The sequence below is a fragment of the Hoplias malabaricus genome, chromosome Y (assembly GCF_029633855.1).
Source record: "Hoplias malabaricus isolate fHopMal1 chromosome Y, fHopMal1.hap1, whole genome shotgun sequence".
Lineage (NCBI taxonomy): Eukaryota > Metazoa > Chordata > Actinopteri > Characiformes > Erythrinidae > Hoplias > Hoplias malabaricus.
The window spans coordinates 50624337-50695341 of NC_089820.1; the positions used below are offsets into that span (position 1 = coordinate 50624337).

The following is a 71005-nucleotide window of genomic DNA, read 5'->3' on the forward strand; positions in this document are numbered from 1 at the left end:
ATTGTAACGTTTCCATTTCGGAGATATGAGCTTTTATTTCTAACACAGATATTTGTAAATTCAGAAAATAAGGACTTAAGGAAACAGGTCCCCTCAAATACTGAGCCCTTTACAGAATTCTTAATACAATCGTTTATCAGAACCTATCAGCAGAGAAAGTGACATGTATTCAGGGCTATTCTTCTCTTTTCTTCTCTTTATTAAAATCCATTGGGTCTCAGACAAACTGATAAAACTCCAGCAGGAGAGGTGCAAGCCAGAGCAAAGTGGTCCATGTGCCAGAGCAGAACAGAATGGAATTAAACCCAAAAAAGGATTTGAGAACTCAATATGAAAGGCTTAAGAAGAACTGAAGAGAATGTTGATTACTTTTGAGTTTGAGTAAAAGTAATAGCATTGGAAACAAGTTCAACAAATACAAACCTGTCAAGACTCTATTCAACTGAAACATTCACTACTAAGACCTTTATGATTGCCACTTTAACTCATTACAATCCAGAGTGGCATGTATGAGCATGTGGAATGGGGGATTACTGTGTGCTGTTATGTTTTATAGCACTGTATTAAAGATGTATTTGGCTTTCTTTATTGTTGTATGCACTGTAATTACTTTTTCTGAACATGCAAGCTCATTCAGAGTGCAATTAAAACCAGCAAACACTCACTATTAACTGGGTTTGGGAGACTAATGTATGACTTATAATGTATGTGTTTACTTGAGCAGACAATTTATAACAAAAATCTAAAATATGGACTCACTGCTTTGTTAAATAACATTCTTCTAATAATAAACAGCATCAGGAAATACAAACAAGACCAGATCAAACGACCATGTTCTGCAGTTACTCTTCAAAGATTAAGTGCATCCTACTCACTCAAAGTAATTAGTTCCTGCCCAGCTCTTGGGGGGTGTCTAGTCCAGCCTTCACATTAACTCTTGTTTGGACTCATTTTGAGTGCATATGTGGGGGCTCATGGTCTTTGTAGTCCAGTGAGCTGATGTATGAGTCATGGCCATGCACAGAGCCGAGGCAGGCTGCTCACAGATGGATGGATACACCCAAGCCCTGGAGGACTCGCCTTACTCACTGCACATTAAAGCAGCCCGAGAGAGAGAGAGAAAGAGATAGAGATAGAGAGAGAGAGAGAGAGAGAGAGAGAGAGAGAGAGAGAGAGAGAGAGAAAGAGATAGATAGAGAGAGAGAGAGAGAGAGAGAGAGAGAGAGAGAGAGAGAGAGAGAGAGAGAGAGAGAGAGAGAGAGAGAGAGAGCGCAAGAGAAAGAAAGGCAAGATAAGAAAAAGCAAGGACCATGCTATTCTCTAATTCCGGCAGCCATTTTGCCCATCTCTTTATGTAGCCCTGCTTGGTCTCTTACTCATCAGCATAGACCCACTTTTATACCGCATCTGTGATCAATACTAAAACTTGACAAACCGATGTCCACAACAGGTCACTGACTCTCAGCAGGAGTCTAGCCATCTCCCATTTTTTAGCCTAAGGAGGATTCAACCGAGTTAAAGACAAGCATCATAACCTCAGTGAGAACGATACGAACACTTAACCTGCTCTGCCATTACGCTGTCATTTCACCCCTCATAAACACAAATTGATCCAAACAACATTTGTCATTATGGCCTATGGCAGCACTAGAACAACATCTCTGGGAATAAAGAGCACTCAGGTGGAACCCCACTCGCCAGAAGGCTCCTGTCAAATAGAATTATATAAGGTGATGTTGCACGTAGTATCTATAGATCGTGATATGCTGTTTACAAATGGCTAGGAACAATATCAACACTAACACAGGGACTTAAATCCATATCTGCGATTAAGGCTGTCAATATTGATTATTTGGATTAATCTAGTAATCAGTGTGTGTTTAAGATGGAATCAGTGTCATACTGGGACCAGGCAGATGTTTAGATATTTTAAGCCGATGTTTAATTATGAAATCTAGGAATCCAGGAAGCAGAATGTTTGGAAGATACTGAATTGCTCTGCTTAAGCAGCATTGTATCTGTAAGCCAAAGAAACAATGAACCTAGCCCCAATGTTTATAGTTTATAAATATTTCTACATCTGTATTAGGTCAGTAGAGATGTACATGAAAATCAATGGGTATTAACATTGTCCTACAGTTCCCATATTGATGTATCCCTAGTAAATAAGACTGTAATAGGAACAGTGGTTTCCTTTCAGTGATGTTCCACTCTTTCTTTCACAGCTAATCAGAATTAGAACTTTATTAATTTAATAAACTAATTGAATTCATTTAAACTGAAGTCATCTGCTATAACTACTAAACTAGCTAGCTAACTATTGCTAATGAGCAAAGCTACATCAGTAGTCTTGATAAAAGGGAGCTAAGCTTTATAATAGTATTCTGGCATTGTGTTCCATTATCAAATTTCCTCACTTTTAAACAATCCTTTTCATTCTCAAACTTTACAAACTTTACTTTAGTTTGTAATATTAAAGGAAAATGAATAATATCACTGTGTCACTGACTACGTGTCCCATGAGTCTGTGTTCTGAGAATGGAAATACAGAAGTGCTAATGAGAGATTTAAGCCATAGTAATTAAACTAAATATAAATTTTCCCAAATTTACCATAAAGCAGTTTCAGCACACTTTAAAAATGAATATGAATTAGATGTTAGTTAGAAATAATAAAAACACTCTATGATGAAAAATATGAATGTTTCACAGATTTGCCATTCCATCAACTGGAGGCATTATTTCAGAGTTTTATTCAGTAATCACTAAAAGCTCACTGCTTTCGAGCAGTCTGCATTGTACAATACTCACAGAAACTCATTCAGAAGACAACAGAGACACTGTCACAAACTCATTTTGAATCTTTCTTTTTTCAGCGTTACAGACACAACAGAGTCTATGCTGTATGACTTCAGACAAACTTGAGAAGATTATAAACAGAGAGAAATATATCATGGATGACAGTGGCGTTTATTATTCAGTCATAGTGTGAGCATGTGAGCTTCCTGGTAATGGGGCACTCTTTCAAGGTATGGAGCTATTGCTGTTAAACACTGGTTGTAAAGGAAACAAGATCTTCTTTCAAGTAAAGCCTCTGGATTAACAAGAGGAGGACATTACCTCTGTGATCTGATTACATTATATAATTCCTATCACCAGTGGATCAACCAAATGCGTAAGTGGATAGTGGCTGTAACCTGAGCTTGTACTTCTGCCGTGTAAAAGCATCTGCCCTTGTAACTATAGGCCCCTGTGGTTTTTGCTCCAGGTTCAGGGTTAAACATTGAAGCATGTTGGGAAATGCCTGTTAATTATCATGTCCATGAATTATTAATCAACTTTGACCACAGCTATCAAGAGACATTTGGGCGTTTGCACAGAAACGGAGGACTTTAATAATACTCATTAGACAGTGTGTTTTTACATAGGTCCACTGGGTCCCTGAGGAGCTCTGATTTACTCGGAAAGCAGCAGATCTTACAATGAAATGAGTATAAATATCCACAGAGCGCCTGACAAAATAGAAGTTTACTTTAGATAAAGATGCAATTATTCTGCTGCCAAACAGAAAGAGAGAGCAAAACTTGACCATTTAAACAGGAAGAGCAGAGCATTTAATGAGGCGGGAAGGTCCCTGTTGTCATGGTAACCAAGCAACGACACTGTCCACTGGGGTGAAAACAGTCCAGTTCTTACTTCGTTGTGAAAGTTTAGTCTTTAGCTGAGGGCTTGCCTGGGAAAAGGTGTTAAGTGAGTGTTTAAGTTTAACTTATTATGTGCAGAGGTGGATGGGAACTGGCTACATTTACTGTCATCTGAACTTAAAGGAGAATTCCAATGATTTTTCTAAATTTCCTAATTATTCAGAAGTAAGTAAATTCATTCACAGTGGTCTGCACAATATATTCTGAACTATTCACAATGGCAGTGACAGAAAAGAGACATCCAGATCAGTTCATGCCTTTAAAAGCTACTCTACAGAAAGCTAATACATGGGATGTCTATGATATGTACCAGATACATCATTCATAACACAGTGTGTGATGTCTCTGGGTTGAATTTATAAGCAATCAATGTTCTGATATTATGAAGCTTTATTTTGAAGGGGTTTTTTGTACAGTCGTTTTCATAGGTACCAGAGGTCAAGATGACCACAGCACAAAAATAACCCCTTTATTTACTATCGAAAATGACCACTGAATCACAATTGTCCTTTATTTAAAGCTGATAATGATAAGATAGAGGTATAGCTCAAAAATAGCTTTTCTTTGGGCTCTATTACCTGTATATAGCTCCCTGCAACAAAATGTATTTTTAAAAAATGTACTTTAGGTCAAAACCTTATCTCAAAACTATCTACAAGAAACATCTGAGGCATCAGACAGCAATTTCTTGACCATTTCATGCAATCATTTTTCTGTGTAGGAGTTTTCAAAGGCCTTTCAACCCTTTAGATATCTGGTTCCTATCACAAACACTGTAAAAAGTTCTGAGTTGTTCACTTTTGAAATGAGAATTTCACAACAATCCACTCTGAACGCCTGTTTACAGCCTGCATCTACACAGATGACCTATGAAAAGCGTTCGTGATCAAATGATTTATGAGAAAATGTGCTTTGTTTTTCCTCAGTGTCTTCAGCTATTCACAGTACTTTGGGTTTCAGTTTGTTCTGTTGGTTCAGCACCTGGACAGCTTTGCAGCTTCTTACACCTCCAACTCTGACACATTATTTTTTTCAACCAAGAGGATCCTGAAAGAAAAGAACACCACCTAACAAGCCTGAGACGCTGGTTGTACTAAGATGTTACTGTACTCATCCTTCATAAGGCCACATGACAGCTGCCTAAGGCTTTCATGATAAGCCTTTCATGAAGACTGACATCATTATTAGTTTATTCCAGCAAGCGTCCGTTGTCATATAGGATGCTTTAGTCAACTTCACTCTAGAAAGTGTTACAACAACTGGCACTTGTTGGAACAAGCCTTTATATGCAGGTTTTGTCAGCTGTCAGGAAAGGCTTACGTAGTTGTCATGTAGCATCATGAAAAACAACAAAGTGTTATTAAGGATCCATTTGGTTCAATAGGAATCAGTATTTCCGGAGCTGATGCTTCTATTTTATGTCTATTCAAGCTGTCTTTAGTGCTTTAACTTCTACCAGAATCATTATTTCACTGCAGGAACAGCACTTTTACCCCTAGCCTGGTTTTATGTTGCTCTGCCTACCTCTACTTGTGCATATAATTTATGCATCATGCAGTAATCGCCCAAATGCTGAGCACACAAAGTTATATCAGCCACAGAGCTTTAGTTTGCACCATTTCACAACACTTGCACACAACATCAGCCAGCGCATTGAACCAGTGCAAGCACCTCCAAACATGTGTCAACATCTGGATGCATCTAAGGGACAAGCACGGTTGCAAAAGTTCCACTCTTTCTATCTACACTGGGGCTACATCTGCACACGCTCACTGCAGGGGGGACATATCCACCAGCGCTGTGGATTTTATTCACTTTTGGTATTGGATCTTGTGAACTTAGGCACTTATTTGACTGGCAGCGATTCTCTGTGAGGACTGTAATTTTATGCAGTTGAACACTTGTGCTTGCAAAGGGTGCACATTAAAGTAGGAGAAAAAGAAAATGAGCTCCTACAAACTCTGGACACACAAACACACACACACACACTAGTGACAGTGAGCACACAAACACCCAGAGCAGTAGGCTGCCAGGCATAATGCCCTGTGGAGCATTTAGGGGTTCGGTGCCTTGCTCAAGATCACTTCAGCCATGGATATTGCAGGAGGAGAAAGCACTGTTCCCTCACTCCTGTTGGTCAAACTGGCTGCCTCCCTAAGCTTAAAGGAACACTAGGTAAGATTTGATATTGTGGCAGTGGCAGATTGATTTCCTCCCCTCCTCCAAAAGTTACATAGTGCTGTTTCTGCAGTGCTGAGCCAGGAGCAGGAATGACAGATGCCCTGTTCTCACTATTACAGGGAAATAAAACATCATAATGATTTTGAAGCTATAATTTTAAGTTTAAAATAATACCTAGTGTCCCTTTAAAGGCACAGCTGCCCACATAATGGCCTCACCAACGCAAACAGAGGTACTCTGGAATGTTTGTTGCTTCTCTTCCTTGTAAACGTAATGATCAGATTTGAAAAAACTTTTTCAGCTTAAACCCCTTCATATAATTGTTCTTGAAACATTGCCACTGCAGAACCTTCAAATTAACAGGGCTTTCAAAGCTTTTTCAAATCCCAAAAAATCGTGCACATTACAAACAGGAGCCAATGAAAATGTACATACCTCACACAGTGATCTGCTCTAGCGAGGTGTGGTCTTAGAAAGCCAGTTGCCCCTGCAGAGGTGTGTGGGTGGGGTTTGATTTGTTTTGTTTGTGCATAAAAGTCCACCACAGGACCAGTTGGCGAGCCAGTCCCTTTCTCCTGCTTTGATGTGGCTCTCCTGTCAGCGTCCTTGTAAAGGGTTGCATTGTCATTGTGGTTAAAGGGACCGAGAGTGAATATTTTGCGCCAAGCAAACCCTTCAAAAAAACAAACATCGGTGTTACTCCAATGGCAGGACAGTCCGTTTAGCCGTGGCTTCTGAGACGTTTTTGTGGACTCTGGGTGATCCAGTGGCCTGGCTCTCCTAGGGCAAATGGAGGAGGTGGGCGGGGGGGCATCTACACTTTGGGGTAAAAACCTAGGTGGTAATCCCAGTTGATTGAAATGGAGGACAAGCAGATGTGATGATGCGGACGTTGGCAAGGACAGGAGTGATTTGATGTGAACAACTGATGCTAGTTCTTGTACCTATAAGGGCTAACACAGAGCTGTGCCAGTGGTCCTTCTAACTAGCAACTAGCATGCTAACATTTCAGCAGGAGAGTAACATGTTGCTGTTTAATGGACTTGGAAGGAGACAGAAAGTAGTAGGACATGACATAACTGCCCAACAACTATGTGTTTAGTTAAAGAAGAGTTACTAAGTAGTTACTGAACTCTTTCTCACTCCACTCACTCTCTCTGAATCACTGTCAATTCTCTCACTCTCTCTCCCTCTACTTTCTAAGGCCTGTATATGACTCTCGGGTTGAATCTGGGAGACTAGAACATATTTCGATGATAGTGCAAATGATTTCAACATTATTGCATAATAGCGTTACGATAACAGCTCGCTTCCTCTTCCTACAATTACTGACGAATGGAACTCATAAAGTGCCTATGCAAAAATACTTTGTTTTGCGCTCCTTGAACCGTGCATTTGCTGCTGCTGTTCGGTCTACAGTCTACAGGTGGGCCAGTACTCCACTCACACCTCCACGTCACGTAAAGCTGGTGATTTTTGCGTTGCCTGTTGTTTGTTTACAGGGCTGTGTTTAAAGTAGCCACGCTGCAGAAAGGTGTTTCAGCTCAGGTCCGTTTAGAAATGATTCGCGTGTGTGTGTGTGTGTGTGTGTGTGTGTATGTGTGTGTGGGTGTGTGCACTCGGGTGTGCCCATGTGCCTACATGTGTGCCTGTGCCTTTGCGCATGAATGTGCCTACGTGTGTGTGCGCATGCGTGCGTGCGTGCCTGTGCCTATGTGGGTACGCGTGTGCACCTGTGTATTCTTGCGTGTGTGTGTGTGTGTGTGTGTGTGTGCGTGCGCATATGTGCGTGTTCAAGAAACACGCATGGCGTGCACGTGTGCTGCTGATCGGTAACAAGTTGTGCAATGTTCCTAAAGGCGCCCTTCCAAACCCTTCACGAGCTCACCAACCAACGGCAGGCCGTGCTATTCGTAATCATACGTCCGTCTGTAGGCTTCTAGAGTTGGTGCTGTTTTTTCTGCCCGCGTCTGTGCCGTTGCCCCTGTTGGGGCTGCGTTTGTCCACCGCGCACAGCGACTCCGTGACCCCTTCCTCCATCTCCATGTACTCGGCCGCTTTATCCCCCAGCGAGGAGCCCGACGGCGAGCCCTTGAACTTCCTCAGAAAGTCCGGGAAGTAAGGGCAGCCGGGCGGGGGGTACTCCACGGCTGGGGACTGGTCCTCGTTGTCCGTCTCGCGGTGGTAGAAGTAGTTGAAGTTGGACACGATCACCGGCACGGGCAGCGCGATGGTCAGCACGCCGGCAATGGCGCACAGCGAACCCACGATCTTGCCCCCCACCGTAATGGGCTTCATGTCGCCGTAGCCCACCGTAGTCATGGTGACCACGGCCCACCAGAAGGCGTCCGGGATGCTCGTGAACTGCGACGCCGGCTCGTCAGCCTCGGCGAAGTACACGGCGCTGGAGAAGAGCACCACGCCGATCACGAGGAAGAATATGAGCAGCGCCAGCTCGCGCATGCTCGCGCGCAACGTGTGGCCCAGGATCTGCAGGCCCTTGGAGTGGCGCGAGAGCTTGAAGATGCGGAAGACGCGCACGAGGCGGATGATCCGCAGGATGGCGAAGCTCATGGCGTGCTGGCCGTTGCCCTGCGGCGCGTGCTGCGCCTGCTGCTGCTGCACGAGGTCCGTGCCCAGCGTGATGAAGTAAGGCAGGATGGAAACGATGTCGATGGAGTTCATGATGTTCTTGAAGAAGGCCGTTTTGCTGGGGCTCGCGAAGAAGCGCACGGCTATCTCGAAGGAGAACCACACGATGCACACTGTCTCTACCACGAAGAAGGGGTCGTTGAAAGGAGTGAAGGCCGCCCCCGCCGCCGCTGCAGCCGCCGCCTCTGCTGCAGCTGCGGTGCGCGTGCCATTGACCCCTCCGTGCGTGGGCACGTGCGCCCCAGCGGCTGCCCCGGGCACCTCGCGCTCGTCGCGGAACTCGGGCAGAGTCTCCAGGCAGAAGATGACGATGGAGATGACGATGACCAGCACGGAGACCACGGCGATGCCACGCGCCGGGCTGGAGCTCTCGGGGTACTCGAAGAGAAGCCACACCTGCCGCTTGAACTCATCCTCGGGCAGGGGCTTCTCCTCGTCCTTCACGAAGCCCTCGTCCTCGCGGAACTTGAGCATGGCCTCGTCGCCCAGCTCGTAGAACTTGACCTCCTCGGAGAACACGTCCAGCGGCACGTTGGCGGGCCGTTTGAGGCGCCCCCCGGACTGGTAGAAATACAGGATGGCGTCGAAGCTCGGCCGGTTACGGTCGAAGAAGTATTCGTTGCGCAGAGGGTCGAAGTAGCGGATCCGTTTGGCGGGGTCCCCGAGAAGTGTGTCTGGGAACTGGGCCAGCGTCTGCGCGCGCGTCTCGAAGCGCAGGCCCGACACATTGATGACCACGCGCTCGCCACAGCAGCCGGGCCCGCGCTCTCCACGCCTGTAGCCCGCGCGCGGGCGGCCACCTGTCAGCGACGCCGTCTCGTCGTCGTCGGCACAGTCGTCGTCGTCGTCCAGAGTGGTGTCACGCGTGTCATCCGCGTCGTACGCCCGCACTCTCCCTCGTGCTCGCGCGCCCTCCTCCTCTTCCTCTTCCTCCTCCTCCTCCTCCTCTTCCTCGATCATGACGTCCTCCTCGGAGCCTAGGAGCGCCAGCTCCGAGTGACGCAACTCGCCTCCGAGGGGGGCGCGCGGACGTCTCCAGCGCGCGACGCCACGCGCCTTTTTGCGCTCGCGGACTAATTGCGCCTGCGCCTCCCGTTGCGCCTGCGCCTGCTGCTGCTGTTGCTGCTGTTGTTGCTGCTGTTGTGGCGCCTGTTGCTGCTGCGCTAGCTGCTGAGAAGAGGAGGAGGAAGAGGTGGAGGAGGAGCAGCAGCAGGAGGAGGAGGAGGAGGTGGAGGAAGAGGAGGAGGCGCGAATTTGATGCTGCTGGCCGTGGCCGCAGGTCCCGCCTCCTTCGCCGGGCGCACCGCTCTCCACAGCCGCCGCAACCGCAGCCGCAGCAGCAGCCGCCGCCGCGCGGGAGTGTCTCTCTCGCTCGCGCTCTCGCTCCCTGGCGCGGGCTTGCGCGTAGGCGTAGGGCACGTGCGGGTTGCAGCCCCCGCTATCCGCGCCCACCATAGCAAACTCCATCTCGCTCCACCGTTACGCGGCGAACACGGAAAACTTTGTTTACAAGGTCGGCGCTCCGGGCATCAAAGAGCGTCCAGCAGCACGCGCTTTCAGTGACCCTGACTAGTGCCGCTGCCCACTGTGTACTGCGATCGACCTCATGCTGCTCTGTGTGCCCTGCCGGAGACCAGGGTGTGTCTAAAACTGTGCCCTGTTCACTTTGTAGTGCACTACTTTGGGGTTTGTGGGGAAACTATGCCATTGTTAGAATATAATGCGTTATTTGGGCTGTGTCCTAGTAAACACACAGGGCACTAGTGTGTGCTACGTCTTGTACTATGCCCTTCACACTATATCATTTCAGCATACACTTATGGTTATGCCCTATTCGCTATGTAGTGCCCTACGGACAAGTTCCAAACTACACCAATTCTAAAACCAGACTGTGTACAGTGCAAACTTTAAAACTATGTTGTATTCACTCTACAGTGCACTATTCTAGAGCATACACTATAGCTTACAGTCTTCCTGGTTGTACAGCATAGAGAGCAGGGATTAGTTTTGCAAGATTTCTACAATAAAAGTCATATATGTATTGCACCTTAGCCCTGAAGTCGCGCCATTTGGTTTCCGGAGACGACGAGAAAGAAGTCTAGCTCCAGAAGTTTTCCCAAATCCCTCGAGGAGTCACAGAGCGCAGGCGCGCGCCTCCGCACTTTCCACGGTCTCTGCGCGCAACAAACGCAGCTCGGCGCCTCCGGAGTCCGTGAGGGGGTCGGTGCGTGTCCTACAGTCCTCCATATGCCCAAAGCGCTGCGAATTGTCCTTGGCGGTCAGCTGTGCGCGCTCACGTGCGCGAGAGTGAGACCGCCGACTTGGTCAGAGAGGGGTACTTGTCGTCATCTTTGTGCTGAGGGAGGTTGTGTTTGGGCAGTGGACGGTGGAGGTGGAGGTGGACGTGATGGTGGGAGGTGGTGCGGGGGGCTCCAGTGGCGGTGTGTTTTCTTTTAGACGCCAGCAACAGCTGCGAAGGACAAGGAGAGAGAGCAACAGAGACAGGTCACGGCGCTGCATTCAGAGAGAGAGAGAGAGAGAGAAGCATGGAACACAGTCTCTCGTTGGTAAATGGGGTTATATCACAAAGGGAAGAACCACCTACAGAACCATTGTTTTTGCTCAAGAACCCCTTTCTAAGAGGGTGTTTAGCAGAGGTGGGATCTGTACAGCTTTTACATAACCAACACTCAAAGGTGCATTAGAATTCTTACTGAAATGGTGTTCTCTGTGAGGATGAGTGTGCTGTAGTGCTATTAAGTGTCTCTGAAATGGTCTTCTAGTCTAGAACCTCCTTCTGTATTGTTTACTAAGAGGGCAACAATCACAGTAGTCTGACAGCACCGTGTGGTTGGTTCCAATGCACAAACAATCACAATAACCATGACCATAATAATCATAACAACGTAACTGCACAGTCATAACAATGACAGTTACGTTATGGATTATACTTGACATTAATAAAACTATTACAATAAACACGACGACGATGATGATGATGATGATGATGATGATGATGTTCTAGCAGCATGTTGATAAAGCAGGACTAAGCCAGCAGCAACAGGAGACAATCCGTGCTATTAGTGTTATTAGAGATCATTATTATGCAATTCATCACAAAACCCCCGCGTCTCGCTCACGCACGCAGCCTAACGACCCCCCCCTCCCCTCCTTCCACTTACACGAGGAGCGCGCGGATGTAGAAGGATGGCTCCTGAGCGTCCTCCTCCAGCCCCTTTCTGTGGAGATGGGGGGCGTCGTGAAGCCCTCGCGCCCGAAATCCCCGGCAAAGCAGCCGCGCCCCCCGCAGACCATCTCACCCTCACACCGCGCGCGCGCCTTCGAGGGACGATGCTGTCGCCGTCGCCGCTGATGATGAGGATGAGGAGGAGGAGGAGGAGGAGGAGGAGGAGGACAAGGATGCTGCCACTTGCTCCGCGCGCCGTCTCCGTTCAACAGGATCTCTCACCACCATCATCATCCTCCTCAGCACCTGCTCTCTCTCTCTCTCTCTCTCTCTCTCTCTCTCTCTCTCTCTCTCTCTCTCTCTCTCTCTCTCTCTCTCTCTCACCCTCCTCCCAAAAATAAAAGCATGCGCCGCTGCAGGAGAGCACGGTCACACACTGCCCCTCCTGCCAAAGACAGAGAGAATGCACGAGCAAGTGACGATCCGGTGAAATCAAAGGAGATGCCACAGTCGCGGTGACTGAAAGTTTAACGATGGCGCGCGACACAGACACAGCGGGAGGTAAACGGCGACGCGCCGTGCATCTGTCCGCCAAGCGCGCTCTCGCTCCTTTGGGCGCGCGCGCGCCTCAGTCTGTTTGTGTGTGTGTGTGTGTGTGTGTGTGTGTTTGTGTGTGTGTGTGTCTGAACTTGTCTTGCTATCCCTGCGAGGACCGAATGTCCCCACAATAGTAGCAATGATATTTGGGTTTGGTGTAACTGTTGCATTATTTAGCTACAATAATTCAGAAGTGTGTGTGTGTGTGTGTGTGTGTGTGTGTGTGTGAGAGAGAGAGAGAGAGAGAGAGAGAGAGAGTGTGTGTGTGTGTGTGTGTGTGTGTGTGTGTGTGTGTGTGTTTCTGAGGACCTCGAGCACCACCAGGTGGCTGCTGCAGGACACTGCAGTTCGAGCCCTCTGCAGTCTCGCGACCTGACCGGCCATCTGTTGACATAAAGTAAGAACCCTGATTAAAAGACACTTGAGATCATTCACAACATCGAGGAAGTGTGATGTATTAAGATATTTAAAGCAGGTCTTTCAAGGAGGGGAACCTCAATTTCGGTGTGTGTGGTTTATTTATACGTAAATTCTACGCTCCGTTACTTTTCAACAAAATGATCTGTGACCCTGTCGTACCAACAACGCGTCTTTTCCAGGGACTTGACTAGTGTCCTCTCAATGGCCAGCAGAGCTAGGCTGCTTAAACGGCCTTGGCCCATGTGAAGTGTGTCCGCCTGTGGGTGCTTTGTGACGGTGGAGGGGCTCAGCAGCTCCCGCTAGAAACTGCGATAGAAGTCAGAAAGAGTGATAGAAGTCAGTCTCCAAACACAAGCAGCTACAAAAACCCCACCAGAAATAGTAGTCGTTTTTAACAAAGAAGAGGATAAGAGGTGATAAGACGTTAAGAGGATTAAGAAAGTCTGGTTCAACTTAGAACAGAATGAAAATGTAATGCTCCTACAGATCTTTACACCAAAGGATCGCTGATTCGCTCATTTCGCTGTCAATCAAAAAGGGATTCAGCCTCAGTCAGATCATCCAATCATCATGCAGAAGCTGAGCGTCCGGGCCAGCCGAGGCCAGCCCACTGCCCCATAGCCCCAGAGACGCTGAGCGTCCGATGGGCGTGACAAAGCCCAGCATTTATCCAATGGCTCCTCTCGTTTCGTTGCACTTCGCTGTTTCGCTATTGAACGCGTCCACACTGTTTAAAGCACCATGAATCAGCGGGAATAATTGAGAGGAAAGCCGCGTCTTTACCAGTGATAAGAAGCTGATTCTGAACAAAAGTTGAGTGCGTTGTAATGCATATTTATTCAATGACATGTACACACAACAAAATATATATGATCACTTATTTTTTGACATTTTAGGGGAAGCTGAGCTTCCTTTGCAGTCTTAGAGCAATCGCCTCTGATTTAAAGTGTTTTACTTTTTAAAAATCTAGTGCTCCTTACTAAACATCAGTGGTAATAACACATTCAGGAATATAATACAAATAAAGTTAAAATAATATACAATAAATATTCTGGAAAAGTTTTGTTGTTGTAAAAAGTTTTACATTTTGTAAAATATAATTAAATCTATGGTGTGTATATTTTCTTGAAGTTATATATATATCATGAAGAAAGGATCAGGGTGAGCACAAACTAAAATCTCTTATCAGGCTAGGATTAGGGTACACACGTATGTATATATATATATATATGGACCTGATGCAGGACTTTTGCTTGTGGTCACAATGATTCCAATGGTTGTTTTGCTGAAACAACCATGGACTTCCCAGGAAAAATATATTGCCTCACCGCGACCCTGAAATGGAGAAGCGGAAAAGAAAATGAATGAATGAATGAATATATTGCCTTGAAGGCATATTCATTAACTAATTCATTGTCTTTAACCGCTTATCCAGTTCAGGGTTGCGGTGGGTCCAGAGCCTACCCAGAATCATCTGGCGCAAGGCAGGAACAAACCTTGGAGGGGGCACCAGTCCTTCACAGGGCGACACACACACACACACACACCTATGGACACTTTTAGACTGTGGTAGGAAACCGGAACACCTGGGGGAAACCCACGCAGTCACGGGGAGAACACCCTTGATGGCATATGTATTTCTAAATATTGAGTAATACCATCTGATTTAAGCTGGGGCTCAGTAAATATGTTACAGTTTTTGCATGAATATTGCTGTCTTTTGAGTTAATAGAGTATCAAGATGCATTTCTTAAGGCAGTGGCACATTGTATTAATTGATAATGGTTTTCTGAAATGCCAACTGAGGACTTGAAGAGCATGCACAGTTATCGGTGGTTCCTGTCCTACACATACAGAGATTTCTCCAGAATTCCTGAATATTTTGACCGCACAGCAGATGATGAAAAAGATGTAAATAACTTTTTGAACTGTGGCTAGAACAGCATCATCAAACAGCTCAACACGCTTGGAGAAGAACTCTAAATGCTCACAGATGTCTGCATTTGATTGTATTACACTGTGTGATGGGGAAGGGCGGCACGGTGGCGCAGCAGGTAGTGTCGCAGTCACACAGCTCCAGGGACCTGGAGGTTTTGGGTTCGATTCCCGCTCCAGGTGATTGTCTGTGAGGAATTGGTGTGTTCTCCCCGTTTCCGCATTGGTTTCCTCCCACATTGGCGACTTAAAATTGTGTGTGTGTGTGTTGGTTGCCCTGTGAAGAACTGGCACCCCCTCCAGGGTGTATTCCCGCCTTGCGCTCAATGATTCCAGGTAGGCTCTGGACTCACTGCGATCCTGAACTGGATAAGCGCTTACAGATAATGAATGAATGAATGTGTGATGGGGAGAAGATAGAGCCACCCTACCCACCCAGAGAGCGCTACAGGTGGCTGAGGCGTCACTGCGGTTCAAACTCACTATCTCCTAAAGATATAGCCAACACGGTCTCCGGTTTTGGAGTGCTATAATGTCTGCAGCCTAATAATGTTACAACCACCAAACACAAATGAACTCACTGAAGTGGATCACTTGGTTCAGGAAATGAAATAAACTTCAAGGACTGTGTTGAATGTGTGGACAAACTGCTGCAGAATAAACTGAAAAGGAATATCACTAAGGAGTAGGCACAACAAAGACTGAATATCCTGATTTTATTCTGATTTCTTTACTGAGGCGTCTGTGCAATTGTCTGTTAAATATGACTTGCCTAATTATTTGTTCCTTATGTCAGAAATGAAAATGTGATGTGTCTGAACAGGGGTCCTCACAAGAAATGTCAGAAAGCAAATATTCAAAGCATTAAAAGAGAACATTAAAGACGTCGTAAAGGAGTCAAGGTGAATTACCATTTTTATTTTTCATCAAAATTGGCAAAAATAGTCACTGAAACAGGTCTAATCTGAAGAGAAAGTTTGCTGAACCAAAGGTCACAGTGTCAACAACACCAATAAAGCCTTTATAGCTTATAAAATATTCAAAATAATATCCACTGACATGTAATAACAACCATCACTTTACATATTACCTGTACATTTATAGGTAGCTTCAGCATACATATTTAATAAGCAGCATTTAGACGTATTAAACACTTGAGATGTCTGGTTCCTATCACCACCACTGTGAACAGTCTGACTCAGCACATTTCTCTAGAACAGAACATTGTGCATCAAACCCCTCTGAATGACTTTATTTACATCTTAATGCTTGTTATGCAGATTTCATAAATCAGTGGAATAAATAAGGGCTGCAGCAGCCTCAAGGGCAGTACTGTGGTCTACTGCACTGTTGCCTAGGCGCAAGTACAATTTAGCCTGAGGAATTAAAGTTGATTTCTGTATTGATGAAATAAGCTCCTGACTAAGTGGTCTCCATCACAATGGAAGTGCCATGGAAAATGTAAATGACAGAGAAGGCCTGTGCTGAGTTGAGTTGGTGTGATGCAAATCCGAAAGGAACATCTTGAGGATGGAGCTATTTTGAGCTGGATTTCAGCACTTGCACAATTGCAGTGCTTGGTTAATTTTGCTGTATGTCACTTGGAAGCTGTGCTTGGAGGTAATGTACGCAGAGTTGCTTTTACTTTAAATGAACTCCGGATCAAAGCTAGACGAGGAATTCAAGCGACTTATCCGCTATGCCCTCCGCCCGCCTCTGTGCACAGGAGAGGAAAGTATGGTGTAACCCACATCAACATTAACGAAGCATTTAAACTACAAAATATTTACAATTATCTTTGCAAAGGCTAACATACAAATAAAATCAAACCTGCCAAACTGCATTGTCGTGGACAGCTGTCACATGACTTGCTTTTTTCTACACATTCCTTCTGCCCGATCTAGTGTAATTTACAGCAATCGTAGGAGGTCACCGGTAGTCAACTAATAATCGCAACATTCATCCCTTATTTAGCCTTTAGCTGTTAGCTTTTTGCCAAAAGTTTTTTTTTTAACTTCCTGGGTCTTTGAGTTTTATAGAGGTAAATGGGAAGTAGCCGTATTTGCTGTTCCGCTGACTTAAATGGGAAGTATAAACAAAGCCATGCAGAGTGTTTTGATGTGAACTAGTGCATGTCAAGTCATTGTTTTCACAAGTTTTAGATTCATGATCACGATTCATGATCAGAGACCTTGATTCTTGTCTTCCTCACCTGCCAGAGGAGAGAGAGAGCTGGAATGCTGGCAAAACATTTAAGCTCACAAACTCTGTGTCTATTAAGCCATACCATTGTAGCATGTGCAGAAAGAGGCCTAGTTTGTCTTGCTGAAATAACCATGGACTTCCTGGGGAAAGATGGTAACTTGATGGCAGGATATGCCTCTCTAATACCTAAATTACCTGACACTGAGCCCAGAAAACCTGCCAGTGTTTTTGCATATAATTGATATATGGCTTTCTCCTTGAGTAAGAGAGTATCAGATGCATTTCTTGATGCAGCGGTGTATGTTGTTAAATAAACATTTTCTCTGTTACTTTAAAGGGCGGCACGGTGGTGCAGCAGGTAGTGTCGCAGTCACACAGCTCCAGGGACCTGGAGGTTGTGGGTTTGATTCCCGCTCCGGGTGACTGTCTGTGAGGAGTTTGGTGTGTTCTCCCTGTGTCCGCGTGGGTTTCCTCCCACAGTCCAAAAACACACGCTGGTAGGTGGATTGGCGACTGGCACCCCCTCCAGGGTGTATTCCCACCTTGCGCCCAATGACTCTGGGACTCTGAACTGGATAAGGGTTACAGATAATGAATGAATGAATGAATATGTTACTATATATATATATATATATATATATATATATATATATCACAGAAGCATGATGGCTTCTCACACAGTGCCATCTGACATTCAAGTAGCTTACATTATATTTACAATATCTGACAGACACCTTTATCCAAATATTATAAAGTCTATTGTAGTCATTAGTTCCACCTCATCACTTACTCTAAGACATGTAAAGCCTGCAACCACTTCTTTTTCAACTGTTGCCAACACTACATCATCAGCGGGTTAATATGCAACTGCAGCCATATTGTTTGTAGGAAGCGTTCTAATGTTTTATATATTATATTGTTAACGGTTTAATGTGATAAAGCTGTATTAAATAAGCAATATAAGGACTATAACCTGGCTGTACCTCTCTGAAAAGAATGCATTTAAAAATAGGCCAGGAACCTACTGTACAGCTATTGTCAAAGAATGTCATCAGGCACTGGATCTGAGCCTTTTATATCATAGCACTCTGAATGAATTTAATATCTTAATCATCTACTTGAAAATGCCCCCTTAACAGGTAGATTACAACATTTTTTTTAATGTCAGAAGGTAAAATATTGTAATGTGGATTTAAAAAGGTCTCAAAGGACAGAACTGCTCTAATAATAATAATAAAGATAATTTATTCATTAGTTATGGAGGTGTAATACAGAAAGTGTTTCAGTGGTATTTCACTAACACTCGAGTGAGTCTGGTAACGTATCACACATGTCACCCATGCTCCTTAGAGCATTGAGAGCCAGGAACCTTACATGAGTAAGATATTCTCCTCTCAATGCAGTGTCTTGATTTTGGCCTTGGTTGATTTTTTTTTAACACTAGCCATAAAAAGGCTTGCTGTGGGTCATGAGCAATGCAGTATGACCAGCTAAACCCAGGGGGCAGTATTTCACCAGCTGATATTTACTGTGTAACGACTTATGAAGTGGCCAAGGCCAGATGGTCACATTACCATTCAGTGGGCCGGGGTTCACTGGGACGTCCCCGAAAAACTTAAAATGAGCATTTGTTTACCTCACACACGTATCTGACAGCACTTCATTTAATTGCAACATCAATAAATAAGCCGCAGAATAATGACTAACAAAAAAATAAGAAAAAAAGGGCTTTTAACAAAAGCATATTTAAGACTATAACAGTGGGCTTAAACCACACACACAGCAAACCACTTATTAGCTTTGTACTCACAATTAAATCACTTAGAGACCACAGATCTCAGGAGGCTATTTCTCATGAGCATTCTGAGCTATTGAAATTAATAAGCTAGCGCTGATAAAACAAAGGGTGGTCTCACAACACATGCTTTCAATGGAGATTTTGTGCTCAATTGTAACCCATTAATTCTGAGACTTTTATTAGGTTCTATATAAAGCAGCCTCATTCTTGAAGAGTTTATCTTAAAATATGCCACCTCACCTCATATCTCAGAAACCCGGAGCTACATTTCTCTTGGCAGACGCCTAGCTGCCAAAGAGACACCACTGGCTCATTCAATTATCATAACTCCTCAGCCCAGACATACTGGGACATTAAGATGAAGCATGGTTTTCACTGGCACATCTACAGTTAAAGGCCTTGTATTGAGAAAGTACTGTTTTTCAACGGCTAATGTCTTATTCAAATTAGCTAATCTTTCATTTGGTGGACACACGTCCAGAGCAACTTACAGTCTAATGCACCATTAAAGGTCTTTCCCAAGGACAGTTATCTGTGTAATGTGCTGTTCCTGTCTAAATTGGGAATCAAACCCTAGTCAGTCAGCTGTGTAAAAGGCAAGTGTTAACCTCAACAATAACCAACTTACAAAGCATTTTGGTGATTTGTGCTGACCCTTAAGTATCTCTTGAGCTCTGTATTTTACACACAGTGTGTAATCTGTTTACGCTTCATAGAGCATTTTGCATATTTCAGTGAATGATTCTATTCTTGTACAGGTTTTTAAGAACATGCTTGATTCCAGTTCCCACAATGTAGGTCCCTTTTAGCTGAGATTGTAGTCTTTAAACTTTTATATTTATGTAAACGTTCCACAGGGATGAACCCAGATTGCAGCTATACCAAGGTACATACGGATATGGTGCAGTTTCACAGTGAAATTAACAGTTTGACTGGCAGAAGGTCAGTCTGTGGTTACTCCCTTTGCCACAGAATTGGGGGGGAAAAGACTCTTGGAAATCAATGCTCAGAACAAAGGGAAATCAATGCTCAGAACAGGACAGGATCAACCAAACATTAAACACTTATCTGATGATGGGTTGCTTGCATCCTTCAAGCAATGCCCATGTTCCACAGGTTACAGAATGTTACAGTGAAAGTAGGGGCAGTGATCATTGTGAAAGAGCTTGTAGGAGGTATGGCCTTGAAGCCTAGACTAAACCCTTGCCTGGATGCTAAATGCCAAGGATACATGGCTTTGGGGATTAGTGTCCACCTCCAGAGGATATCCCTACCTTCAGAACCTGAATGGAAATATGATGGTAAGATAATTCAAAAGCCCCCTCTTCCCTTAAGGTGGGTGTATGGTCTGAGAAGAAGGTATAAGTAAGATGGCTAGTAGAGGAAGCTGGAATATGACACAAGGAAATCTCCAGCAGGTAAGGCTAACCTCACTTGCTTTCACTATTCTTGAGGCTCATTAGACAGTTCTTGTCTTATCTAATTGTCATAGATTGTCTTCTGTTAAGGCTGCTTTCTTAGAAAGAAAAGGTTTCTTGAGTTAGAGCCATAGAAGAACAACTTTTGGGTCTGAGGAGGACCTTTCAAGCAGATCTCAAACTGGCAGACACGAATTTCTGGGGTTTGCAGAAGTACACCATGGGTTTGTCCCAAAACCTGGTGAGCTGTCTAAGTAGGCACTGAATATGTAGACAGCTGTTTAAGTAGACAACGTTCTAACAGTCGTCTGTCCCAGATTATTAAGACACTCTAGCTATGGTGCTTTTCCACCGCATGGGTTTTGCTCTACACGACTCGACTCAATACATCTCGGATCGCATTTTCCTCTGGCAGGGGTCCCTGGTGAAACCCGGTCTCTAGGAATCGCTGACTTCGAAAACCACAACAACAGCGGTGGTAAAGTTAGGCGTGTTGTTTTTGTTTTTTTTTGGCTCTGCGCCCCAGTTCTCACAGATCAGTTTTACTTGTTGTATGTTCGGCTTTCACTGGAATATTTCGTCAGCCATCGGCCCAAGGAGCATATAAACCTCTTCAAAACACCTCGAGGTGAACTTACAAGCTGCTGTTGTTGTTGAGTCCGATCAAAATAAATGTGAAAGCTACTGGAAATTTAGAGATTTAACAAGCGGCAGTTTGTGCTGGATTTGAATGAGCTCTGCATTTCACAGTGAGACGCGTTTGTCTGGCCAATCAGCTCTTAGCAGGGTTCACACATCACCGTTTAGTACCTACTCAGCATGGCTGGAACCCTGAGTGGGCTGGAACCCTGAGTGAGCTGGGACTGAAAACCTACACAGTTCCAGGGCCCAGGCACCAGATTTGGCCAGTGGAAAAGCAAAAGATCTGTGCAGAGTCAAGTAGAGTCGTGTAGGTTCCATGCAGCATTAGAAAGCAATTGCATCACGGCTTGTTCCCACCCACCACACCCAACATGCATTTTTTTTTTACCTCAGCAGCTACCGTCTCCTCCATGTTCCAGTGCGGTGGATTCTAATCTTCCTGTTTTTATAGCAATTTAAATTATTTTTGCTCTGTTCTAATGTTGCATCATGGGATTGCCTTAATGGATGAGGAAGGGTTCGATGCTGCCTTAAAGTTTGGCCAGATTATGATCTACGTCCCACTATGACGTAAAATGCTCTGTAGTTAGACAGCTCACTAGGTTTTAGGACAGACTCTATATATTACAAAGTTTGTGACCACCTTAGGAAGGGGTGCAGTGGTGTTACTTTCCACAAAATGTTTGAGAACTTCAGTTTTAAATTATCATTTTCTTGCCTCTTATTGGAAAGGGTTTGTGAGGGTTTGAAAAACCTTCTAGATGTAAACGACCTCCACATAATGTAAAGGTCCTCTTCCAGTTCAAATCACAGAACAATTTGGGACATTCATTTGAGTGTATTGTCCCAGGTAACCTCCTTTATCTGGATCAGTGAAAATAATCCTGTACATTCACTTACAACTCTGCTTACCTTTGACTGTTGTAAGAGATTAAGAAATGATTTATTTTACTAAGTAAACATATATTAAAACTAGCATTTAACGACATATTCAACATAACATTTCCCAGGTGAGGATGCACATGGTCATCTTGGTGATGCTGTTACCAATGCTGGTGAGCGCGGGGTCAGAGTGCAAGGCTAGCTGTTGCCTTTCCAACATCTCCATCGCCTTGGAGATTGAGGAATGTGGCAGCTGCATTACCATAAACACGACGTCCTGTGCTGGCCTCTGCCAGACTCAGGTATATATCACAAACACCAACAAGACTGAATAATCAGCTACAAACCTAGAAATATATTAGAACTGTCATAACAATGAATACTGTACATAAACTCAATTTCCCAAAACTTTGATACATTAAAAATGCAATAAAGACTTAAATCTGTAATTTGGTCATTTATGTGAAAATAAATTTAACAGAAGCATGTTGTCAGTGATTAATTTGTGTTTGTTAATGCTATTTTTTAAATATAAACAAACTCAACTCAAAAATTTCTTGCACATTATCTTTTAATTACACTTTTTAATCTTTTAGGAACTCAAGATACTAATTGTTAACAGTATTTCAAGTGGAATCTTTGCACATCATTGCTATATAAATGACTTTAGCTGCTCAACATTCTGTGGATAACTACCTCCTTTTCATGAAGCACCATTCATTTTCTAAATGAGACAGATCTGAACCACAGGAAGGCGATAAAGCCTAGGCACTATATCTATGAAACCGCGCTGTTATATGTGTATGTGGCCTGGAATTGTCCTGCTGAAATAGACATGGAATTCCTGATGTTTGATCATTTGGACAGCAGTGTATATATATTTCCAAATACAAATAAATGCCTCTCCATCAACGATGCAATTCATCCATGCTGTGGGCACTAAAGCAAATAGAATTCATCATCCAAGCTGCAACATGGACTCGTCTGAGTACTCTGTAGTTTCTACTGTAGTTCTATGCATTTCTGATGCCTTTGGACCCAGAGAACTTCAGTGTTCCTGCTCAAAATTAATATGTGGATTCATCTTTGCATTATACAGTCTCAGGTTGCTTGATGACCACACGCATATTCAGCAGTGGCCTTTACACACAAAGATTTCCACTGAACCTTGAATCTTTTTCTTATTATGAATTCCTTGCAGTAGTATTGCACTGAGAAACATTGTCTATGAACTGACAGAACTCTCATTAAGTTTGGCCTTAGTGGTGAAGACTAACCCATTCTTGCTTGTGCCTTTGATGGATGCTTCTTTTTTTAATATTTACAAAAATATTATTAGGTTAAAAAATATATAGATTTGGCAGAAAAAAATGAAAATGTTATCTATTTCTATTTATTATTTTCTTGCATTGTTTAGAACATGCCCCAATTTTCTGCAAATGTAGTTTGTATATTGTGCATTCATTTATTCTTGAGGTGCGTCGGAACCTACACGAAAACTGAGAGTAAGGAAAGAACATAAATCATAAATCAATCGTTTTTATCAGAGAATTTTTCTTCCTTATGCAATATATATAAGTTTTTTTTATTTAATTACATTTATTAATAGGCAATTGAATGCAACTCAGGGTGGCACGGTATTGCAGCAGGTAGGTGTCACAGTCACACAGCTCCAGGTGCCTGGAGGTTGTGGGTTCGCTTCCCGCTCCGGGTGACTGCCTGTGAGGAGTTGGTGTGTTCTCCCTGTGTCCGTGTGGGTTTCCTCCAGGTGCTCCGGTTTCCTCCCACGGTCTAAAAACACACGTTGGTAGGTGGATTGGCGACTCAAAAGTGTCCGTAGGTGTGAGTGTGTGAGTGAATGTGTGTATGTGTGTGTTGCCCTGTGAAGGACTGGCGCCCCCTCCAGGGTGTATTCCCGCCTTGCACCCAATGATTCCAGGTAGGCTCTGGACCCACAGTGACCCTGAACTGGATAAGGGTTACAGATAATGAATGAATAAATGAATGCACCTCTTTTGTAGAGTTCAAGCAGATAATCCCTCTAGCTCACGCTTGGCACTGGACAATGGGGGCACTAAACTTACAAGGAATGTCTACGAACCTTTGGCCATATAGGGTGCGTGAGATTTTATTTTTACTGCAGGTGGTGATATCACCCTCTGATGTTTTCTCATTTAACATCAGTTTCCTAAAATAATCTTTCCATTAACACATGGCAGAGTACACAAGCAGTGACATGTCACACCCCTGCAATGTGTAATCTTAACATATTTAAATAGTGTTAGTTTTCTATTTTCCTTATCTGCTGACCTGGATGTGTCTTACAAAGAAACATTTACTTTAGTTTCAGCATAAAAAACCATATAAAAGACATATGTAAATTTCTAACTCATAACTCTGAAGGAGAAAAAGATAAATATATATATATTCTTCACCTGATTGAAGCCACATTTGTCTCATAGGAGTGGAGGGGTTTACATCCATCAGTCAGTCTCTGATTGGACAGTGGGACCGGACAATTCAACGTGCAGTTTATAATATGAAATAAAACACAACCCAATCCGGAGCTGCTTAGTCATAGAGAATAACGTGCCATGGTCATACACTTTAACAGAAAACTCAGGATTAAATTGAACTAACACTAAATAATAATTTTGAATCATTTGTAGGTGTTTTGGGGTTTTTTTTTTGCACTACTTACTTTACCTTTTTTTATTGTTGTTGTTTTTATTTGTTTCCCATTTAAAATTATGAATTTAATTATTGTCACCCTGTAACCCTTTCGTATTTTATAAACTTTTTTGTTTAAAAAATTTTCTGTGAAGAACTTTGAGCTGCATCTATCTATGAAAGGTCTTTCAAAAATAAAATGACTATAAAGTTAGTTGGCCTAGAAAAAAATGTAGTTTATATAGACCTCTGATGCCTGTTGTTTAACAGAAGGCCCATACGTAGGTGAAGCAACCTTCCACTGACACATTACTCATGCTTTAAACTACAAGGTACAACCTTTTGTATGCATCTAACCATTTAAAGCACATTGAAATTACTGTGATAACAGATCACCTGATAAATATGCAGCAGATAAATTGGCTTCAACACAAATTAGCGCACATGGTTTGAATTAATTCATATAATATTACAAAGGAGCATTTGCCTGTCCATTCAGATCTTTTCACCCTTGTGATGTCACTTTTCAGGAGAGAGCTTACCGCAGTCCAGTGGCACCATATGTCCAGAACACCTGCAACTTCAGGGAGTGGACATATGAGACGGTCCAGCTGACAGACTGCCCGGCAGCGAAGGACTCGCCCTTCACATTCCCTGTGGCTCTGAGCTGCGAGTGTAGCCAGTGTAACACAGACAGCACAGATTGTGGAGCGCTCAGCATGCAGCCCAGCAGCTGCTACAACTTCCACCACTACTGAAACACCTGAACCGGAACCAGCATCAGCACCACATCACCTCAAACTATCACATAGATCACAAACAATAGTGGCACCTTGCTTCTTACCTTAAATACTACAGTCATTGTTAATTATGTTAGTTGCTAAGTTATCAGCATATCATTTGGATGCTAACACCAAGGGAGGTTTTTAAATTATAAATAATATAAATATGCATAGGTGGGAAAAATATATCTAAGATAACTTGAATTATTATTTCAAATCTTCCCCTGTAAAGTTACCTTTTACAATGATTAAATGCCTATAACACTAGGTCTCACAGTGGGACAACATTTCAAAACCTGGACTTTTAGAATCTGGAGAAAAAACTAAGTTAATTTAAAGTTAATATTTACATTTTTTTATAATACCAAAATATTGAAAGTACAATGACGATGAGATGTTTATGATAGAGAACAATACAAGCATTTCCTCTAATGTTCTGAGGTTACCTCAATATAAAGTGTTGTGTTTACCAATTTTTCAAAATTGAAAATCACCGATGTAAAATTTACTGAAGTAACGCACACTTTCCTGACCAAATGGCTCTGGATCCTGGGATGGAAGCAGAAATCCTACAAAACCTTCATCAGACCAGAGGCCTACATTTTGTGCAGCACTCTATAAGCAGTCAATATGTTAGTTGTGGCAGCAGTGCTTACTTTCGAAGTCATGACATTTGCTCAATACTTCCTTTCCGATTCCACGATGTCCAAAAGTCTGTAACAATGCCAAGCTACAGCTAAAGCAGTAAAAAGACCTCCAGCATTTTCTGGGGAGACGAAACTCCATCCAATACCTCTGAGATGATCTGGAGTGGCCGCTGTGAAACCAAACTAATTGTTGATCATCGGTTCCTGACCTCACTAATGTGTGACTAAACACAACCAAATCCTTATTCAACATAATGACAAGTGCGGAAATCTTCAGCTGCAAACAGGCCAAAATAATCAACACTAAGTATCTCAGTCTTGTTCTCGTTCTAGAAATGTTCCTGTGCTGACCCCTGCCTGCTATTGGAGGACATGGTGGGCCTCTTGATTGGTATCACCCATGCATGTAACCAGTGCATCATTAAAAGATCTTATACGCAGCAGTAGCCTAAAGCTTTTGTTTCTGTAACAAACCAGCTGCTTCTCTCTCTTTCCTTCTCTCACACACACCGCAGGAGAAATGTGTGTGTGTGTGCGCGGGTGTTTACCACAGCTTATAATTGTTCTTTAGAGACCAATTATGAAATTCCTCTCTGCGAGCAAACCCTGTATTTACTCCAAAGAGCACGACCCATGATCCTGGCTCATTTTGCATAATTAAATTAGTGATGAATCAACATGAATTTCAAACACTGTATCTGGGATACAGACGAATGAACTGCAGATAGAAATACAATTAGAGGCACAAACGTGGTAAACAAAACCCAGAAAACCTTTAATGAACAAATCTTTCAGAAGTAAAAGTGATACAATCGCCACTCACACAACAAAACCCCGTTTGTGTAGTTCTTCACTTTTCCTTACATTGTCATTTTAAGTTGCTGTTTGCTCTGGCACAGATTTTCACATCAAATTGACCAAAGGAAATGCTTTAAAAAGACTTAAATTTAAGAATGTTTTGTCCTTCTCCTGTAACTTATTGTTTTGGAGATAGACAGCTCCGTTCTAACAGCAGTGTAACAAAAAGTCACAGCTGCTTTGGACGTCTGAATAGTGCACAAAGCCCAAAATAGTCCTTATTATATTTACAGGCTACAGCGTGGGATGAAAGAAAAAACACATTTGATTGGATTTTCAAAGGCCAATATGTCCAATCTACCCACTATGAAGGGCAACACGAAGCAAATATCTCAGCACGGCCAATGTCAGAACGTACACATGACAAAGGAAAAACAGAACCCACCAATAATTCTTGAAATGAAACTATTCCCAGCGGAACAGACGTTATGATCAAATTTTCTGCAGAGTACTGAAGTGATTCTCTACCATTTAGAAATTACTTTTGTTTCATGGCTATAAAAATAGCACCATCGATTTATAACCATTTGTCCTGGGCACTTACTTTATATCTCTTAATGTCACACACACTCTCACCCAGGAAAGTCTTTCTGATTTACATCGTAACTAAATGATCCAGCTCAAATCTAGTTTATATATATTTCCTCTTACCCCAAATGTAGTTGAGATTCATATGATATAGAAATCAAATACTGCTGTATTTGATTTGTGGCCCGTGTCTGTATCAGAATCTTCTTATTTGGGAACACAGTGTGGAAACTAATAACAGTAACCGGATAAACGACTTTGGTGGTTTCCCTTTGTTTTATTTAAAACAAATTAAATTTTAAATCACATTGTATTCTTTCTTCACTCACCACATCTGCCTCCATTATATTTTACTATTGCTATGGTTCAACTGCATTGACTAATGCTCCCAAAGACACTACCGCCGTGTGCAGAAGAATTAGTGGATATGATTTCAGGAGAGGTAATACAAGTACTATTAATAAAACCAACACTTTTTCACAGGAGTAAACTGTGACAGAGAATGAGCGTATATTCAGGTTTGAAGTTCAGTCATGATATGTAATGGTAGTATGGCAAAGAGCATCTATGTGGTAAGCAGAGAGGATAAAAAAGGACAATGAATGTAGAAAATAAAAAAATAACTGTAATATTATGGCAGCACTGAGTGTGTTCAACCAGCTCAGCTCAACAGCTGTGATTCTACAATAATCCCATCCACGCTGATTACAAGTGTGAAAATGCTAAAAGATATTTCATCACCTCACGTTTAACTGTTCAGCTGTGTCCGTGTGTGTGAATACTACAAACAAGACAGTGTATAAACAGCAGAAACTGAGTTTTTACCATGAGCTAGAGCTGTTACTGAAATAACGAGGTTAACACTCTTCTGAACTACTGTTTATTTCCGTGCATACAACATTAAACATTAACCCATCCAAAACCTCCTCTATCCTGCCTAGCCTGCATATTTATTCCGAATGATCTCGCCCCCCTCTACTTCCACCTGTTCGTACAGCCACTTCCTGTCACAGCGGCACTCAACCCCACACTTTCTGGAGCCACAGTCAGGGCAGGGGTAAAAACAGCCCATACAGTCTGAATCCAAACAGTCACACAAGTCCAGGCCACAGGAGATCAGCAGACCCTGGCCGTCATACACCTTACTCTTCGCTGCTGTGCCTTGTCTGTAAAATAGAGAACACATAAAATATCATATTGATCAATGTTTTTATTGATAATATTGTTTAAATACATGCATAATCAGTATGCATAATAAACACGTAAATGTAATAATCAATCTGGTTCAAAACTGGAAAATATGTAGCACAACAGCAAAAAAATTGACCAAAAACTATATATTTAACAATTAATAAGTCAATATCAATGTTTATTGCATTGGAAAAATGTTTTAATACTGGTAAAATCATTTTTAAAAAACATTTACTGTGTTTCAAAATACATTGTTTAAAGAGTCATTTCAGGGTGCTGCCGTCAAGTCGCAATTATTCAGCAATGGCGGCAGCTCACACTCCATCCTCATCCTCCTCCTTCCACCCACAGTTCAATATCCAGTGTGCGAGACTCCCCCACTCCACCAAATTTATTTAACCTTGAACCACAGCTGCCCCCCCACACACCTCGTATTGGTACATGGTACAAGTATGATACAGTGTTCCATGGCTGTTTTTAAATGTGGCACTACTAAATGTGCAAATTCTTTGTGACCAAAAATAAAAGTCATGTGAAAATGTCTTTAAGGTGAAATACTTCTCTCACAACAAATGCAGTTTACTTTTATGGGTACTGTGTAATATTCTTGCCAAAGCTGTGATTCAAACCCTTGTCTGCCTTGTTAGCCACTAAGCTATAGCCAATGATATCACTGCACTGGGGACAGTCCAAAAATATGCCTGGATTTCAAGCTCCATCCAGATACATCATTATTTTAGATTATCATTTTAAAAACTTGGGCGGTGTAAGAACGAATGTAATACCTGTCAGTGGATGATGATGATTTCACCCCTCCTCGTCGTCTGTTACTGTCACTCGTGCTTCTTCCCTGTAAGAGCATGACATTTCAGAAAGTGTCCAGTGTATTTTCACTGTTTACCTACAGTTCTACCACTGTAATCATGTTTGTGGATTTGAATCATTTTCCATGCAGGATTAATACAGAAGCAAAAGCATATAAGCAAGCAAAGCCTGTTTCAACCTTTATGCTGGACTCTCGTGAAGTATGTCTCCTCTCCTTTGAGAACTGTTTGCTTGCATCAGAGGGTGAACCAAGGCGATTAGATTCATCCTTTGTCCCTAGCCCTCCTCTGCTCTTTCTTAATTCAATCTGTAAGGAAACCCAAGAGTTTTATCAAAGCTAATTGCAGCTAATAGCACGTGCTCAGAATATCCAGTCGCAATCACTGTGAAAAATGTGTCCAGGGAGAGAGGAGAACAATGTGATATTAAAAGAAAAGCCGATTGAAGACTGATGCCATCAAGTCTGCGGTTATGCATTCATTACTTTATACACAATCCAGGGAAGCCATAGCCATTAGATAAGGCCAGTTTAGAGGAGCAATCAGCCATTTTCACCAGTGATTATTATTTACATGAGAATGACACCCCTGTGACCCAGGAAGTGTACTTTCTGTACTAAGCCTGTTTTAAACATGGCCATCCCCAAAATGGGGGGCCCAAATTATGAATCATAAACTGTATTGCACTGTACAGACATCATTTAAATAAATAATCTCTTTCAAACACCGAGGTTAAAAGGACTGACTGCACCTTTAAATTCATTGATTAGAATTTTAACAACACACTCAAGCTCAACATTCAGTTCCATTCGTGACACTGTATTCACGATTCAACGTTCTCACAACGTTTTGAGAAAATTTGAATGGAGCGATGAATAAATTCGCTGAAAATATGTAACTGCCTCAGAGAAAATCATTAATAAATGCTCAGTTTCGTACTGTGATTATAACAATATTCAAATGTATTTCTGCTGTTTAGACACAAACCTTTGCGCTATCTCCCCCAGTCTTGGACCAGTTAGAGAAAATAGTGGGCACAGCATCTTCTCTCAAAAACTGTTTCCCATTGTAATCTCGGAAGCAGTCCGGCTGGAAGTGCTCTGAACACAGGCAGGAGTTTGTGGTCGGGACAAAGTTCTTTCTTCCAAGGCTCCGCACCCATTGCTCAGCTAACTGAGGCTTGCTGATCGGGAATCTGCAGAAAAGATGAGACCTAAAACATCAGCCCTCTGGAAATGTTACTAGCCTCCAGGGCACTGGGTGATTTCATTTCATTTTCAACTGCATCAAAGACGGAACTGGACCTGGAAATGGCAAAACGTCCCCCAATGGCATCACACTGAACAAGCGGATAACACAGACCTGCAGTCTGGGGACACTGAGGAGGGCACCTTTAAAGTTCATTCTGAAAAAGTAATGAATGCCACTCCACGTCTCTAGAGAACACAGTTTGACAGCCCCATGACCCAACGGTGGGGATTTAATATCCCTCAGGCCAATACTTATCTCTGGGCATAGAATGGGTTAACTTGACTTTTGACTTCTTCAGTGTCTCTATTCTACTGGTTTTACTCTGGATTTTACACAAACTATCATAAACAGCCACAACTTAAATTACATTATTTGTCCAAATGTTTGTAGACAGTCCTAATAATTAGTAAATGTAATTACTGTACGATGAACTCATTGTGGAAACCAACAGCTTGTGTATTATGTCTTTTGGATGCTATGGAGCACCTTCATGTTACAACAGGTTGGATATAAAGTCCTTAACATTGGTTTCTGGTGAATATATTAAAGGAATTATGGAGCGTTCAGTAATACCTCTAGAATGTGTTGGAGTGGTTGTGATGTATGACCTCTTATTCAACACCCGAACTTTACCTCTAGTATTTGTGTAGCAGAATTTAAGTCCTTACAGAAATGTTCCAAACTTTTGTGTGATAACTTCCTATAACAGTAGAGGCTTAACCCATAAGACGTTTCTATCTGTTGTTGTTATTAATCAACAACTGAGTCGTTTCATAAAATGTGGTGTAGGTTCAACAGTTCTTACCTATAAAAGCGGATCTCAGAGCCTTTGATGAAGCGGTTAGTGCAGCCGAGCGCAGAGCACGCAATCGGCATGCTGTTGTTTCCGGTAGCAAATCTGAATTTTAAAAAAGAAAGTCTAAAGGTGAAGAAAAGTACAACGGTAAGTCCAAATGCTTCACTGGCGCCAGCAGAAACAAACGAAGAAACAGTCTTACATAGCAGCTAGTCCGCCCTCTAACGGCTGGAGTCAACAATACACACATAAAACGAGCTGATATAAAAGTCCCCACACACAAAAAAAAAAACAGTAAAGCAACCTCTATTCATCAAAATGACAAATTAAGTTTTTTTAAGAAAATAGAAATAAACTTTAAAGACATATACCACACATTTTATGAATGTATCTTCATTTATTGAAATGAAACGCTTTCTAACCTCAAAGCAAAACTGTACGGCGGCTGAACGTTTAATGACATTACTTAAACAGTTCATTTAAATTAAGAAAATTGAACATAGGAAATATATTTAATCAAGTTCCCGCTTGGGTGTTTAGCGGCTGCACGCTATTGATGGAAAAGTTATTTTATTAAAACTATAAATATATTTTAGTTAACATTTGAGTGAAGAATTTTGGGCTTTTATTTTGGAAACGAGGACGACGAAAACCGGAATTTAAACATGTTAGGAAACGATTCCGGCTCGATCTCAAATTGCTCTATGCTCCCTACTTAGTGCAGTAATATTTCAAATTGAGTCCCGAAGTAGTGCACTAAATGTTATACAGAGAGTCGCACTGCTTAATTAACGGATATAATGGCGTTTTATTAGACATATAATGCTCTAAATAGGTGTACAACTGAAGTTAATTGTAAACAACATAACGCACTACGTAGGAAGTTCGAAGATTTGAGATTCAGCCTTTCTCACAGGCGACTGGGCTGTTTCATTCATTTAAAAGGATTTTACGCTATATTTTATTGCTGTATGGATCTTAGGTTTTAAAAGTCAACTCTTTTAAATGGAGCACTTTGAAGAGGATTTGGTTGAGGCTCTTAAAAACGTGGTAAAGGCTGGGAGCTGGCAGTGTGTCGGAGATGCAGCGAAACTGAAGTCACCATGCACCAAGTAAGAACAAATTGACTAATTGAGTTAAAGGTGATACTCTAAATACTCTATGAAAGGAAGCATACAAAGGAAAAACAATGATGTGACATTTGGATGCAGCCTTTACTTTTTCTTGTATTTGTTATCTGCATGAAAACAACAACAAAAAATATGTATTGTATATTCTCTGAAGTTATTATTGTTATTATTATTATTATTGAAGGTTTTATGCAGATGATGGAGAGCACATTGTTCTTGTGCGTACAGAGGATGGAAGATTTTGGGCCATGGACTCATCCTGCCCTCATGAAGGTTGGTGCAGTTTCTCAGAGAGAGAGAGAATAATTTGTTAATATAAATTATATTGTGACTGTCATTCATTTTTAATCAACATTTCCTTATTATATTTATCTCCCGGTGTATGGACAGGGGGCCCACTTGACCAAGGAGATATTGAGGACCTGGGAGATGGGAAACTTGCTTTGATTTGCCCCTGGCATTATTTTGACTTTAGTCTAGAGACAGGTTGCTCCTCTTCTGGACTGCAGGTACATTGCTGCAATGAAGCTAATAGTATAACTATATTGAGCTATCTTTGATGTCTGCGCTGTTATTTTGTATTCATTAACACAGAATCAAGTCTATGATGTCAGAGTAGTGGATGGAAAGGTTTATATAAATACTCAGAGAACATTGGCCCTCTACCCTGCTCCCCTGACCACCACTGCGAAAACAGGTGAGCGCTCAGACAAAACAAAGCAGTTTAGACAAGAAAGGAGGGAAAATGAATATTTAAATAATATTTAAATTAGCTTGCAAAAGTTTAGAACTAATGTATTCAGTAATTAAAATGACACGAGTTATAGACAGTAAAAGTAATCATAAGAAGAGTAATCATTAACTTAAAACGCATTCTCAAATGACAGCAGAAGTATAAGTATTACAGTTATAAATGATTAAACATCAATGCAGAAAACCTGACACAAACAGATCATTACAGGGTATTGTTTATTTTACATCATCAAATAACATTTTGTTCATATGATCCTTGAGTGGTTTATTAAAGCATATAAAATAGTTTGCATTCAGATTATGTTATTATTAAAGTGTATGTTCTTTGTGACTTTTCCTAGAAACCTTGTTACCTGCAGAAATACAGTCAGCCTCCTCCGAAAATACGCTCTGTTTCTGGGCCAAGAAAATCCTTAGTACTCCAGATCCCCAGGAAAAGGTCTGGAGGTCTCTCTTTGAAAAACTGAATCACGGATCATTATGTCATGTCCTAACAGACCTATAAACACATCACTCAGAAATCTGCCTCCACTGTAGCTCCTTCAGGTGCAGTTTGTTGTTCCCTTTCTCAGGTGCTTTTGACTAAGGATGTGCAGATGTGGTGGGACACTGGCAAAATTGCTGAGATTGGGGAGTGTTCTCCACCGGCACAGCCGAGCAGAACAGAGTCTCTGAACGTGGTGGAGCCTGGCAGGATCAAACGCGGAAAAGGAGGAACACAGGTGCATTTAAACTGGAGGGAAATATTTATACGTGTCAGTGTGAAAATCACTGTGAGAGGACAGTTCAAAATGATTGGTCTGAAATGATGTGGAGCTGTCCAGAAAGCATAAAACACATAAGTCCAAAACGATAGGCTGATCACCCCAGCTCCCAGTCTTCAACATTTCTGAATGTGTTCAAGGAGAGTCAGATTTTGTAACTATGAAAATTGGAGGTGTGTTTGTGTTTTATTGTATGCAGATTATATATAAAGTAGACTCTTCTGTATTCCCAAAACCAACTCCTCAGCCTTTATTATCCTATAAGAAAGCCTGAATTATGACTAATCTTGTGCTTCTTCCTTTACAGGCAAGCAGGATCGCTTTACTTCATTCACTGGCCAACATTGAGCAGTGGGCTATTGACCTGTCCTGGGATATTATAGCTCGATTCTCTTCTGTCAAGCTTAGTACTGGAGACTACATGCCACGCCAGTTTTTCAATGACTTTGTGAAAGTAGCCAGAGATGAAGCCAAGGTCTGTGACTGGACTTGATTTAAATATTACAGCTTAAAATGATCTGGGATAAATGGTAACATGATTGTTTTTATTATTATTTCAACAGCATTACGATTTATTAGAGCAAAGAATCAAGGAACTGGGCAGCTCTTTTGGTGCCCTTCCAGTGCATAACGGTCAGTATGGAACTCATAAAAAAAACAGATTTTGAGGAGCTGATACCGTGATTAAGAATTTTTGTCAATTTTCCTGCAGGTTTGTGGCAGTCAGCAACGGAAACTTCACATGATCTTTTAGCTCGACTGGCTATAGTACACATGGTCCATGAAGCCAGGTATAGCAGAGAAGACAGCACAGTACAGTGCCTGCTGTTTCTGTGGGGTGCTGCTTTTGTGTTACCATTACAATACCAACTGATCCCATTCATACTTATTAATACAGGGGTGTCAAACCAGATCCACGGAGGGCCGTGTGGGTGCAGGTTTTCTTTCCAACCACGCAGAAGCCACACCTCATTCCACCTGTTTTTAATCATTGGATCTAATCAATAGATCTTGACTTTCAGTAGTGTGGGGCTTTTGCGTGGTTGAAAAGAACACCTGCACCCACACGGCCCTCCGTGGATTTGGTTTGACACCCCTGAATTAATACATTGAGCAAATATAATACAATAAAACAAGTCCAATTTTTACATTGACTAGAAGAGATAATGCAGAGTTACTCAATACTTGGCTCATATTAGTAATCACTTCCTGTTCTCAAACATGTTTCCTGAGGAATTATGGTATATTTAAATACTTTCAAGGCCAAGACTAGGTTTCAGCAGACATCTGGAAAACCCTTAGTTTCATAAACTTCCAAATACAACACTGTCTTTTTTATCTGTTGTGTGGAGAGTTTATTATTACAAATTATGACGTCACGAAACCAGCTTCACAGCTTGTTTACTATGATTTTCATAGGGGATTAGATGTGCACCCTCAGACACTATCTCGCTTCGCAGCTCAGGGAGATACTAGCTCTGTGAAGATCCTGGAAGTCATCTACACTGATGAGATCACTCATGTAGCTGCGGGACTGCGGTGGTTCACCTACATCTGCTCTAAGGAGGAACGGGTAACTTGAAGGATTTACAGGATTTTTTTTGTAATCGTCCTGAATTTTGAAATCTGAGACAACAAACACATCAACTACTGTTAATAGTTTCAGCTACAGGACAAAATATTGCAATGCTCATGTTATACATAGGGTGGCACAACAGGTAGAGTCACTGTCACACAGCCTCAGGGTCCTGGGGTTGTGGGTTTGAGCCCTACTCCGGGTGACTGTGTGAGATGTGTCCTCCCCGTGTCCGAGTAGGTTTCCTCTGAGTTCTTCCCAGGCTCCAAAAACACATGCTGATAGGTGGATTGGCTAATCTAAAGTGTCCGTAGGTGTGAATGTGTGAGTGTGTGTCACCCAGCGAAGGTTTGTTTCTGCCATTCACCCAGTGACTCCAGATAAGCTCTGGATAAGCAGTTACAGGCAATGAATGTATGAATTAAAATAATGTCCCTCTTACTGAGGTGTGAGCCATGATTCAGATAAACTTCACTTAAATATATTCATTCATTCATTCATTCATTATCTGTAACCGCTTATCCATTTCAGGATCGCGGTGGGTCCAAAGCCTACCTGGAATCATTGGGCGCAAGGCGGGAATACACCCTGGAGGGGGCGCCAGTCCTTCACAGGGCAACACAGACACACACACACATTCACTCACACACTCACACCTACGGACACTTATTGAGTCGCCAATCCACCTACCAACGTGTGTTTTTGGACTGTGGGAGGAAACCGGAGCACCCGAAGGAAACCCATGTCGACACAGGGAGAACACACCAACTCCTCACAGACAGTCACCCGGAGTGGGAATCGAACCCACAACCTCTAGGCCCCTGGAGCTGTGTGACTGTGACACTACCTGCTGCGCCACCCTTGTTTTATTTTAATATATAAAATATAAATATATTTCTATTTAAATGCAATTAAAATATTACAATGTTTTATGTTCAATATTTTAATGTTATTAAATTGGAATTGCTGTTTCTTTATAAAGGACTGTCTGAAGACGTTCCATGATCTGGTTAAATTGCACTTCAAAGGGTATTTGAAGCCCCCATTTAACACAGAGGGGAGGATGACAGCAGGGATGACGGAGGAGGTGTGTGCTTTACTGCATGCTTCATTTTCAGGCTTTGGTTGCTTTTGAAAATTGTTCAAAAATATCATTACAAACATTTATGTAATGAGCTAAATTATTTTTTTCCACAGTGGTACATTCCCCTTGTTAAACCCTCTAGCTGACACAAGGCATCATCGTTTGAATTAAACAGATAAGCTGCTACACTCTTTTGTTCAGTATACATTGTCATTTCCTGTACAGTGTATATATTATTGGTTTCATGCCACAGATATCTTTTGTGAAATTGTTATTCATGCAAATATACTTTTGTGAATTTTGTTAAATTCATTTTATCGTGTAGATGTTTCATGCATCTTAATAAAGCAAAGGAAAATGACATTATTACTATTATTAATAATTATAATAATAATAATAATAAAAAAATAACAAAGCTCTTGTTGTTAAAAGCACTTTTTGTAAATTGAAGAATCAAGTCTGATATTAATTCTGCAATATAATGAGTAGTGAGTCAATAAATATTGTAATATTAGAAACTATGTTGTTCTTAGTTTTTTTAAGTTAAGAGCTGAAGAACTCTTTACTGACAGATGGAGCCAGTGAGTCAAACTGTTGTGAAGAATGATGTGCAGTGAATAAACAGTAGTTAAAAAGAGCTTGTTTGAGTTTTATAGCTGGGATTGGATTATGTTCCTCTAATCATTTCCACAGTTAGCCCATAATAAAAGTATATTTCATTTGGGTTTTACCGCTCTGATGTCAAGATTTCAACCTCAAACCACCGCCATCTATTCTCTCAGGATCAGGATTTAATTGTCAGCTTATTTAAAAGCCTTCAAGTGTCTATTTGCAGCTTTTTTCACAAAACCTGGTGATTTCCTTCTGCAGATTTTAATAACAATCTATTTAGCAATCAGTGAAATGTATGAAGTCTCTCACTCACTCCTCACACATACAGCTTAAAGGGACCACCACTATATAGAACAATACTAAAAGGCCACTTACTGATTAAAGAAACTAAATGTATATTGAGTTTTACACAGTTAACCATGAATAATCTCTATAATGAATAAGTTGACATTCTAAAACCAGTTCCTACCAAAATAAAAATAACGGTAAAATATGATATCGAAACATCTCCAAAAATACATATAAAATAAAATGACAAAAATGCACAAAAACCTTAATTAATTGTAGCTTTATAAAGTAAGTCCTGGTTTTTGATTCCATTTACTGTCATGAGTGACAAAAATCACCTGAAGTACATTCATAGGGTTTCTGTCAAAGATTTGGCGCACCTGGTCAAAGACTTTTTTGTTGATTTTCTAAATAAAAATGCATACACCGATTACAGAGAGCATAATTATGCACTTTTTAATAAATTACTGTTTATTTGCTGGACTGGGGGAAACAATTTTCACTCAGAAAAACAACAAAACATGGTTTTACCAGGGGTGTCCAAATGTTTTCTTACAAATATGAATGTGATTCATCAAAGCAAGGTTGCTACTTCTGCTTACAACACAGCTCTTATATTTAACTTTTATAAGGACTTCACTTTTAATGATAAGGGGTTCATTGGTTCCAGAAAGATCTTTTTAATGTCTTTTGAAAACTTTGTTTTATGGAAAACCTATTGAATCTTTAAAAGACCAATATCATGGAAATGAAACGTTCATTTACTGTCCATGCCTCAGCCCATACAGAGTGTATAGTACCTAGAAACCGGCCAATTCCTCCTAGCTTTTTTGAATGAGACACAATACAAAGTTGTTTTTCATAACAGAGCTCACTTACATACATCCTTTTTGATGTCTTAAAGGCAAAGTACCAAAATAGCAATACGGCATAAAGAAATGTTGGAAAATGGTCAAAACACATTAGGTTTGATTTTTGGAACATATAACCACACAAATGTTAGTGGAAATCTGGGGAAGAATTGAATGAAGGGAAGAATATAGAAAATAGGCTCTTTGAGTACCGTCTGGAGTTGTTTTTCCTGAAATCGGACCAGCCAGGAACCATTTAGTGAACTGTATTTTTAAGTGATGGTGAGAAAAGCACCCTTGCTTGGAGGGTAAAAACAGAGACTAAAAGTCACCAGTGTGTGCTGGCTAGGCGAGACAAGAGCCGTATTTTCCACACAGCGTGAGCCTGTGTCATTTGTTTTCACTTCTGCTTTTGTATTTTTGTGATTTTTTTTTCCCCTCCCATCATGCTCAGCGCCGAGGTTTAACAACTGCCCCTCCTTGAGAACTTTTGGGTTTAAATTCATCATAACTAAATATGATCACATTAATATATTAGTTTCTTACATTTGTTTTCCACCTCTACCCGTTATACTGTACTGTTTTGTAAATGGCAAAACATGAAATGTTTTATGGAATAGACTTCTGTTTTGTTGGGTATAAGTCCATAGACAATAGTTCATTTCATTAATGCAAAGGTGAATAATATAAAATGGAATGTCAAGGAAAACACACAAAGTCCGAAAGAGGCAACTCTGCTGAATAGGAAGAGATAATCTTTCATGCACCAAGTCTCTGTCTTCTTTCTATCTTTCTTCCTTTCTCGCTACCTTTCTCTTAATTTTTCTTTTTACATGTACAGCTTCCTCTCTAGATGGCTCTTTCCCAGCACCTCACCGCTGAACTGGTAGGTGAGCTTCTTCTTGATCTTTTTGACCTCTCCAGTCTTGCCGTAATTTCTCAGGGCCCTGGCCATCTTCTGGTATGTCATCTTCTTGCGATTGCCCTTTTGAATGCCCCAGCGGTTGGCCAGAGCCTCTTTGTGTTTGGATGAGAACTGGAAAGTTCCCTTTTCTCTGTCCACCCACCAGATGCTGTCCTTCATGTCCCCATTTCGCAGAAGGTCCAGCAGGAACTGATACAGGCGAATCTTCTTCTTGTTTCCTAGGTGAAAAAAGAGACAAACAGATAAACAGAGAAAAAGTCAATGGCCCAGTCTTTTATTGGATGGGGGGATGGGATTCTGTCAAGAAATATGGGACAGTCCGTGTCTAACCGGTCTGTGTAAGAGTATATTGTTTAGTAGAGGTCAAAGCCCATTATAGAGTTGTTTTTTGGAAACGTGACCTTTTACAGAAAGTTCCTTGTTATTCTGTTGGCCTGATTAAAGGGAAATTTAGGGGAAGCCAGATATTGTTTGTGTGTTAAATATGACATTTATTAAAAGAAGTGGCTTCGTCTGTATTTTCTGACTACAAATACTTCATGAGGTTGTTTTTCACAAACTAAAATAATTCACTTTAAATAAACATAACACAGAAAGCACACGCATGAAACGGTATTCATTTGAATTCCATTGGTCACATTAGTGACCGTAAAAAAGTTATTTTCTTTGTAGCTCTAAATATGTTCCTGAAAAATATATCAATGCATTTCCGTCAAATATATAAATAAGAAAGTGTCTCAATGAAATATGTGCAGTGTCACATGTTTAGAGTAAACTGTCGCATGACCAGAACTGTTTATGCACTGGTTGCACCACAAGAAGTAGAGTAAAGAGGGGACAATTGTTTTTGAAACATTAAACCTTTAAAGTGTGTAGTGTGGATATATGCCTTTACATTTACTCAACTTTGTTTAGTGTGGTCATGGGATGGGCAAACGTCGCTGGCAACAATAGTAACTGGTGGGATAACACAGTGCATCTAAATATACACCTTTACACATATATAGCTTTTTCTACCGAACTTTATACACTGTTTTTTCTTTTAGCTTCACTTTGAGTCAAATTCTACATACGTTGGATTCAAGTGACCATCTAGACAAGGCATGCAGAATTGCAGTTATCTCTGGATCAGACTTGGAGTAAGAGGGGGAGACCAGCCAGGCTGTTACATGCATATTCTGAACTTATGTACACAGTTTTCTCCCACAGTCCAAAAACACACAATGGTAGGTGGATTGGGGACTCAAAAGTGTCCAAAGGTGTGAATGAATTTGTGAGTGTGTATCGCCCTGCAAAGGACTGGCGTCCCCTCCAGGGTGTGTTCCCTCCTGTAGGCTCTAGACCCACTGTGACCCTGAACTCAATAAGGGTTACAGACAATTAACTAATTAACTAATTAATTAATTAATATTTCAATACATGTTGGACAAAGGAAACAATGTTAATGTTTGATGTTTTATTATCTTTGCTTTCAGTATTCATAAGGGTTTTCAATGTGTGAAAGAGTCACTGTAGAATATAATAGAGCATTCTTGTGGAAATGCTGGGGTCTGATAATGAGAAAGTTTTAAATGTGATATGAACTAAGCTAGATATACAAGATAGTACATGACTGCATAGGACAAATATGTTAAATGCATATGCACCATATCATCGCACCAGTCACAATTGTAAGCAATCATAAAACAAACAATTTAAAAATTTTTTTAAATATGTAAAAAAAAAACAAATAAGTGATGGCTTTTTTTCAAAGGGTTAATGACATATAAATTGGATAGTTTTTAAATGGGTTGGGATTAAATGGGTTAAATACATGTAATCTGCAAACATGACCTCCCATCCTGATTTGTTTTGGGCAAATCAAATAAAAACAGCTTTCCCTTTAGCCTTAGTGTTGATGATCAACCACATTCATTTCTTTACTTTTGCACTAGACGCTAAAGGCTAATGTGAAGGAAACATCATGTACACAATAGGTCCAAAACTTTAAAGCCATCTCTTATAATGTGTGATATTCACAGCTTTCGCATTCAGCCATGCTCACCTAGTCTGAATAGTCGCCAAAAAAATCTCTAACCAATTGAAAGGAATGCTCTCAAAGAGTTGCACATGAGCCTATGGTCACCATGTCTAATGCCAAACATTCACTTTGGTTAGGTTAGGGAGGAGTTATCTTATCACCCAACATCAGAACCTGACCTCTCTAATCATGCAAGCAGTTTGCATTGACACTAAATGCTGGTACATCATTCAGTTTTATGGCACCCAAGCTCTGGAATTCTTTACCACAATGTCTTAGCCACTGCTCTTTTCTGCTTTTAAATCTCAGCTAAAGACCTACCTCTTCTCTCAGTACTTCTGCACTCCTCTGCAGGTATAAGTGTCTTGTTTTTCTTTCTTTCTTTATTCATTATTTGTCTCCTTGTGTAAAGTAACCTTGGGTATTAGAAAGGCGCTCTATAAATGTAACTTAATAATAATAATAATATTAATTAATAGTTTGTAATAGCAAGATTATATTTACATTAGCCTTATAACTCCAGTTCAAGAATATACCAGCAAACATACCTTAAAGGATGAATACTTTGAGTATATATAAGTAAATGTAATACTGGGGCAAAGCTACAGTGAAATAAAAGAAAATACCATGTTCTACTCCAGTTGTGGAGCTGATATGGTCCCTCATACACTCTTCATCAGACACCTCCAGTGGTGGGCTTCGGCTGCCTGGGTCATCATCATCTGAACTCCGTAGGAGAGGAGAGGGCTGGACATTGTGTGGGTAACACACAGATGGCCGGGGCAAATATGTCATCTGTAGAGCAACAACAGTCTCTTTACTTTAGGGAAGTCATAAGAAACACTCAAGATTTTGTATACCCTTCATCCAAGTTAATTTTTTGAAACTGGGTAAATTTTCTGCTTCTCAATATCCTGGGCACCTTCGGTGATGTTGAGCTCTGGGCCCAGTCCAAGAACACCAGCAGGTTCTTTGTTTAATGTGCAAATGTTTTCCCCTTATCTTAAATTGTGTTCACAGTTTTCACAATTTCACTCAAACAGCTACATTAAGACCCAAAGTATAGAGTTGTCTTTTCACAGTGAAAGCTTGATTTTCTCCTGTTTTTTGAGATGAAGGCTTTGAAAGTCCATCCAGTGACAATTATTGTTTTTACTTTATTAACATATTTTAGTTTATATGCTAGAAAACGTATCATGATCAAAATAAGTAGTCAAAACACCATAAATGGGCATTTCTGCTTTGAAACTGCATTGTTCCTCTGTCACAAACAATATCAAACTGCAGGCGAACAGTGGAGGGGTGTGTGGATATAGACAGGGACCCATTTCATATTCATAGATCTACACATGCTGAATGATGATGAAGAGGCAATCTAAGCCATCTGTAACGCATGAAGGTTTTTGTTTCTTGAACATAAGTACTTATAAATATGTAATTTTGATGAACAGGTGGAGTATTTAGGGATTATATCAATGACCATAGGATGACTTCAAGTAATGTTTATGTGAAGAGGACAGCTGTGATGGGCTACAAGGTTCCACATATTTGTTAAAATTCCTATTTTAAGTAAATGAAGAGCTATGACTTTTGCACTACACTGTATAATGTGTGAAATTTGACTCATCCTCACAGGAGTTTGAGTCAGTGTGGTACAAATAGGCCAAAACCCAGGCCTATTTCAACAGGTGGCTAGGCTATATTATTTCAAGATATCTTAGGCATGCTAAACAGCAAAAAGAGGAAGTTTATCTGTTACCACTGTATACCACTGAGGAGGAGTATGGTGCTGTCAACACTATTTCAGTGTAAGTCACTGTGGTCCATAGATATTATCTTGTATCAGTTCCATTTAAAATGGTGAGAATGACATTTGGCCAGAGGTTTAACAGGAGAAAAAAAAAATTAATCAAGAACACAGGGCTAATTTTGAAATGAGCACAAATTCAAAGTGACAGATGTCACAAGACATTATAAACAGTCACATTGTTTAAATGTCTGCTTGTGTCATTTCATGCAGAGCGTTGGAGGACACACTTCCACATGACGGGATGGCCAGCTCAGAAACAAAGGTCATTAAGATGATGAAACGAACTTGTTTTATATGCAAGTTCAGCTGAATGAATTTTGTGTGGTTTCCTCAGCTTCTGCATCACCAAATAAAGAGCTGCATCTAGTTATTGACACCAAAGCATGAGAGAGAACAGCTGCAACACTGGGAACACATGGTTTTAGACTCAAGATCAGGTTTAAATTTAGTTTATACATCTGTAACTCCGATTTAAGGTACGGTGGCCTGTATTCATCATATAAGTAACAGACTACTGTTTAGGTTACTGGGATATAAACATGTTCATTCAACGTGGTTACAAAACATGTGACTTGCTCAGAGGTGTCCAAACCTTTTTCGAAATAATTGCACTGCAAACAAACTTAACAACAATTTCACAGTAGCGCCTACATTACAAATGTAACCACGGGCGATGTATTTACAAGGATTTTTAATCATAGCCAAATAGACCATAATTTTTGCAATTTCATTCAGTCCCTTGTTGATGCAGCATATAATAATAATAATTAAAAAAAAAATAATAAAAAGAAATAAACTGCTCAGTTCACATTTATCTGGTTTACAGCTGATCCACTATAAATAACAGCAAAGCCCCACCACATACAATACTGTAAACCACAGTGAGTGAAGATCAGATAAGGCCAACAGAAGAATATTATTTCCAGGCTAAAAGTATGTGTGCAGGAGCTGTGGAGGAGGCAGTAAATCAGCCACTCAGACAGCTCTCTTCCCTCCAGCCTGTCCATGGCTTCACACAGAGGAAAAGCACTCTTTTCGATTGGCCTTTACTGTGGTTAGTGTCTGAGAAACAAGTCCAGCCAGACACAAAGGATTCAATCACAGCCTCGCTCTAATCTGCTTCCCATTCTCATCTACAGAATGCTCTCACATTGTTTTTTGTACATAATTTCTTACTTGTATTTCATGTTTCCTGGAAGTTATCACAGTCAAGACAACACGCCTAGACAACATTCTACCCCCATGTATTCCATTTACACTGTCCAAATTTAACGATGGACAGATTAAGAGAAAGAGTCTGAAATATGTTGAAATTAAATCCTCTTACATTAACATTTGGGAGAAGTAATAAACATCAACGGACAAATTAATTTCTCACCATTATATTTTGATATTTTGCAGATGTAGAATATAAAATGCTTCTCAAAAAACATTGGTGTTAACCATAGCACATCCCTGGTATTTTTTGTATCGGTACAGATCTCTCCAAGCAAAGCATATTATGAAAATAAAGCAAATTCATGAACAAAAGAAATGTTTTGGACACAAACTTTTGAGTTTTGAGTTATGTAAAAGACACTAACTGTGTGGATGTATTTTAAGTGAACACAACAAATTGGATGGGGTACATAGAAAAAGTATCATTATAGCAAAAAGTAGAACACAATACATCTTCCAGAAACAAATATTTTGGTTTATTTCATATTTGCATGCCTCTTTGGAGTTGTATTAGCTCATTAAGAGTGAAAATTAAATGCCTGAACTCTAATTTATAAGGAAGAATCTGAATAACAAATTCAATTATATCAAATTACAGTGATATTAGCTGTTTCAAAGCATGAATGGTTGAATGGGATTCGGATTAGAAATCAGTCATTTAAAAATTGCATCACATCAATTCTCACGGGATTTCAGCACAAACTGTGTGTCCGGGTGTGTGTATGTGATCGATTATGTATTTGTTCTATGTTTTTTTGTTAATATCATCACTGCTGAAGCAAACCCTTATCTCCCTTGTTTTTGCTTCATGCCCACTGTTAAAATTTCAGTATGTGAGCCTTGATAGAAATCTTTCTAATTATTTGCTTCTTTCATTAAAACGTTTCTGTTGTCTCTCGTTACCGTTCTAATGATAGAAAGTGACAGTATGCTAGTCTTTTGTGCATTTATGCATCTGTGGATGTCCAGTCCCTTCTGTGAGAGTCTGTGCTTGTTTGTGTTAATGTGTACATGTCTAGGCACATGTCTGTGCAGTGGTTGTCCCTGTGTTGATGGCATCTCTGAGTGTGTTTGTCTGTATCTGTTTGTTTGTGTCACACTGCAGATCGTTGTGTATATGTGTTTATGCTTGTGCTAGTGCTTTGTGCATTTCTGGCTGTCTAAGCCCATCTGTGATGCATACGTGCGATTATATGCTTGGATTTTGTGAATCCCTGAGTGTTCAAGCCTATCTGTGTGTGTGTGTGAATGTGTGTGTCACAATTTGAAGCGTTTGTGTGTGTAAGTGGGCAGGGCCTGCGTTGTGGCGGTTGGTGAGTGTGCAGGTTGCTGCTGTGGTGACGGTGGTGAGGACTGGTCAGGATAAGGCTGAGTTGAGAAACAGTTTGCATGCAGATGCGCTCTCTGAGCTCCAGCAAAAGCAAGGGAAATTTTGCACATAATAACATTGAAACATTAACTGTACACTAAAGCAGATAAGGAAGAAATAATATCAGTTCTTTAAGTAGACCGAAAGACCTAACTCCTTGAACAATGCCATACTCAAAAACGTTTCACAAGAAGTCAAAAACATTAGTCATTTTATGTGAATGTTAAGCGAGCATTTCTACTAATCTATGTACTATATAACAATCATATAGTTTAAAGCATAATCTCTAGCCAATGAAATTCCAACCAATCAAATTAAAGGACAATCCCTCCACCGCTTAAAATATTACTTGTATGGTTCTTGACTTGGACACACTATTCTGGAATAGTCCTTAAACAGATATACAATGAAAGGCCCTTTAAGAATCCAAAACTGGTTTTTCTATGACAGAGGTCTTCAATCTACGGCCTGCTTTGATTTGACCAGCCCCATTAACTATGGCAGCATGTTGTCTGGCCAAGGGCATAGAGCTGGGTAGAGATGATATGGACATGTCTCTAAACCAGTCCAGCAACTACTGAATTGTCCCTGGCAATAATTTTGGATGAAATACAATACAACAATCCTTCAGTGTCTAGTCAATATTTTTGGTACAAACAGTTAAGATCTCGTCCTCTACTCTGAGTCCCAAATCCCGAACCCATGCCTTTCCTCCCTAAAATGTGAGAGGCTATGGCTGTAAGGAGACAAAGCCCTGTAAACATGTGGCTGCGTGAGAGACCCCATTCACATCGCATCTCGTATTGGGACAGTGCCACCAGCTACGATGGTGTTTTAGGGCCACTTCAATCCAGCTCTTTTAGAAATGCAATATATATATATGCATTGTTCAGCGAGACCTTTTTTTCAAGGCGATGCATTCATACGCATATACCGTAAAACCCAATGTAGATGCACAAGCAGAATGAAGTGCCATCCCATACTCCACAGTGACTTTACATTTTCAAAATAACATGACTTTAATCTCGAAATAAAAACGTCTTTAACTTCAAAACATTTATGACTTTATGACATGGTATATATTTTTCTTTCTACATGTTTTCCTCTCTGGCTGCAGTCCGGACACCCAAAAGATTAAAAACTGTGAGCTGGCCCTTTGTTTAAAAAGTTTTAGGACCCCTGAATGAAATAAATTAAATGCCCTTAATACTATGTGAAAACATTCCAAATAAATAAGTGAAGAGGAATAGTCTAAAATTATTTAGATCTTTTTACATCACTTTATATTACAGTGCATAAAAAAGCGGTTACAGATAATGAATGAATTAATGAATATTACAGTGCAGTAAAATGTTTTATAAATGTTTGTTGTCTGATATTTCATCCTTTCACTATTAAAATCTCACCTGTGTAGGGGACAGGGCCAGGTGGGGTCCAGCCAAACTGGGGTCCAAGAAGTGGCTGGACTCCATGTCGGTGAAGCGATGGACACTGGGTGGGTGAATCTGTGGCACACTCTGCAGCTCTGTGAAATGGCTCTCGGGCAGATTCTCAAAGTCTCCCGTGTGGACATGATGAGAGTTATACTCCCAGTTATGATCTGGACAAAGGTGGCCAAACGAAGGGTCAGCAATCGCCACCTTAGACTCTGTCACAAGTAAGCCAATGTAGTTGGCATTAGACTGTTAGTAAAACCATGGATGGTGTTTCAGATGTCCATTTCAGATTTGTTAAAAATGCTATGTACTCTTTTTCTTTCTTTTTTCACTACAACCACCAGGACTATGTGTTGTTCACAGTTTCCTGTTCACACCCCCATTTCCTTCAGCAGTTTTAGTGAATAGCATTAAACCTGCAGTTTGTTTTTGCTGCCTTTTCCATCAGATGAATGGAATATCCCAGTTTTTCATTTTCTCACATAGTACACTACTTTTTAGTCAGGTGTTTACATTAAAGCACATACAGAATTGCAATAGTAATATTTTCATTGTGCATAGATCTAATAACTAGATAATATACATATAATGAATATATATGTTACAAGAAAATATTTGTATGAATTACTGTCAATGGAATAACCTGTATGTATCCTACATTTAGTTAGTAAGGCTAGCAAAAGACAAAATGTTAAAATGTGTCAAATTAGACATTCCTAAAATTACCTTGTAAATAATTCTGAATAATTAGCTATGGCATATATACAAGAGCAAAACATAAAAGCTTAGCTTATTTAAGTTAAGCAATACAAAGTTATTCTTCACTGATAATTATATTGTGTGTGAAGCTTTATTAGAACTATTATGGCCCAGAAATAGTTTCAGAACAGGCAGAGAGACAAACTGCAAAATATTGTTTTCATTATTGTCACATGCCATTAGCATTTCTCAGATTATATGAAGAGGTAGAGGAGTTATGTTTTCACTTTTCTTTTGCTACCACAATACAGAAATTCATGTGGCTTTCAGAACAGCAATGCTAAATGCTAATGTATACCAAAAATCACCTTGTCATATGACCCCTGCACTTAACTAGCAGCTGTTCCTTCTTTTACCGCCCCATCTCTACGTTGTTATGCTTTTTATTTATTCATTTTTACCCCAATTGATATTTTTGTGGCCTAGATAGTCTCTTTTAGTTTGTAGGCCCTGGGGGATATTTGCCGTTCTACGTCTGTAGTTTTCTTGCCTGTTAAAATGAGGCATCTGTTTCCTGCTTTGTGTCGGGTCACTTGCCTGGTTCCACTCGCTAGCTCTACTAACACCCCCTTGTGAGGTTTATTCCCAGCTGCCCTGGGTGTGATTCTGAGCCGTTAGTTCATTCTACCGAAGATGGTGTTAATAAAGGGCCTCTAAGTGTGTCAGACACTCAACTGTTTTGGTAAGGGTTCAATCTGTTTGAAAATGTGAACACTTTGTAATTTCAGCAATGGTGTATGACAAAAAGAGCACTAAACAGCAGCAGTATACAGAGCCAATTCAATAAAAACGCCAGCATCTCACCACTTTGGCCTTCTCCATCGATTATGTACTGGTATTCCATCGGGGGTCGATAGATTTCCTGTTCATAGATCATTTCCTCCGTGGGCTGCTAGGTGAATTGTAAACACACAGTTTGACCCATTAGAATAAGTAAACAATAAACAACAAAACCAAAGTTCAATGCATAAATATATGAATGCAGTATACGGTATGAGAAAAGCCTCACATCTTTGTTTACAAGTGCCCAGTAATCTTTAAATTCAGATGGTGTTTGTGACATCCAGCCAGTCCGGGTTATTTTCTATTACACATAGAGATTAGATTTTAGTGATTCAGTAAATTTTTGAGAACAATTGAACTCGTAGAATATAATTATTGTTACACAGAAACACCTCTGAGGTTATATTAGATGTCACCATATACTCAGTCAAATTTGTCCATGTATTTTGTTAATTATTACTTTTGACATGTTAATCACAATATTTGACATGTTAATGATTGACACATTTAACTTGACTGACAATTGAACTGGTCAGTGCTAGTATTTATACAAAAAAAAACCTCATGTCATCACTGTCAGAACAAAAACTTAATTTCATTTACATTATTTGGCATAATTAAAAATTGCTAAGGATGCAAAACTGTAATGATCAATAGAATAACAGAAAAATCCCATTCAAAGTCAGTAAGGTTTTGTCTTTTTCCTGTGAAGTTGATATTTTAGAGATGCATTATTTTGTCCTGATAGTGATGTGTAAATATTAGTCTACAGTTGGCAGTCAAATAACATGATCATCTAAAAACACGTGTGTAATTAAATGTAAATAGAATTATACTTATTTTCATTACTGATGCTAAATTAGCTACTATTATTTAGTGGTAAATGCTAGCAACAAAATAAAACAAAAATGATGCCATCCATGATGCATTTCCATTTCTATAGTACTGTCTGATTTGCAGGTGAAATATGAATAAGTATGACTGAAAAACTGACACATCTACTAACTTGAGGCCAGTGCCGATAACCTGTAACCTTGCTGGTTGTTCGGTGACTAGGTGTTCACATTTACGAGCAAGATACAAATGTTTACTACAAATAAAATTGCACAAATATATAGAAATGGGGAATACTCACAGGTGGGATGATGTACCCCTCCATTCTGTACGAAGGCAACATGGAGTCTTCTCCGTTTGGCTCACTCTACCTCTTTGCGCTAACCCTTTCTCAATGGCTTTCAAAACTGTCCCCAAGCCATTGCACAACTCTAAATTTCCTCTTACCAAATGAAACCAAAGATCTCACACACTCAAGCATACGCACACACCTTATCCAGCGGGGGCCACACAGTTATCTCCCAAGGCCCCGAAAAGAAAGTGGCTACAGATACAAGTGCAAGTGGCACGTTAGCCTAAACAGCAAGCGTGACCAAAAGGATCGGGCTTTCTGTTTGTTACTTCTTTATTTTTGGGTACGAGTGTGTGTGAGTGTGTTGCTGCTGGTTCCTGATTTTCGGGTGATGTCAGGTGGGGATTATAACTACTCAGATAGAACAGACGCAAAGTTGTCACCTCCCCCAATAGCCAATCAGATCTCAGCCAACCCGTTTCTTTCTGTCCACCTCCATACTGCCTGCCATTCCGCAGGCTTTAATTGGTGCCACTTTAGAAGACTTTGGGGCTCCTCTAATTTCTGTGTTTTTTGCCAATTCCCAAAAGGTTTTTACCTACAGACATGACAAATGCTTGAGATGATACAAATGACCAAGCCATTACAGTTTGCATTTTTGGAAACAAACAAAGATGCCTGTTAGAATAATTAAAAAGAAAAACTGAATGATTTTTGCATACATTAGCCTACCGTTTTCCAATATAAATAAAATGTGGCCTTTACAAAATGCATGCCATATTTAACAATTGATCTTATTTATTTCTAACAGAAATAAGAAAAGGTGTTAAACGTTTCACAGAAAAAGGCTATATAATTTTAATCTGAATGATTATTGGGTCTCAAGGACTGATGAGAATGACACAAAAAGTAGAGTGTAAATAAAAAATTTGAAACACTTTCCTATAACATGTGGTTAAATATAGCACCTGTCAACAGTCCTGCTTTTCCCCTATTTAAGAATCAACATCTTCTTTTAGCACTCCTGTTAATAGGATATCGTACACAAGGTTTACATACTTTGTTTTTTATTTAATTTTATAATTTGCATGTGAAGCCTTTTTAATTCATAGTACAAATGCAAATCTGAAATTAACAGAATTTGACTTGAAAATTAAGGTGCCAAAAATGTCATAGAATAAACACATTTGGCTCGCAAGAAACTTTGCAATGGACGTTAATTTAGGGAACTATTTTTGGAAAATCAGTGAGAGTGAAACAGAATATCAAAATTAAATAACAACCATACCACTTTTAGTATCAATTTTGTCATTCCTCCTGATCCACAATATTTGCTGCTGATCAATTATATTCTGTAAGCATGTTGCATATTGCACATAAAAATAACACAACCCAGCCCCTGTGTGAATATGAAACATCTTTTTGAAAAACTTCCACACAATAGCATTATATATAATATAATATAATATAATATAATATAATACATGAGTGAATGCCTTCTTGATACCTCCCTCTGGTCAGCTTGATAGAGGCCCCAGTATAGACTCTGGAGAGATTATATCTCCTGGCTGGCTGGGGATCAGCCCAGGAGGAGCTAGATTAAAACTCCAGTGGACAGAAATGCCAGAGTTTCCTTTCTCACTCTGTTGCCACCGCAAACCTGAAATAGATTAAGCGGAAAAAGTTGACAATGATGATGTTCTAAATTAATGTTTTTCAAGAACTATATATCCAACATAGCAACCATTTAGGAGCCATTCATTTTTAGACTTGGCTAATGTATATTGCACATTAGAGGAAACAAGCAATGGGCTTAATTAAACAAAAGTGATACTTCCTTTAAAATTCCAATTTTCAAGCTCTATTTGATTTACTTGAGTTTTCACAAAAAGTGTACTTTCAGAAGATAATTCTCACTGGTGTCATGCTGGTTTCAAAACTCAGAGTGTATTGTGACTGCAGAGATAAGGTAAAGGGAGACTTGTATCTGTCGTAAGCTCCTCATGTTCCACTAAGACAATTGGGGGACAATACATACAGCAGTGACAATAGATAACACAGTGAAACTTGTCTTTTGTTACTATTTCTTATATTTCTTTACATCCAACACTAAAATGCATTTTGTTTAGCTGGAAATGGATTAAATTTTGCTCTAGAGGTTTTCTTATGATATGTAATTAAAAGCCCAGCATCAGACTAGGACTCAGGAAATATGGAAGTCAAAACAAGACTTAACTTCAGTTTCAGAGAGTGAACTGTAAGACAAATATTTGAAACAGTGCCTTTATGGTTCAGTACAGAGGGATTTACACACTGATAAGTGGGACTGTAGTTTAGAACACTGACATTCCAAAAAAGGTTTAATTCAGTTTAGGAATGGATAAGTATATATTAAAAAAACGTTGGCTAGATATATTTCATTCTGTAACCACTTATTCAATTCATGATCCCATAGCCAACTCCTCACAGAGAGCCACCCTAAAGTGGGGCTCAAATCTTCAACCCAACAATGTGGAGCTGTGTTCGAAACAAGACCTATTGTTAGATTTCAATTCATATAAATGTAATTTACAAAACTTTCAAAAATGTTGGAAAGCTGTGCTAAAATATAAATAAATGCAAAAGGCAGTGATGTTTATTTGAAATTATTTAAATTATTTAATTGATTACAAAAAATGAATTAATTATCTGTAACTGCTTCAGGGTCACAGTGTATCCAGAGACTACCTGGAATCACTGGGCACAAGGGACACACCCTGGAGAGGGGACCAGTCCTTCACATGGCACTGACAGTGACACTACCTGTTGCACCACCGTGCCGCCCAAACTTTTTATTTTATTTATTATTATTATTTTTATTTAATAATTTGCATTTAAAGCCAGCAATTTGGAACAGGGCATGTTTACCACTGTGTTGATTGGGGTATTCTTTCTGTAAACATTTGGGGACTTAGGAGACCAATTTATATAGTTTTAAAAGTAAAAAGTTTTCCCATTCTTGTTTGACACAGGATTTCAGCTTGTCAGCTTTTTGGGTTCTCTTTGTATTTTTGTGTTATAATGCACCAATTCATTCATTCATTCATTATCTGTACCTGCTTATCCAATTCAGCGTCACAGTGGGTCCAGAGCCTGCCTGGAATCATTGGGCGCAAGGCGGGAATACACCCTGGAGGGAGCACCAGTCCTTCACAGGGCAACATACACATTCACTCACACTTTTGAGTCACCAATCCACCTACTAACGTGTGTTTTTGGACTGTGGGAGGAAACCGGAGCACCCGGAGGAAACCCACGCAGACATGGGGAGAACACGCCAACTCCTCACAGACAGTCACCCGGAGCGGGAATCAAACCCACAACCTCCAGGTCCCTGGAGCTGTGTGACTGCGACACTACCTGCTGCACTACCTGCTGCCGCCCTTAATGCACCAATTGTTTGCAGGAAATGACAGGTCTAGTCTAGCTTAGCATGCTGATACTTTCTAAGGAGCCATGCTTTTTTGCAGAATGTGTATTGGCCTTGTCTTACTGAATTAAACAAGGCCTCAAACACATATATATCATTCAGCATTAACAGTGCTTTCACAAATGTGCAAGTTCTGTGCCATGTGCAATAACACATTCCCATACCATCACTGATGCTGGTTTTTAAATTGTGCTCTTATAACAAGCCAGATGGTTTCTCTCCTCTTTGGTCTGGAGGATGCAGCATCCAATGTTAAAATCAAAATAGAATATCAAATTTTCTTTCATCTATATGTGGGGTTTTTTTCATGACTCAGAAAATGTTCATCTTTCCTGTTCCTCTCTCTTGAAGATGAAACTACAGAATCTATGACAATCTATGTTAAATGATGACAGGAGCTATGAAGGTCTACTAGCTCCTGTACAGCTAAGCTAATACTTAAATTAATACTTTTTAAACTCAAATTGTAAACTTTTTTTGTGATTTTCAAAGTACAAATTAATTTAAAAAATTAAATATGCCAAGATTTTTTACACGTAGGAGTCTGAAAATAGGGGAAGACCGTAAATGTTATTCATTCTGAACGTGTGTGATTTTGTGAGATGAGTGAACTTTCCAGTTTTGCATATGAAAAAGTATGTGTCTCAGCATTCACGTCTGCATCACGAGCCAAGAAAATATGATGAGTGGTGAAAAACTCTGAATGTTAAGCAATGTTATAAACTAGCACACAAAAAGTATGAGAAATAAAGAATACATAATAAATAATAACAATAAATAAATAAATAAAACCAAGCCTCCTTATAGGTTAATTACAGGGAAATATGTTAAAAATGGTCTCTAAGGAAAGGCAGGACCTAGTGAATCCATCATGGATCAAATTCCTGCATGAAAATTTCATGCAGTTCTTCAGAATTCTCATTAATGACAATGATAGTTGTTTCAAACCCTCTGAGGCATAATTAATGTATAATACTGCTGTAGTTACAAAATAATGTATGTGAATTTCTGTCAGTTTCCATTTTTTGATGTTTTTGATTTTTGAAATCAGGTACCATTTAAATCTCTTTATTTTTGAATCAAAAGCATTATATTACATTGAGATTTAAGGATATTTAACTGCTCCTGTATAGTTGCATGTTTGGAGAGGTTTTGTTGCAGAGGTTAAATCTGACAAAGAATAAAATGATAATCCCATCAGAATGTGGCATTTTTCTTTTGATAGAATAAGTTATTATTTAAAGTGACAGAATATCAGTATTCATTTGGCCAGTACAATGCTTTACCTAAATATAAAGGTTTTAATTGTTTTAACAACTATTGTACTTGTTCTGTTTGGCCACATGTCAAGCTGCAGTAACCACAGGCTGCAGAAGCCACAGCTGCCTGCACAGCCGGACTGAATCTGATGACACTCACTGTTTTCCCGGAGTATTAATACACATTGTTACAGCCACTTCAGCAAGCTATTTCCCCCCACTGTTATTTCAGGAGGACCACAAAGATGACCAGTTTTTACATGAACCGCACAGGGCTTGGCTTTACGAAAATCAGCCATCCATATTGGAAGGTGATAAGCGGTCATTTCTTGCTATTCATTTTGTGAGTGCAGCATGTTTTATTTTGCCTCCACTGACAAGGAGCTTTCATTAGCATATACTGGATTAGGCGTTAGCCTATGTTTAGCACTGGTGCCCAAGGGCCTCCTACACAATCTTTCCTCATCAGCTTGCAGGCAGATTGTGTGGTTCTTACTTCATGGTCCCTGCTAAATAGTGTAGAAATGGCGCAATTGTGGGAAGACTTTCTTGCTTAAATGTGTATAGTCCTTGCTGCAGCACATTAGCTAAACCTCCTGTTTACCCCGTCAGTAGTCTGTGCTTGCTTAAACCAAAAGCAAAAGCAGCGTAACATAGCTATAGATTTGAAGTTGAATTCAGGGCTAAGTAAATATGTCTGTTTTTTTTTTTCATTACAAACTTTCCACCATCTATAGGCAAGGCTAAAACCACCTTGCTTAAAAAAGACAAATTAGTCAATAAGGATTAAAACTTGTTTATCAGTAGAGACCATTACCTTTCTGAACTACACCTTTTGTTCCCATTGTCACAGGTGAGGTAAACCTTTAATTATAAGAACAAGCTAATAACTGTATGTCATTTCATACTACTTAACCAAAAGCTACAAATAGCTGATATAGAGAGAGAAATGGAATTCAGCCATAGATAAACCTTACGTATACATTCTTTTACATATAACAGTTTCTGTCTATAGACTATTGAAAATGATTTAAATTTATGATTATATACTTAAATGCCCAACAAATATTCTGTGATTATTGCTCATGTAAACTAATTTCATGTGAGCAAATTGTTCACTGTTATCCAAGCTGTCAAGTGATTAGAAACATTATATGGGCTAGATTACTAGAAATAGGTTCAATATAAATTCAATCCAATTAATGATTTATGACCTCTGACATGACTTTACACTGGCTTTTAGACCTAAAATATTCCATGTATGGAAGATCAGCTAAGGAGAGCTGTTTGTGAACGTGATGAAACATGAACGGCCTCAACAGTGTCCCTTATAGAAGGAGGGGTGGGGGGTGGGGGGAGCTACAAAGGGAAAGAAAAAAGACTTTCACTTCTCTGTTTGAATGAACAGCTAAATAAAGAGTTTTATTTTTTTTTCCTTTCTTTCCAGCTAAAAAATGACACAAGCCTCTTCTTAGATCTTGACAGATATGTTCAAGTTGGGCTTCAAACTTGACTTGAGCTTTTGTTACAGAAACACACATGGAAGTAGTTATTCTTTCAGATGAGATTCAGATATACAAATGTATGAACGGGGAACTACAGAACCTTTTGTCTTTATAAACAGAGCAACATGTTACCAATAATTTTTACTAAAATCTGCATTTTGCTTTTGCATGTCATCTTTGCTATCAGTTTCTTTAAAACCCGTGTGACTTGTCAAGGCCTTGTGTAGCTGCCTTTAATAAAACTTGTTGCCTTCAGACAGAAGACTCACACGCAGGCCCACACAAAATAAAGCAGCCTACACTGTGTGTATGGGGGTAAAAAAAGCAGAAGTAGAGGACTCTCTTTCAGATTCACTTCCTGTAAGGGAATGACTTGCGAGTCTTTGCGCTGTAGCTTAGGACGGAGTAAGTGAAGCAAGCAATATAAATTCCTTACACCTGAAAGTATGTTCAGTTTTGTATCATTTGTAGAATGAAATGATAGCTATGAAATGATAACTGTCTTTTAATAAGTGCTAAAAATGAGTAAATGTTAAGTGTTAGCTACAAATGACCAAGTTTACATGTACGTCATTTGGGAGACACGTACCTAGACTACTGACTTATTAGTTTAGTCATTTTATAGAAGAATCTTGCCCAGCTATGTTATTGGTATAGTTTATTGGTATTCCTGTCAGAACTGCGAACTGAACTATAGTTTGTTGTTTTACAGGCTAGAATTGTTATAGCATTACAACTGTAATGTTCTAGAGCTCATGTGCAGCCATTCCAGAGCATCCCATTGGATTTAATGATTTTCTGTGGCGATTACATTAGCAGTGCATGCACAATTAAACACTTGTGTCCACAAATGCGTCATAAAATAGCAAACTTTTGGAACTATATTTACTTTATATGTTTGAGGATGAGGAGAAATTAAGGCTGAACATATATACATTACAGTTTTTTCCACAGGTTTAGACCTAAATGGCCAGACATGTTTAATACTAATACTAATAATATTGTACCTAGTTCCAAAACAAATTTAAAAAACACATTTCAAATGTAAATATGTTTAAATGTATATCAAATGACAATCTTAAACTATAACACAGACCATAAAATTATATTTTTTAAGTTGTAGATCTGTAGTCTTTTTTTTTTTATTCCAATTGTAATCAACACAGTTAATATGTCTACAAGCTAGTTTGTTTTTACAGCTGTTCTGATAGCTGTCATTCAGAAATCCCCTCCAGTAACCTGCCATCGATCAGCTTTCACTTAAACTCTTCAGTCATTTGAATAGCTGTCATGTGATAACTGTTTAAAAGTTAACTTGCCTAAGTGTAGCATTATGTTGCATTTCCGATGTCTGTCAGAATGGGCCTCAAGATGTAGATTTGCTATGTCTTATGTAAGTGTGAAACACAGCTTTGTTTGCAGCTGTTTATTTTCACACTAGGTGCCTTCTTTACTGCCTTATGCTGTGTATATTGTTATATAAACAAACACTTTTTGCAAAAAAGTTGGGACATTTTATAAAAATGCAATAAAATTTGTATTTTGTTAATTCACTTGAACCTTGTTTAACAGACAAAATGAAAAGATTTTCAATGATGAACATTGTTAAATAAAAATTACATTTAAAAACAGATGCTAGGCCTGAAACACTCGACAAAGCTGCTACAGAAGACAATTTACTACTGGTTCACATCAACTTTTCTGTTACTTATACTTTTTAATCATTTGGGAATTGAAGATGCTAATTGTTACAATATTGCAAGTGGAATTTTCATTCATTCTAGTTATATACAGTCATGGCCGAATGTGTTGGCACCCCGCAAATTTTTCCAGAAAATGATGTATTCCTCCCAGAAAATATTGCAATTTCACATATTTTGTTATAGACATGTTTATTTACTTTGTGTGAAAAAATGTAAAATTGATATAATTTCATGCAAAACTCCAAAAACGGGCCGGACAACATTTTTGGCACCCTCATCTCGCTTTTTGACACTGGGCCCTACATTGCAACCCAGTATCCTTTGGTAATCTTCAGATTGCATGATGCCTTGCACACAGTCAAGGCACCCAGTGCTAGAGGCAGCAAAACAACCCAAACAATCTTTGAACCTCCACTGTATTTGATTGTATACACTGTGTCCTTTTTTTTGTAGGCCTTATTTCGTTTTTGGTAAACAGGAGAATGATGTGCTTTACCAAGAAACTGGTCTCATCCTTCCACAAGACGTTTTCCTGGAAGGATTTTGGCAAACATTTTGGCAAACTGAAGTCTAGCTTTTTCATGTCTCTGTGCCAGCAGTGAGGTCCTCCTTGGTCTCCTGCCATAGCATTTCATTTAATTCAAATGTCAACGGATAGTTTGCGATGACACTAATGCTCCCTGAGCCTGCAAGACAGCTTGAATTTCTTTGGAACTTGATTGGGGCTGCTTATCCACCATCCAGATTATCCTGCATTGCAACCTTTCATCAGTTTTTCTCTTATGTCCACGTCCAGGGAGATTAGCTACATTGCCAAGGATTGTAAACTTCTTGATTTTGTTGCACACCATGGACAACGGAATATCAAGATCTCTAGAGATGGATTTGTAACCTTGAGATTGTTGATATTTTTCCACAATTTTGGTTCTCAAGTCCAGACAGTTCTTTGCTCCTCTTCCTGTTCCCCATGCTTAGTGTCACACAGCCACACAGTGCAAAGATTAAGTCAACTTTTCAATCTTATATTGCCCACACCTGTTACTTGCCACAGGTGAGATTAAATGAGCATCACATGCTTGAAGCAAAGTTATTTACCCACGATTTTAAAAAAGGTGTTAAATTATATACATTTTGGCTTTTTTCTTTGTTTTCTGTGTTGTTCCAATACACACAAAGGAAATAAACATGTACATAACAAAACATTCATTCATTCATTCATTGTCTGTAACTGCTTATCCAGTACAGGGTCGCTGTGGGTCCGGAGCCTACCGGGATTGACTGGGCAAAAGGCAGGAACACACCCTGAAGGGGCAGGTCACTCAGGTTATACACTATACACATTATGTCTACAAAGTGACTCTGTTGTAACCCGTGCAGGCCTGGCTTTTTCCGCTGAAATAGATATGGATCTCTTGAACAGCATTAAGTATAAGCCTTTGTACCTTCATATATATGCGGATCACTGATTCACCCACATGCCATCACAAAATGTTGACTTTTTCCTTCCTGGCCACATAGAATCTGATTTTTCCCAAAAGCAACCTGAAATGTGGATTTGTCTGTTAAAAAAAAAAAAAAAAACATTTGCACATCTCTCAATCCATCTCAGAGGATCCTTGGGCTCAGAAAACTCACTGGCATTAACATGTAAAATTAATATACAACTTCCTCTTTGTGTATCGTTGCTGTCCAATCAGAAACATAAAAGTTACTAGAGAATAGTAACTTTACAGGAGTATGGAAAACCTTCCTAAATATCAATGGAATTAATGTGAAAAATATTATATTTCAAGTAATTTTGGAGCATTTCTATTGGTCCATTCATCATGAAATTTCCAGAATGTGAAGGAAATGTGCTGTGTTCAAAAGATAAAATAAAAATTGACATAAATGGAGATACATGTGTTTGATTGGGCAGTGACAATATATAAGTTGGAGTGGCATCTCTTAATGCAACTGTGGACTGTGTTAAGTGTTTTAAAACCATATCACCTGAGAGCATGATTGTCAGGCTTTATCATCAGCAGATTCTGCCCTTGGTATTTAGGCACTGAGATTTTCCCTGGCTCCCTGAATCTTTTTACACAATGGAGAGCACACGAGAGAGAGAGAGAGAGAGAGAGAGAGAGAGACACTGTGTTTTTTCTTCCTTTTTAACTTTTTATTTTTATATATTACCCAGAAAAGACATTACCACCCTCAGACATTTTATGTTCCACCTATTACCTTCCTATGATATTTATCTTGATACCTTTAGCTTCAGATGTTAGCCAGATGAAGCCTTGTGAACCACCTCTTTGAATGGCCTTTTTTTTTCTTTAGGTAAAGTCCCACAAACATTTCTGAAAGCACGAGAATACAAACAATGGGCTTTTTCATTATGGCATGAAGGGCCTACATTTTAACTATCGCCTGCACCACCAAAAGAGGCTTGAGGTTTAAGGAGGAAAGCCTACAGTAGCTAGACTGTGCTGTTTTGTTTGTGCGTGCGCTGTCTGTGGTCTGGGCTCTACCACGAGGTGTCAATGCGCTTTTCACACATCTGCCTGTGACCTGACAGTATGTGCAGCAGGCTCTGAGCTCACAGCTAAACTGTCACAGTGCTCCAGAGATGGAGTTAGCACCTAATGTCAAGCTTGATTGACGACTGCCAGCATTTACACGATGACCAGTGACTTTATGATTCAGGCATGTAGTGAGAAAAGAATAGCCTAACGAAGAGGACAGCCAAGCAGAACTCGCAAACAGCTTTATTATCAAGTTTTAATCTCAAACAATGGTTAAAAAAAGTAGGAATCAATTAATATTTACCCATCACTCCATTACCCACCATATTGTTTTTGATGTACTTCTGCTAAATTTCCCTTGGTACAATAAGCTGGATCATGTTTTCTCATAGCAGTGAGCAAACAGTTAGCATGCTAGTTTTCTGACTGTTTTTGTTGTCACTAAATGTTAGTTCCTTATATAATTAAGTTTCTTCTCATTATTTTATGTTCCTGATAAAGCGTGAGAATGGCAAAGCTACTAAACATTGTGTAGCCCACCCCACTTGAAGATCATGACCACACAGTTTAAGAAGAAAACAGGAAACACCATGGTGCATTGCAAAAGAAAATACTGCGCTCCTCACGCTCAAAGATGAGGTATTCGGAATAAAATTGCACCAGATTGATGTCCACATGCTTATGTTGACATCAGTGACTGTCATAACTCTGCTTTACCAACTTATAAACCATTAAACAGCATAAACAGCACTGCAAGGCAACCATTTGTTGGTTAGAAAACCAAGGACTTGCACTTCTTTGGTCCATTCCTTAAAAAAAGAATATCAGTGATGTAACTGAATCTCACAATAACACTGGCTGTGTCCTAGCATTTTCTTTTTTCCCACAGAATATACAAAATCATAAGCAGTGTTTGACACTGTGTGAACATTTCATGGCAAAGTGTTCAATATTACTTTGAATGAAATCAAGGATATAACTTAAAATATAATGTCTTCCACTAACTGAGCTGTTAGTGATCATGGGAAATTTAGCTGATGTACTACTTGAGGTATGTATAAATAGCATTTTTATCTTTCAGTCACAAAATATTTTTTGCTTAGTGTTACTGGAAATATATCAGCATTATTCAGCTTGTCATAGGGGACCTTTAATGAGTCTAATACACTGGAACTGTGCAGAAACAATATGAATTATACTACAGAGGAAAAATGATCATATGACACAAATATATAACACAAATGTCAAGGGTCACACCTGTGATCAGGTTAATCTAGAAACACTGACACAATGTACATGACCATACATTCACTATAATCAGTGTCACACTTGAAGATAATTATTAAGGTTGAAGAATAGGGTTTAACCCACTTTTAACAGCCAAAATATCTTTAATACACAGTTCCCAAATATGTGTGGGGACTAATCATGCATGAGTGTGTGAGTAAGAGTGAGGTACACCGAAGAGCTTTGCATCTAAACAAAGAACTAAGCAATGATTTAATCCTAGATTCTTGTTACTTTTTATTCTTCCTTTACTTATCATGGACCACTGACAGTGTGTTTTTTATATTAATGGCTTGAATACAAACCATTCTAATCATCTTTGTTGGGATCATAAATTATATCCCTTTTTTTGTATTATTTATTTGACAAAATCTTATTTTATATTAGCCTTCACCTTTTTCCTGCCTGTTAGTTTAATTTGACCATTTAAATAATATTGTCATGTCAACACACAACATATAGGTGCCAAGCATAACATTTTTTAAAGGCACGCCATGCATTATTAGCAAGCAAAGTTCGGTATAGCACCAATACAATGTACTTTGACATTAATAGAACACATTTTGATGCTATGTACAATCATATTTTTACTAGTTCCTTTGAAAATAAAATGCATTGAGTGTTCATTGTTCTATATATAAATAGTATTTTTACTGAACAATGTGAATAACAATTTTAGGGATGTAGGAGAACTACTTTTAGTTCCTATAGAGCTTTTCAGTTATTGGCAATCTAGTAAACATATGTGGCATATGTGATGTATGAAAAAAGGTTCTAAACCAATTACAGTTTGTCTCCTATAGCCATATTCTCAAGGTTTGAAAACATTACCAGTTCTTTCATTTTCCCAAAAACTATTGATGTGTTCTAATAGCCATTTATGTGTTCGTGGTTCTACCAATTGCTACTGACTACTGAGGGTGTAAGCAAAGAATAAAAATCTTTTGAGAAGGTTTATTTTTGGGAGTGCACTGGACTGTAGTGTTATGTAAACTCAGATATATATATATATATATATATATATATATATATATATATATATATATATATATATATATATATATATAATGTGACATTAAATGCTAAAAAAGTAATAACATTATTATATCTGTTTATGTAATATACCTATTTACTATAAAAGTCTTTGTCAGATCTAAAACTGTATTCTTTGGAACAAATTGAATAAAAAGTAAATAAATAAATAAATAAATAAACACCTGTTGGGAATGTGATGGTGTTTAGATGGGAGGGAGTAAATGGACTGGCCACAGTGGGCTTTGTTTCCTGTCTGTTTGTGTGCAGAGGTTTTAGTGGCCGCCTTTTCTTTCATAATGAAATGGAGCTGGCCTCACCAAGTATATGGGGGACATCCAGTGCTTCTCACTTCTTATTCCCAATTCCTCATTCTCCTCGATCGTGACTGTGCTGCAAGAAATCCCTATCAGGGTGGAGGAGCTATTTTTGAAAAAGTTAAGCCTACTTTCAGTGGGGATATGGATGTGCATACATCCACACCTACCCACACATATGTCAGTATGTAGTACAATGTGAAATCAGAGGCCTCTCTTAGTTTAAATTCCTTTCAAACCAGCCGTTAGGTTGTTTACTTTCAGTTGATATTTTGAAGAGATTTGATATGAAACAAAAAAGTGGTATAATGAAAGCGAAAGTAAAATAATAATGATAATATTAATAATAACGAGTTTCTTACAATTATGTGGCAAATACTAGACCTCCAAATTCATCAACATCTGATAAAAAATGCCTAAATCTTTTACTTCTTAGACATGGGAGAAAAAAAGAAGAAAGTTTATATTGCTTCAGATGCCACTCTATGGTTGTGTCCATATGGACGCCATACTGCCCATGATGTCTCGTAAATCTGTGCCTTAGGAGACAACCATTTACATGAAGGTCCTGTTCCCAAAATGTGTTTGAACCACATACAAACACACTAATATTCACTAGCTGGTTTAATTACAGCGTTTTGGAGATACCGGAGTGAAAAAGTTGTGAATGCTCTGGATATATCTGTTTAGAAATAATATATTATGATGAACAGAAGTTACATTTGAACAGTAATGTAGCTGGGTCCAACACATTGCTACTACCTCTTCTGACAAACGCTGCTGACTGTACTGACAAACAGAAGTATATAAAATGTACGGTGGCAAAGGACAAATCTATGATGCCATTAAAAATCAACCAAACAGAGGAACATCACCAGGCACCATTATATACCAGCACTCGATTCAGAGACTTCTTCCTTCAGAATGCAATATTAATGATGATTCAGCCCCATCCTATGAGTCATAAAGGATGTGTAGGCATCAGCTTTCCTCAGAAACATTTGCAAATTAAACTTTTGAGGAGTGGAAAAATATCCCTGCCGATTTTTTGAAAATCTGAAAGCTACTATCTGTGAATAAATAAAGTCAAAATAATAAATATTTTTACTTTTAGTTTTCATTCTGGATATCGTCATAGCCTTAATATATGTATGGTTTCTGCTTTTCTTCCTGTAACTGAAAAGATATTAGTTTGTACCTAATGGCAGTTTTGACCATATGTAAATTTTGAAAATTAAGGGTGATTTTTGGGCATATACACATGGATCTAATAGATTTAGGCCTGCGTTCTACAATTAATAAAATATCTTTTGTTCACCCATAGCATTGTTATCATTTATGGTGACTTATACCTTTAAATAATAAATACAAATGCCAAATAAACCTCAAATTTCAACAACAAATGAATACTGAATATGGCGTATACCCAGTTTGAGTATCGATGCCCAGTTGTATTTGAAAGATTTTCTGGCTCAAGAATTCATTTAACATTTACAACCAATTTACAGCCTAAAATCAAAGTAAATGAGAACTTTAAAAATATGTTGTTTAAAGTGAATCAGATCTTAGAAAAGAGGAACATGTTTCTATGAAGCTCTGATTCCATACTGCTTTTGTCGTAATACCAGAGATGATGTTCCATAAAAGATGAGGGACTACCCATAGTTCGTCATGGGAGTCTCCAGTATACTCCTGCAAAAGAACAAAACAAAAAAACACTGAGTCATATTAGTAGTTGTAATCGAAGTACATTTTAATTAATTTATTTTTTCTGAACAGGAATCGTTTTACAGGAGACAAGACATTAACGTTTATTTATTGACGTACTGAATTTTGGACCATTTTATAGACCAGTGATTCTAGACTGCTTTTTTGCAATCAGTATAATGCTTATATTAGGGAATATGTGTCCAAGATGCTTTTATGTGAGAAATCTTTTACATTTTTTTAAATATCATGTTATTGTTCTCATTGTGCCTGTGTGGATGGGTGCTCCAGTTTCTTCCCAAAGTCAACACATTTGTAGGTGGATTGGCCATGTAAAAGTGTCCATAGGTGTTAGTGTGGTGCCCCGTGACAGACTGGCGCAGCATACAGGGTATTTTCCCGCCTTGTGCCTAATACTTCCATGTAGGCTCTGGACCCACAGTGACCCAGAACTGTAAATGCAGTTACAGATAACGATTGAGCATATAACATCACTCACAAGTATGTTAAGCAAGTTAATTGAGTTTCATTGTCAGAGGTATAGTAACTTTGTGAGCTGTGGTTGTTATATAATGGTGCTGACGTCTAACTATACATTTATATTCATGCCATGTCATTTTAAAGTGCAGAGTGTTCTCTAGCTTTTAACATGTACAATGCAATGTTTTTATTTCGTCTACTGATCAACCTCGTAATTCAAAGTATCCAGCTGTAATCAGAGTAAAAACTAAACTCTACAAACTATATTGGATATGGAACCATTTTGTTTACTACATGGTGAAGCAACAATTTTAATTTCAATACTTGCTTAGATTCATTCATTCATTGGCTGTAACAGCTCCATTTCAGGGGGTTTGGATTCTACACAGAATCACTGGGCGGGGTGACACATACTCACACATTCACTCAAACACTCTCACTTATGGACATTTTTGATTAGCTAATACTCCTCGCAGACAGTCACCCGAAACAGGGCTGTAACCCACAACCCCAGGACCTCGGAGCTGTGTGACAGCGCCGCTACTTGTTGCGCCACCGTGCCGCCATGCTTAGATTCTCTAAATGCTTAGAATCTCCAAAATATGCACAAGTACTTTGTCAAATATCTGGAAATGCTGGAAAAGATAATAACTCAATGCAGATTTCACCCAGCAATCGCTGCACATACATGCTGAATTTTTTTAATCTCTTGTGGTGTCCTTCCAGGGCCTTATCTCTGTGGCTTGTTCATGTAGAATCAGCCACATCAAAGGTGTGTCACTGCCTATGAAAGCACACGTGTATTTGTCTGTGGTGAAAATATCATCTCTTGTTGTGGAGGGGGCAGCTGACCTAAGCCTGGCTGCATGTTTTTTTTTTTTATCTTAACAAAGCACACTTCCTGTTAGGCCCATTACTTCCTGCCAAAGTCCAGCGTAAGTGGTCACATCTGCTCTAACAGACACCTAGGCCAGCTTGCCAGTAAATGTCCACTTACAAAAGAGTGTTTTACCCAATCATCTCATTAAAATAAGGTTAATGATGTTGCACATCTCCTTTAAAAAGTATTCTTCAAAGAATCGTTTATTAAATACATTTTTAGCAAAGCAAGTGACATGCTTTAATTCCTTTAGTATAGTGTTTAGCATATGTTCTTTACAAAAAAGTTATGAAAGTTCCTTTAAGATTATAATGTTTACTATATAATGCTGCTGTAGCTAGAGCTGTCAATGAGAACATACATTAAGTACAGGTGGTTAATTTTTCAATATCAGGGAGAAAATAAAAAGCCTCAACAGCTAATCAATTTATCCCACATTTACATTATCCTTTCTTTGCTTCTATTACAGCTTCCATTGCTAATATTCATTTATTACAGGCTTCACTCCAACAGGAACACAGACAACTCAACACAGACAGTGACTCAGTTGAACCAACAACCCCAGGAACCTAAAGCGTTGTGACAGTGACACTGCAGCACAGTGCCACCATTTATTACAGATTTGCTCACAGTTTTTAAAAGACATTCGCAGGGATATTTTCCGTATCTCTGAAGTTCTGTATTAAAATATTTATGCATGTTATTTCTCAAAAAATAATGTAATCCAAATATCTAATGTATTATCATCTCTGGGCTCTGTAATGATCGGTCCATTGCTCTGAGAACAACAACACACTGATTTGTTAATATTTTTTTTTCCTTTTTTTAATTGTAATACGTTTGCTTTATTTTAAATCTGAAAGAAGAATGAAGCATTAAAACTTGATTTTCTCCTGTCTCTCACAGACAAAATCTTTCAGCATTATCTATCTGGTGGTGCCAGTGGTGGTGGTCCAACAGGCCTTACAAATACATCTCATATCCATTCTTCTCTGAAGTATCTACTAATAATTAATCACAAATTTGTTGGTAGTTTTGACATGAAATTTGGTCTGACTTTTGTATTGTAGGTGCTAACTTTGTACTATATTCTGTATATACACATCTGAGGGCTGATTGTGTGAACATTTTGGTATGCAGAGTGAAGAGGAGTTGATACCATCTGTTCAATAAAGTAAGGAACTCATGTTACTTTAGCACCAGCTGAGATGTGGTATATCAAATAAACACTTCTGAGTGTGACTAAGCGTCATATGTTCTGAACTTTGCTCGTTTTATATGGTATACAGATCTAGCATGACTGACAACCGCAATGCATACACACAGACAAAAAGACACACAGGCACACGCACACACACAGGTCCCAAATTCTCAGGCCCTGTCCTGTGGCCCCACAGCTCCACAGTTGTTCCTCTTTCTATATGCATTGCTTAAGTCAGGTCAGGATGACTCACAAATGCTGTGTTTTGTTCATCTGGAGCATGGAGCACCTTAACTCCCTATTGGTCTCTACATGGACACAGTACTTGTCACTAGTAGACAAATTAGGACAAAACACTGAGTCAGGTTTAGACACAACACTGAACCACAGTCAGTTAATATATGAGTCAGCACACTAAACACAAACTCTGACAGATACATTCTTTTTGAGAAATTTTAATTATATAAATATGTAATTTAGGCATCCAATATATAATGTTCCTGATGGCTTTGAGTAGAGATTAGGTTTGATAGCTTTGTATCTTGTGGATACTAGTGGGTACTTGGACATGCGTGCTTTCATACTGCCAGTTTAATTAGCGTATACTGTATAAGTCCTTATCAATGAAAACTTAATTTCCACATGCATGGAAATGAAAAACTGAAATGGTGCTCTTTACAATCCTTGTGCATGTATCAAATATATATATATAGCTTTTGTTCCTGTAATAAATATGTTTTTTAAGTGTTCATTAAAAAATAAATAAATAAATAATAGTGTAGAGGGATAGTGTAGGCTAGATCTCTGAATACTGATATCTCTATGACATTTGTCCTAGAATTTGACATTTGTAAACTCTAAATAAATGTAGAAATAATGACAGTCATATTTATTAATAGATAATCAAAGTCACGAAAACTATGCTTGCTGTTATAGTATATGGTCTGTTCTCCAAAATCACTGTTTTAGAAGAGAAGGAAAATTTCTTCTTAACTTTCTATGTAAAAGGATTTTATACTAAGTGCATTAGTCATTCATCATGCAACTTGCACATGGCAGCTGTTGTGTTCAAATTATGTAGTAAACTAAAAATCCACAGAAATGGAGATACACGTTTTTCTTTGAAAAGCACTATTATGTTTTTTATCCAGGTGAAATAGCTGATAAAATCTTTGCCATTAGCCCTAATGCTGCTGCCTGAAATCTTGCGTAAGGCTGATTATCTTACTATTTAAAGTTGGCTTAAGCAATGCATTCCTTAAAAGGTGAATTTAAATGAACTCTCACAAGTCAAAATTCAACTAGACAATCAAATCATAGGAAAGAAAACCAATCAGACAAATCAAAAGTGCTTTCCCAATTATTTATATTCTTCCCAATTTCGTCTCGAGTTCTTAATTCACAATGAATCAGGTGTTATTATATATACGAAATTTGTGGAGGGGACATGATGGGATTTTTACTGTGGCCTATAATTGCAAATATACAATCAAAAGCAGAAACACACACACACACACACACACACACACACATATATATATATATATATATATATATATTTTTTTTTTTTTCCTGCGCATTCAGTCTTTTTGGGTAGGAGTCAATATGAAACATCTTGACGTGCTCATTCTTCCTTGCTCATCTGTCAAGCCTTTGAGGCCATCTCCTATGCACAGCCCTCTCCATGTCACCCCACAGATTTTAAAATAGATTCAGGACTGTGCTCGTCCCAATCTTTGACCTTCTTCACATTCCTCTTCAGATGTTTTGCAGTTTTGTGCCGAAATTGACTCATGTTTGGAACTGTTCATAATTCCGTCCACAATGACTAAAGCCTCAGTCCAGTCCAGCTCAAGAAAATCAGCTCAAAAAAATAATGCTGCCACCACCATGTTACACAGTGGACGTGGTGCTCTTTGTGTGATGCTTTTTGGGTGTTTCTGTATCTGTGTGCATTTCTGCTTTTGTGTTTTAGTATTTGTGTGTCTATATGCTTTTGCATCTGTGCTTTACTGTGTGTGTGTTTTTGCCTTAGTGCGTATGTTTTTGCTTTTGCGTGCGTTTCTTGTTGTCTGAGTTTTGTTGCTTTAGTTTGATTTTGCTGTTGCATGTGTGTTTCTGCTTTTCTTGCATGATTCTATATTTTTACATATTTAGTTTAATGTAATTCAAGTTTTATGAATAACTCGTGACTGGTACAGGGTTAATAAATATTTATGAGATGGTAAAATGGTCCCTTTTTACCCTCTGTTTGATATACACTAAACCTAAAATACCGAAAAATAAATAAATAAAACAAAAAACTCCAACAATATAATTCTGGATTCAGCTATGGTTGTTTCCTCTAAGCTTGAGCTTGATTTCTGTTTATGATGACGTTCACCACAGCACTTAACTGGCCAATTGTGCATCCTGCGTTATAACACAGCCACCCAGTGGTAGCAATGTGCACACGCGTTTAGTCACGTTTGTCAGACAACTGATCCATCTAGTGGCTACATTTATATTACAAAGGAAAAGTTGAGTAACCCCCTACAGATCCAACCCCATGATGAATGGAGACCTTAGTCTTCATTTCTATTTACTAAAGAAAATATTTGTATACATGTGTCTATATCATATCATTATTACTATGACCAGGCAGACGCCTGTGCTTAAATGCTCATTGCATGCTGCAGAGAGAGGTTATCTCTGTGATGTATGCTTTAAAAAGTTAATTGTACATAGATTTATAGATTAAATAACTCCAAAACCATTATTGTATTACTACTTATACTGCAGGCTGCTTCATGAAACTACCCAACAATAGGGTGACCAGACGTCCTCTTTTACCCGGACATGTCCTCTTTTTTAGACTTAAAAAAACGTCCGGGCGGAATTTTACAAACGTCCGGGATTTTGTTTTTCTAGAGCTTACATTTCGAATAGCGTTTCGTTCACAAACTAGTCCCGCCCTCCCCTACTCCGTTTGGTTCACTTGAGTGAGAAGGGGGCGTGGTGAAGTAGCCTAAAATGTTCTGATTGGACGGTCTGACTGTAGAGCTACCGTTATTGGTTGATAACCTTCTCTGTAGGTTCCTGGGGTTGTGGGTTCAAACCATGCTACGTGTGACTGTCTAGTCTAGAGTTTAGTGTGTACTCCCTTTGGGTTTTCTGTAGGTATATATATATATATATATATAGATAGATAGATAGATAGATAGATAGATAGATAGATAGATATTGCATTATTATATGTAGTACATATGGCTTGGCATGTACTTATGTACATTTATATTCCTTTATTCATATTTATTGCATATTTTTCTCTTTAAGTTCTTTGAAAATAAACTTGAATCCATCTATAAGAATTCGCCGAGACTTTCTTAAAAGCACTGCTGTTTCAAGACGGAAATGCTCGGGCATGGGTTTTAGAGTTAAATTAAAAATAATTAGAATAAATAAACTGGCAATGCAGGGTGCCTTCAAAAGAATTGGAAGGATATATTGACCTACAAACGTGTTCGCTGCCTTGTATCCAATGGACGCCAGAATCTGCTCCAGCAGACCGCTCCTCCTCCTTCTCATTCCCCGTTCTCATTCTTCCGCTTGGTGAGACGTGGCTGATAAACCCTCCCTCTCCATCTCTCTCTAAGCTCGGCGAATTCCAGCTCAGCAGCGCCCACCGCCTACAGCTGGATGGCAGGGACAAGCCGGAGCGAGCGATATAGGGTAAGAGTAAGAGAAGAAAACAACAGATAAGAACAAACTATTGCATTTCCAGGGAGCACACATTTGCTGTGATCAAGCTCCAAAGGTTTGTTTACGTTATGGTAAGGTTGCTTCTATACCGTTAGCTTTTAAACATGTTCACCGAACAGCGTGGAGCCGAAGTTACTCGAATTTTCCATTCCACCTTAAATTGTGCAGCAGCTACGTTCTGGCGTCCTGCGCGGAGGGGAAAGAAACAACTTTAACTTAACGGCGTTAAAATTGCGTGAAAGGACC

General features: G+C 39.5%; 6 protein-coding genes and 1 long non-coding RNA gene across 17 annotated transcripts in view; 3 read left to right on the forward strand and 4 right to left on the reverse strand.

Annotated features, from left to right (window-relative positions):
* Positions 1-7751: 7751 nt before the first annotated feature.
* LOC136678284 (potassium voltage-gated channel subfamily A member 1-like) lies at positions 7752-10217 on the reverse strand. Its single transcript, XM_066656275.1, has one exon. It carries the CDS (start codon positions 10001-10003, stop codon positions 7802-7804), a length of 2202 nt encoding a protein of 733 aa, XP_066512372.1. The 5' UTR covers positions 10004-10217; the 3' UTR covers positions 7752-7801.
* Positions 10218-21754: 11537 nt separating this feature from the next.
* LOC136678350 (gonadotropin subunit beta-1-like) lies at positions 21755-25048 on the forward strand. Its single transcript, XM_066656378.1, has 2 exons — positions 21755-21922; positions 24821-25048. Exons 1-2 carry the CDS (start codon positions 21755-21757, stop codon positions 25046-25048), a joined length of 396 nt encoding a protein of 131 aa, XP_066512475.1.
* Positions 25049-26488: 1440 nt separating this feature from the next.
* Positions 26489-31388, reverse strand: LOC136678905 (ARL14 effector protein-like). 2 transcript variants are annotated; one of them, XM_066657087.1, is made up of 5 exons: positions 31177-31388; positions 30108-30315; positions 29300-29428; positions 29082-29146; positions 26489-28271 (listed from the first exon to the last, which is right to left on the reverse strand). In XM_066657087.1, the coding sequence occupies exons 1-5, from the start codon at positions 31245-31247 to the stop codon at positions 28043-28045; spliced, it is 702 nt and encodes a 233-aa protein (XP_066513184.1). In that variant the 5' UTR covers positions 31248-31388; the 3' UTR covers positions 26489-28042. The 2 variants fall into 2 exon arrangements, with proteins under 2 accessions (XP_066513184.1, XP_066513185.1); XM_066657088.1 differs by lacking the exon at positions 29300-29428.
* Positions 31389-31852: 464 nt separating this feature from the next.
* Positions 31853-37012, forward strand: LOC136679355 (uncharacterized protein HI_0077-like). The gene is made up of 12 exons (XM_066657830.1): positions 31853-32279; positions 32482-32570; positions 32688-32806; positions 32892-32994; positions 33392-33489; positions 33623-33772; positions 34122-34289; positions 34378-34447; positions 34527-34605; positions 35234-35387; positions 36373-36477; positions 36588-37012. Exons 1-12 carry the CDS (start codon positions 32173-32175, stop codon positions 36618-36620), a joined length of 1275 nt encoding a protein of 424 aa, XP_066513927.1. The 5' UTR covers positions 31853-32172; the 3' UTR covers positions 36621-37012.
* Positions 37013-37375: 363 nt separating this feature from the next.
* Positions 37376-50043, reverse strand: LOC136678146 (transcription factor PU.1-like). 8 transcript variants are annotated; one of them, XM_066656044.1, is made up of 6 exons: positions 49681-50043; positions 48772-48846; positions 48567-48651; positions 46974-47167; positions 41797-41965; positions 37376-39368 (listed from the first exon to the last, which is right to left on the reverse strand). In XM_066656044.1, exons 1-6 carry the CDS (start codon positions 49720-49722, stop codon positions 39055-39057), a joined length of 879 nt encoding a protein of 292 aa, XP_066512141.1. In that variant the 5' UTR covers positions 49723-50043; the 3' UTR covers positions 37376-39054. The 8 variants fall into 8 exon arrangements, with proteins under 8 accessions (XP_066512141.1, XP_066512139.1, XP_066512138.1 ...); XM_066656042.1 differs by having other exon boundaries at positions 46974-47215; XM_066656041.1 differs by having other exon boundaries at positions 46974-47215; positions 48567-48654.
* Positions 50044-64095: 14052 nt separating this feature from the next.
* On the reverse strand, positions 64096-70966 carry LOC136678396 (uncharacterized). Its single transcript, XR_010796481.1, has 3 exons — positions 70849-70966; positions 70514-70692; positions 64096-64442 (listed from the first exon to the last, which is right to left on the reverse strand). It is a non-coding gene; the product is annotated as an uncharacterized lncRNA (long non-coding RNA).
* LOC136678394 (zinc transporter ZIP13-like) overlaps positions 70620-71005 on the forward strand; it is a 16825-nt gene continuing 16439 nt past the window's right edge. The window contains exon 1 of one of the 3 annotated variants that reach the window (XM_066656451.1): positions 70620-70729. In XM_066656451.1, coding sequence (XP_066512548.1) covers positions 70697-70729 — 33 coding nt within the window. In that variant the 5' untranslated portion in view covers positions 70620-70696. Of the gene's footprint in view, positions 70730-70789; positions 70815-71005 lie in introns of those variants that run through there. The other 2 variants (XM_066656453.1, XM_066656452.1) reach the window with 2 other exon arrangements.

Excerpts from the sequence above, each read along its gene's own strand:
- LOC136679355 (XM_066657830.1), top strand. The coding sequence starts at position 32,173 with ATGGAGCACTTTGAAGAGGATTTGGTTGAGGCTCTTAAAAACGTGGTA. Across the intron at positions 33,490-33,622 it reads CTCCAGATCCCCAGGAAAAG|GTGCTTTTGACTAAGGATGT; the intron begins GTCTGGAGGTCT and ends TCCCTTTCTCAG. Across the intron at positions 33,773-34,121 it reads GCGGAAAAGGAGGAACACAG|GCAAGCAGGATCGCTTTACT; the intron begins GTGCATTTAAAC and ends CTTCCTTTACAG.
- LOC136678284 (XM_066656275.1), bottom strand. The coding sequence starts at position 10,003 with ATGGAGTTTGCTATGGTGGGCGCGGATAGCGGGGGCTGCAACCCGCAC.
- LOC136678350 (XM_066656378.1), top strand. The coding sequence starts at position 21,755 with ATGCACATGGTCATCTTGGTGATGCTGTTACCAATGCTGGTGAGCGCG. Across the intron at positions 21,923-24,820 it reads CTGGCCTCTGCCAGACTCAG|GAGAGAGCTTACCGCAGTCC; the intron begins GTATATATCACA and ends GTCACTTTTCAG.
- LOC136678146 (XM_066656041.1), bottom strand. The coding sequence starts at position 49,722 with ATGTTGCCTTCGTACAGAATGGAGGGGTACATCATCCCACCT. Across the intron at positions 47,216-48,566 it reads CGATGGAGAAGGCCAAAGTG|AGTCTAAGGTGGCGATTGCT; the intron begins GTGAGATGCTGG and ends TACTTGTGACAG. Across the intron at positions 39,369-41,796 it reads CACAACTGGAGTAGAACATG|GAAACAAGAAGAAGATTCGC; the intron begins GTATTTTCTTTT and ends TTTTTCACCTAG.
- LOC136678905 (XM_066657087.1), bottom strand. The coding sequence starts at position 31,247 with ATGCCGATTGCGTGCTCTGCGCTCGGCTGCACTAACCGCTTCATCAAA. Across the intron at positions 30,316-31,176 it reads TCTGAGATCCGCTTTTATAG|ATTCCCGATCAGCAAGCCTC; the intron begins GTAAGAACTGTT and ends TCTTTTCTGCAG. Across the intron at positions 29,147-29,299 it reads CACGAGAGTCCAGCATAAAG|GGAAGAAGCACGAGTGACAG; the intron begins GTTGAAACAGGC and ends ATGCTCTTACAG.